A 72,089-nucleotide genomic window follows, 5' to 3' on the forward strand; every position below is an offset into this window, starting at 1 on the left:
GAAAAATCATCGTGAAGTTTCATTCCATTTGGACCCCATTTGGTATTCCTTTTCTACGAAACTCAAAAACAAGGAAAAAAACAGAAACTGGCACTGGGCTCTAGGTTAAAAAGTTAGTCCCAAAATTGCATACTAATGCATATAAAACATCCAAAACAGATAATATAATAGCATGGAACAATCAAAAATTATAGATACATTGGGGACGTATCAAGTAGCACCATTCCAGATTGTGCATTAGTAATGGAAACCTATCTGATCTGTTGGTCTGATCCATTTATTCTTTTTCTATTTATGTGATGAATTTTCTGATTATAGGAAGCTGAAGGTGTTACCGTTCATTGACATGGAACAAAAGCTGGCCAGATATTGTGACAACAGTAGGAGCTTAAATTGGGAAGCCAAAGCCAGGTGATACCTTGATCACTATCTTTACTACCATGCATATGCTACTGTTGAATTCTAGATGCAGTATTTCCATATTGGAAACCTTTGTATGGTCCATGGACTGAGAGTTTATTTGTTATGGGGAACTCCCATTGGTAGGATTTTGCACTAGGACACTTTTTATGGGTATATACAACATTATTTTTTTACTGATGTCTGATTATTGTAGCTTCAAACTATTCCCTATGGTGTTTTTTGAACTGTATTCACTATGATGTTTGTACTACTACATTTATTCCTCAGAACATTTGATGGCACAGTAATAATAGTGCTAATACTAATTGTTTTTTATAAGGTCTCATACATGGTAGAACCTTCTGTTGCGACTGCTTTGTTTCGTGTAGTATGTCAAGTGTAGTATATAGTTTGTTTGTTCTGAGGAATTCTATATGCAAACAAACTTTTCTTCTGTTCCCATGCTAGGGATAGTCAAATGGTCTTGGCTATATGGTTCACTTGAATTCTTGCATGATGTGATTAAGGTTCTTTGCTGACAATATATATATATATATAATGTTGTGTTGGTCAATATGTATATATATAATGTTTGGCCGGTCTATTTATAGTTTTCCTTTCTTTGTAGTTTTAGAATATACAGTAAGGTCAACGGTGTTGGAAATAGCCATACGATGGCAATTCAGGATTCTTGGATGTCCAATTACCCAAACACTTTGAGGCGGGCTTTCTATTAAGGGCGACGCTAGGCGTCATCTGACAGATTTCTCTTGGACCGAGCGCAATCAAGTGTCTAGCGACGGCTTCACCTCACGACCTAGTGTCCCTTTCGACTGAACATGCAGGCCACCAACCCCAACACTGTCATAACTCACATTCAACATCCTAGCCAGGCCCCAACGCTGTTACAACCAAGCATCCCGCAACGGACGCATCAACGAGCATGTTGCGGAAGCACAGGCCAAGTTGCCACAGCACCAGCCATGTTGTCGAAGCAACAGCCGTAGCAACGAGCATGCTGTGGAAGCACCGATTATGTTGCCGCAGCACTGACGAAGCACGAGCCATGTTCTCAAAGCAGTGACCGCAGCAACGAGCATGCTGCGGAAGCACCAGCCATGTTGTCAAAGCAGCGGCAACATCAATGAGCATGCTGCAGAAGCATTGGCAATGTTGTCAAAGTAGCGGCCAAAGCAACAATCTTTTTAGGAGTCTTGATGTGTTATTTCCTTTGAAATGTATGATTTGTCTGTACGTGTTTGATAATTTTCTTTGAACTGTACGACTGACTGCTTATTAGATTGGATTATACATGTTTGATTCTCTGCTTTGAACTGTATGAGTGCCTACATATTAGCCCTGGAAAATGAATGGCTTCAGTGGGTGCATGTGTGGTCAGGGAATGGTTTTGTTCATGCATGGAAGATGGATGTAGAGACTCTTCGATCCGAATAATAGCACTTACACTATTATTTGTTGTTAATTTGTAGCACAAGCTGACATTGCTTAACATCTTAGTTGGACGTGCTTGGCCAGAAGAAGGCATGGATGCCATCAGCCTCGCCCACCTCTACACATTGCAGGTATAACAGATCGTTCTCCCTTCTAATTTGTTTCCATAGTATTGGATGAACACCCATAGTTCAGTTTGGGCTCATGCAGTGTGTGTTTTCTCGAATGCTTACTCTTGATGCTTCATGTGATTCAACATTGACAATTTCTTTTGCTTAGGTTTGATGCATTGTATGTATTGTTTGTTGTCGAATAGATTCTGAACCAATGTACATGCATAAAAATAGACGACGATGTATTGATACATTCCAATTTTATAATTACTATATATATGCAAAACAAAGATTGCTCTAGGTAGAAAGATATTGTTACATGTGTACCGCAATTGTAATTAGAGATCGAGGACAGATCAGTTTTTTGGTTTCTGTATTGGCAGTTTCTTTTCATTATTAGGAAGTAGTGCCTTATTTAGTACGTGTACAGTTCTCATCATAGGTGTTCACTTTGGTGCCTGCTATTTTCTATAGTCATAGGGATGATATTTACCTTACTAAAATCTTGTTGTGTGTCTCAGGTTTCCTTTTTTTGGGTTTGTACACGAACCCCAAATCTTGCAGTTTCTTTCGGATTCCCATGTTTGTGTATGTCTAATTTATAGGAGGGGTCTGCCCGTTACATTGTGTAATACTATCTTTTATGTAGATCTTTCCAAATTACTCCCTCTGTCCCAAAATATAAGAACGTTTTTGACACTAGTATAGTGTAAAAAACGTTCTTATATTTTGGGACGGAGGGAGTATTATACTCTGTTTTGATAAGCCAGACTGGGTGCTATAGAATAAGTATGGTCCCATGAAATTGGTGAAGATGTTATAAAAGCTACTCCCTCCGTTCCATATTAAGTGTTGCTGATTTAGTGCTAAATCAATGACAATTAATATGGAATGGTGGGAGTAAATATTTAGAAAATCAGTCTGTACTACTGCATCTAATCAATGGCTGAAAGATTTGGAAAATCAGCCTACACTATTTCTTTATCGGAAACAATACGGTGAACACCTAATTTATTATATAGTTTATGTTTTGTGCTTTATCCTGATTCTAGTTTCAGTCATAGGTCACCCAGGGCATTATTTCTAACAAAGGTCATGTTTCTATATGGTTTTAACTGTTTGGTGGTACATTTAGATTGTTAGCATTGTCTGTTGACTATGTTTGTTTTGTACCCTGTTCTTCCAGGGCCAGATTTGCTATGATTTTGCGGAAGTAGATGATTGATAGAGACTCAAGAGGAGGTAATTGATAGATATAGACGTCGTGGTTCCTATTTCTTAAGGTACTAATTTTCTTGCAATTTTCTTTTAATTACAAGCTACCTCCGCCATTGTAGTCATTTCTTTATTTCATTACCATTCTCTGTTGACTACTATGTAACCATGCATGGGCAGCTTAAATGGCATAAGTTCTTAATCAGTTAGAAAAAGGCAACAGAAACAACAAGAGAAATTTTTCTCTGGAAATTGCATGGTAGGTGTTTATTTTCATTTGTACATATGTGCGAGTTGAGTTCAAGAAATTATTGCAAATGCATTTTTTTGGATAACAGTCGTCGACACATAACCATTTACTGATTTATATTAAACCCATGGAAGCCAAGATGTATTGGTCCAGGTTTAGGTTCATGTCCAATATATCTCAGTTCATAGAATATAAATTTACCTGGAAGCTATATCCTCCCATGGTCCATTGTTTTTATGCACTGTTCATGCTAACTTGACTAAAACAAGTTCAGGGAAGCTTTGAGTTTTGGTTGTTTCAAAATTAACACATCAAAGAAGATGTTATATACCTATTGCCATTTAGGGGTGCTTAGGGAGTGAACAAGATCCTCTCTAAAAAGCCAAATAATGATTATGTGGTTTGGTTTCAGTCCAGCATCCGCCGGTTTAACGAACCCTGAACCGCGTTAAAATTTGAAGCCGACAACAAACCTTTGTAGGGTTTCTTTGGTTTGTTTTTTCGATGGTTCAAGTTTTTCTTGTCCCGGGTGTTTAAAACCCTGAACTGCATGCAGTTGCCTGTAATGTATTCATTTGTTACATTGTACCTGTTATAAGTTATGCTTTTATGGTAGACATGAGCTGCTGACTGAAAATGTTTCTCTTTGATACATATGTAGATGTTGCAACATCACTATTATGCTTGGTTGTGGAAGAGTGTATCTAGCAAGGCTATATTTGTTCATTGACTTGCTCACTGGTATCCTACTTTTTCTCATATGTAAGTTCATGTTGCAGGGCTATTTTTTATGATATCATGCTTAAATTTTATCTTGGGTTTGAAGAGAAAATATAAAGAAGGGTTGAAAGTAAATAGAATACTGCCATATGTTTAACTTCATATCAAGCATTCATTTTTGCACTTTTCATCTAAAATAACTATATTATTTCTATTAGCCTTTACCTCACCAGTGCATTGTGCCAGTCAGTGGTCCTCCTAGCATTCTTGCATGACTTCCGATAGTTCTTAGGGCTTCGTGTTTCTTTGGTCTCTGGTTTCCTTCCTATTTTATTTTTAGTTCCGCCAGCTTCTTAGTGTACCATGGCCACATGGTTTGGATCTGCTATCATTAAACTAAGCCCGGACATTTCCTTTTAGTTTCTTCTGATCTATTTGTCAATTCTTAAGAGGCAGCGTGTTGTGGGAGCAAGTCTGATAGTAAGAATAGGGGGTACGTAGGAGGAGGCAACGTCCTAGCTACGACGAGGTTGTGCACTGCTATGTCCATTTTGCATCATGTTTTCTTACTGTTATTTACAATGTTTTTTATCCATAATAATGCTTTTTGGAGTAACTCAAATGCCTTTTATCTCATAATATGCAAGGTATACACAAAGAGGGAGAATTTCGGCAGCTGGAAATCTGGACCTGAAAAAGCTACCTCAGGCCACCTATTCTACACAACTCCAAACAACTGAAACTTCATGGAGATTTTTTATGGATTATTGGAGCAAATAACTACCAGAGGGGGCCCACCAGGTGGGCACAACCCACCTGGGCGCGCCAGGGAGCCCAGGCGCGCCCTGGTGGGTTGTGCCCTCCTCGGCCCACCTCCGGTGCCCATCTTTTGGTATATAAGTCATTTTGACCTAGGAAAAGGAAGGAGAGGACTTTCAGGACAAAGCGCCGCCGCCTCGAGGTGGAACTTGGGCAGGAGCACTTTTGCCCTCTGGTGGAGCGATACCGCCAGGGGAATTTCCCTCCCAGAGGGGGAAATCATCGTCATCATCATCACCAACAACTCTCCCATCTTGGGGAGGGCAATCTCCATCAACATCTTCAACAACACCATCTCCTCTCAAACCCTAGTTCATCTCTTGTGTTCAATCTTGTTACCGGAACTATAGATTGGTACTTGTGGGTGACTAGTACTGTTGATTACATCTTGTAGTTGATTACTATATGGTTTATTTGGTGGAAGATTATATGTTCAGATCCAATATGCTATTTAATACCCCTCTGATCAAGAGCATGTTTATGATTTGTGAGTAGTTACCTGTGTTCTTGAGGTCACGAGAGAAAACATGTTGCAAGTAATCATGTGAATTTGATATGTGTTCGATATTTTGAAAGTATGTATGTTGTGATTCCCTTAGTGGTGTCATGTTAATGTCGACTACATGACACTTCACCATATTTGGACCTAAGGGAATGCATTGTGGAGTAGCAATTAGATGATGGGTTGCGAGAGTGACAGAAACTTAAACCCCAGTTTATGCGCTATTCCGTAAGGGACTAATTGGATCAAAAGTTCAATGCTATGGTTAGAACTTATTCCTAAGGACTGTGCTAACGACCAGTCGACTGGTCACTTAGCGACAGATCCGGATGATTCCACCCACATACGATCCGCTTCTCTCGATGTGGGAATCGATCCACCGCATCTTTTTTTTCTTCGATGTGGGAATCGATCCACCGCATCTTTTTTTTCTTCGATGTGGGAATCGATCCACCACATCTTTTTTTTCTTCTAGCGCAATAAAAAGAATCGACAATGCTATTTTCCTGCCAACTGGTGGTTTGCAACAGGCACGCATGATCTGGCGACCGCTCGATCCGCTCCAATTTTTTTTCCAGTCTCCCGCGCAACAAATGCTCGATCTGGTTCTTTTTCAGTCTCGCGCGTGGAAAAGAAAAAAAGGGCACTAGCAAGAATCAAACCTAGAACCTGTTGGTTGAGGCCATAGCACGCTACCAACAACTGAACTAACTCCCTCTTCTGGTTTTACACGCAGATTACTTCTTTTTTATACCTTATTAAATGAGTGGAAAGGGAAAACAACTCGACCCGTTTCTCTCAGGCGACAAAACCGGGAACTTGTCTGTAAATAGCATGGTATTTGACGCATGCAGACCTAGTAAATTATGATGCAAAGACTGTGATAACTTATGGGTAAATAGCACAATTATGCATCGTAGATCTGATAATTTACATACAAATACCATCGGTAATTTTGACCCGGAAAAAATATTGAAACATATCCCGATAACTTCTGTCTAAACAACAGGATAATATACAGACCAATTTTGTGTAAAAAACACAATAATTTATGCACGAATGACAATATAACAAACAACCGTGGTCACACAATAGAGCCGGTAACTTTTGACTGGGGAAAATTTTAGTGGAAAAACAAACCCCGGTAACTTTTATGTAAATATGATAGTAATATACGCACAGTAGAGCCGATAAATCACATACAAACACTACGGTAATTCTTTTAACCCCAGAATGAAAGTTGTTGAAAACAATACCCCCAGTAACTTTTGTGCAAATATCATGGTAATATAAGAAAAACAAAGATGATAACTCGCGTACAAGCACCATGGTAAACTTTCTACCCAAAAAATGTTAAATAATCTAGTCCGGTAATTTCTATGTAAATAACATGATAATATATACACAGCAAAGTTGATAACTCACATACAAACACTTTGGTAACCATTTGACCCGAGGAAAAATATTGAAAAACAACCCCTGATAAATTCTGTGTAAATAGGATGGTAGTATACACACAACAAAGCTGATAGCCCACGTACGAACACCGTGGTAACTCCTTTGACCCTAGGATAAAAGTTGTTGGAAATCATACCCCGGTAATTTCTGTGCAAATAACATGATAATATACACACAACATAGCTGATAACTTTGACTTTGAAAATTTTATCTTTGGAAAACATTACTCTGATAACTGTTGTGTAAATGACATGATAATTTATGCACTGCAGCCCTGATAATTTAGATACAAACACGACAGTAATATTTCAACACGAGGGGTGCTTGAAACGTACCCTGATAATTACTATGTAAATAGTATGATAATTTATGTATCGCTATCATGATAACTTATGTACAAACACCACGATAACGTTGACCTAGAAAAAAGTTTTTAAAAACATCTCTTGATAAGTTTTGTGTAAATATCATGATTTTTATAGACTGCAAAGTATAATAATTTTGTACAACACCCAGCCGTATCTCTGACCCAAGAAAAAATATTTAAAATATTCCCCGATAACTTATGTATAAAATCATGATAAGTTATGTACCAAATGGTTGATAACTTTTGTACCCTCGCAAAAAAAACTTGTGTACCCTGGCATGCTTTTTACAACGAAGTAACCATGATATGTCAACAATTTTTACTACGTTAAAATTACCATGATGTTGTAAATATTAACAGAGCAGCCGGGCCATCTATATAGGATAAAAAATAAAGAAGGAAAGAAAGAAAAAATATTCATTTCCAGGTCACGCTAAGTAGCAGTATAAATACTATCCAACCTTAATGTAATTACTGGCTCAATCTAGACCGGGTGGTTGCGAACTACTATGGTCTACCAAGAGGTGGTGGGTTCGATTCCCACTTCTACCAATTCTTTTTATTGCGCTAGAAAAAAAAGATGCGGTGGATCAATTCCCACATCAAAGAAAAAAAGATGCGGTGGATCGATTCCCACATCGAGAGAAGCGGATCGTACGTGGGTGGAATCGTCCGGATCTGTCGCTAACGACCAGTCGACTGGTCATTAGCACAGTCCAAAAAGAATTGGTAGAAGTGGGAATCGAACCCACCACCTCTTGGCAGACCACAGTAGTTCGCAACCACCCAGTCTAGATTGAGCCAGTGATTACATTAAGGTTAGATAGTATTTATACTGCTACTTAGCGTGACCTGGAAATGAATATTTTTTCTTTCTTTCCTTCTTTATTTTTTATCCTATATAGATGGCCCGGCTGCTCTGTTAATATTTACAACATCATGGTAATTTTAACGTAGTAAAAATTGTTGACATATCATGGTTACTTCGTTGTAAAAAGCATGCCAGGGTACACAAGTTTTTTTTGCGAGGGTACAAAAGTTATCAACCATTTGGTACATAACTTATCATGCTTTTATACATAAGTTATCGGGGAATATTTTAAATATTTTTTCTTGGGTCAGAGATACGGCTGGGTGTTGTACAAAATTATTATACTTTGCAGTCTATAAAAATCATGATATTTACACAAAACTTATCAAGAGATGTTTTTAAAAACTTTTTTCTAGGTCAACGTTATCGTGGTGTTTGTACATAAGTTATCATGATAGCGATACATAAATTATCATACTATTTACATAGTAATTATCAGGGTACGTTTCAAGCACCCCTCGCGTTGAAATATTACTGTCGTGTTTGTATCTAAATTATCAGGGCTGCAGTGCATAAATTATCATGTCATTTACACAACAGTTATCAGAGTAATGTTTTCCAAAGATAAAATTTTCAAAGTCAAAGTTATCAGCTATGTTGTGTGTATATTATCATGTTATTTGCACAGAAATTACCGGGGTATGATTTCCAACAACTTTTATCCTAGGGTCAAAGGAGTTACCACGGTGTTCGTACGTGGGCTATCAGCTTTGTTGTGTGTATACTACCATCCTATTTACACAGAATTTATCAGGGGTTGTTTTTCAATATTTTTCCTCGGGTCAAATGGTTACCAAAGTGTTTGTATGTGAGTTATCAACTTTGCTGTGTATATATTATCATGTTATTTACATAGAAGTTACCGGACTAGATTATTTAACATTTTTTGGGTAGAAAGTTTACCATGGTGCTTGTACGCGAGTTATCATCTTTGTTTTTCTTATATTACCATGATATTTGCACAAAAGTTACTGGGGGTATTGTTTTCAACAACTTTCATTCTGGGGTTAAAAGAATTACCATAGTGTTTGTATGTGATTTATCGGCTCTATTATGCGTATATTACTATCATATTTACATAAAAGTTACCGGGGTTTGTTTTTCCACTAAATTTTTCCCCAGCCAAAAGTTACCGGCTCTATTGTGTGACCACGGTTGTTTGTTATATTGTCATTCGTGCGTAAATTACTGTGTTTTTTACACAAAATTGGTCTGTATATTATCCTGTTGTTTAGACAGAAGTTATCGGGATATGTTTCAATATTTTTTCCGGGTCAAAATTACCGATGGTATTTGTATGTAAATTATCAGATCTACGATGCATAATCGTGCTATTTACCCATAAGTTATCACGGTCTTTGCATCATAATTTACTAGGTCCGCATGCGTCAAATACCATGCTATTTACACACAAGTTCCCGTTTTTGTCGCCTGAGAGAAACGGATTGAGTTGTTTTTCCTTTCTACTCATTTAATAAGGTATAAAAAAGAAGTAATCTGCGTGTAAAACCAGAAGAGAGAGTTAGTTCAGTTGGTAGCGTGCTATGGCCTCAACCAACAGGTTCTAGGTTCGATTCTTTCTAGTGCCCTTTTTTTCTTTTCCACGCGCGAGACTGAAAAAGAACCAGATCGAGCGATTGTTGCGCGGGAGACTGGAAAAAAATTGGAGCGGATCGAGCGGTCGCCAGATTGTATGTGCCTGTTGCAAACCACCAGTCGGCAGGAAAATAGCACTGTCGTATTCTTAATACTTTTCTTGTAGTTGCGGATGCTTGCGGGAGGGTTAATCATAAGTAGGAGGTTTGTTGAAGTAAGAACAACACCTAAGCACCGGTCCACCCACATATCCAATTATCAAAGTAGCGAACATGAATTAAACCAACATGATGAAAGTGACTAGATGAAATTCCCGTGTACCCTCAAGAACGCTTTGCTTATTATAAGAGACCGTTTTGGCCTGTCCTTTGCCTCAAAAGGATTGGGCTACCTTGCTGCGCTTTTGCTACTACTATCGTTACTTGCCCCTTACAAATTATCTTGCTATCAAACTACTCTACTACTTACAATTTCAGCACTTGCAGACATTACCTTACTAAAAACTACTTGTCATTTCCTTCTGCTCCTCGTTGGTTTTGACACTCTTACTTATCGAAAAGAGCTACAATTGATCCCCTGTACGTGTGGGTCATCAAGGCTATTTTCTGGTGCCATTGCTGGGGAGTGAAGCACCTTTGGTAAGAAAACATTTATATAGCATGCTGAAATTTATTGTCACTTGTTACTATGGAAAACAATCCTTTGAGGTTTTTTTTCGGGGTATGTTCACCTCGTCCGGAACCACAATTAGCTACCCCTCAACCTACTGCACCTACTGAAAATATTGAATATGAAATTCCTTCGGGTATGATAGAACAACTACTAGCTAATCCTTATGCAGGAGATGGAACCGAACATCCTGGTATGCACTTGATATATGTAGAAAAAATTTATGGATTGTTTAAGCTTGCAGGTTTACCCGAAGATAAAGTTATGAAGAAGGTTTTCCCTTTATCTTTGAAGGGAAAAGCATTGGCATTGTATAGGCTATGCGATGATACTGGATCATGGAATTGGAAACGTTTGAAATTGGAGTTCCACCAAAAAAATTATCCTATGCATCTAATTCATCATGATCGGAATTATATATAATTTTTGGCCTCGTGAAGGAGAAAGTATCGCTCTCGCTTGGGGGAGGCTTAAGTCAATGTTATATTCATGCCCCAATCATGAGCTCTCAAGAGAAATTATTATTCAGAACTTTTATGCTCGGCTTTGTCGTAATGATCAAACCACGCTTGATACTTCTTATGCTAGTTCTTTTATGAAGAAGACTATTGAATTCCGGTGGGATCTTTGGGAAAGAATTAAATGCAACTCTAAAGATTGGGAACTCGACAAAGGTAAAGAGTCAGGTATTAAACTTGAGTATGATTGTGTTAAATATTTTATGGATACCGATGCTTTTCAAAAGTTTAGCACTAAATATGGACTTGACTCTGAGATAGTAGCCTCCTTTGTGAATTATTTGCTACTCATGTTGAACTCCCTAAGGAGAAGTGGTTTAAATATCACCCACCTATTAAAGAAGAAATTAAAGAACCGGTACCAATTAAAGAAGAAACTATACTTTATAATGCTGATCCAGTTGTTCCTTCTGCTTATATTGAGAAACCACCTTTCCCTAGGATAAGGAAACATGCTAAAGTTTCATCTATGGTTAACAAAAGCTACATTAGAACACCTAAAACTGATGAACGAATTAAAGTAGAACCTAGTATTTTTATGGTTAAAGATCTCTTGGAAGAAGATGTGGATGGGCATGTTATTTACTTCTATGAAGAAGCTGCTGGAATTGCCAAACCTGATAAGAAAGATAAACACAGATCTGTTGTTGGCATGCCTGTCATCTCAGTTAAAATAGGAGATGACTGTTATCATGGTTTATGTGACATAGGTTCTAGTGTGAGTGCTATTCCTTACACCTTATATCAATAAATTATAAATGACATAGCACCCGCAGAGATAGAAGACATAGATGTTACTATTAAACTTGCTAATAGAGACACTATATCACCAATTGGGATTGTTAGAGATGTTGAAGTCTTGTGTGGGAAAATAAAATACCCCACTGATTTTCTTGTTCTTGGTTCCCAACAAGATGACTTTTGTCCCATTATATTTGGTAGACCTTTCTTGAGCATTGTTAATGCTAAGATAGATTGTGAGAAACAAACTGTCGGTGTTAGTTTTGGTAATGAGTCTTATGAGTTTAATTTTTCCAAGTTTAGTAGAAATCTTCATGAAAAAGAATTGCCTAGTAAAGATGAATTAATTGGTATTGCTTCTATTGTTGTACCACCTACTGATCCCTTAGAACAATATTTGCTAGACCATGGGAATGACTTTCATATGCATGAAAGAAATGAAATAGATAAAATTTTCTTTGAACAACGTCCTCTGCTTAAACACAATTTGCCTATTGAAACTCTAGGAGGTCCTCCTCCACCTAAAGGTGATCCTGTGTTTGAATTAAAACAATTGCCAGACACCATGAAATATGCTTATCTTGATGAAAAGAAGATATATCTTGTTATTGTTAGTGCTAACCTTTCAAAACATGAAGAAGAAAGATTATTGAAAGTTCTAAGGAAGCACCAATCTGCTATTGGATATACTCTTCATGATTTAAAGGGCATTAGTCCCACTCTATGTCAGCACAAAATTAATATGGAACCTGATGCTAAACCCGTTGTTGATCACCAACGTCGGTTAAATCCGAAGATGAAAGAAGTGGTAAGAACGAAAATATTAAAACTTCTGGAAGCAGGTATAATCTATCCCATAGCTGATAGTAGATGGGTAAGTCCTGTTCATTGTGTTCCTGAGAAAGGAGGTATAATTGTTGTTCCTAATGACAAGAATAAACTTATTCCACAAAGAATTGTTACAAGCTATAGAATGGTAATTGATTTTAGAAAATTATACAAAGCAACTAGAAATATCATTACCCTTTGCCTCTTATTGATCAAATGCTTGAAAGATTATCTAAGCACACACACTTTTGCTTCCTTGATGGATATTCTGGGTTTTCACAAATACCTGTTTCTCAACCTGATCAAGAAAAGACCACTTTTACTTGTCCCTTTGGAACCTATGCTTATAGACGTATGCCTTTTGGTTTATGTAATGCACCTGCTACCTTTCAAAGATGTATGACTGCTATATTCTCTGACTTTTGTGAAAAGATTGTTGAGGTTTTCATGGCAGAGTTTTCTGTTTATGGGAAGTCTTTTGATGATTGTTTAAGCACTCTTGATCGAGTTTCGCAGAGATGTGAACAAACAAATCTTGTCTTGAATTGGGAGAAGTGCCACTTTATGGTTAATGAAGGCATTGTCTTGGGTCATAAAATTTCTAAAAGAGGTATTGAAGTGCACAAAGCTAAGGTTGATGCAATTGAGAAAATGCCATGTCCTAAAGATATAAAAGGTATTCGTAGCTTCTTAGGCCATGCTGATTTCTATAGGAGATTTATCAAACACTGTTCAAAAATTTCTAGGCCTCTTACCAGTCTCTTGCAGAAGGATATTCCTTTTGTTTTTGATGGTGATTGTCTAGAAGCCTTTGAAACACTTAAGAAAGCTTTAATTTCTGCACCTATCATTCAACCACCTGATTGGAACTTGCCTTTTGAAATTATGTGCGATGCTAGTGATTATGCTATTGGTGCTGTTCTAGGATAAAGAGTTGATAAGAAACTTAATGTTATTCATTATGCTAGTAAAACTCTAGACAATGCTCAAAGAAATTATGCTACTACTGAAAAAGAATTCTTAGCAGTGGTGTTTGCTTGTGATAAATTTAGACCTTATATTGTTGATTCCAAAGTAACTGTTCACACAGACCATGCTGCTATTAAATATCTTATGGAAAAGAAATATGCTAAACCTAGGCTTATTCGATGGGTTCTCTTGTTACAAGAATTTGATTTACATATCGTTGATAGAAAAGGAGCTGAGAACCTAGTAGCTGATAATTTATCTAGGCTTGAAAATGTGCTTGATGACCCACTACCTATTGACGATTGTTTTCCTGATGAGCAGTTAGATGCAATAAATGTTTCTCACAGTACTCCTTGGTATGCTAATTATGCTAATTACATTGTTGCTAAATATTTACCACCTATCTTTACATACCAACAAAAGAAAAAAAATTCTTCTATGATTTAAGACATTACTTTTGGGATGAGCCACATCTTTATAAAGAAGGAGTAGATGGTATTATTAGACGTTGTGTACCTGAGCAGGAACAGGGACAAATCCTACGGAAATGTCACTTCGAAGCTTATGGAGGGCATCATGCTAGAGATACAACTACTCATAAGGTATTACAATCTGGATTTTATTGGCCTACTCTCTTCAAGGATACCCGTAAGTTCGTCTTATCTTGTGATGAATGTCAAAGAATAGGCGATAGGCGTCAAGAAATGCCTATGAATTATTCAATTGCTGTTGAACCATTTGATGTTTGGGGATTTGATTACATGGGACCTTTTCCTTCCTCTAATGGGTATACACATATTTTGGTTGTTGTTGATTATGTTACTAAATGGGTAGAAGCTATTCCCAGTAGTAGGTGCTGATCACAACACCTCTATTAAAATGCTTAAGGAAGTTATTTTCCCAAGGTTTGGAGTCCCGAGATATTGAATGACTAATGGTGGTTCACACTTTATCCATGGTGCTTTCTGTAAAATGCTTGCTGTAAGTGCATCTAGTGCCACCCCTAGTTGGTTTTGGAGTATTGACGACAAACCTAGTTGAGGGACTAACGTGTTTGTGAGAATTGCAGGAAAACACAGGTAGAAGTCCCTCATTGATTCGGTTTTATTACCATAGATGACCCCTAAAAATATATGAAGACATTGAAGACAATGGTGGTTTATGAAGATATTCATATTGAAGACAATGACATGAGAAGACTCCCTATGAAGCTTATGGAACTCGAAGACTTAGATCCTTTGTAGTTTTATTTCATTTATGTTGTGTCATAGGAATCACCGTACTGTTAAGTGGGGTCCAAGAGAACCAGTCAGAATGACTAAAGTGATGCCTAATTCAAATCCTATGTCTTCAAGCGAAGACTTTGAGAGAAAATCTTGTCCAGAGTCAGACAAGTCAGCTTTACTTGTAGCCCAAGTAAAGTTGCCGTGTGAGTTCAAAATTCGACCGTTGGTACACGTGTCAGTTCCTTAGTGACCCAAGGTCATTTCGGACAGATCAGGTCGGGTTGCCAAGTGGCTATAAATAGTCCACCCCCCACAACCATAAACTATGGGCTGCTCAGATTTCAGCGCACGGCTTTTGTCGTTTGAGAGCAACCCACCTCGAAGCCTTTGAAAGAAAAATTCCTAGTGAGGAGAAAAGCCCTAACCACCCAGAGCCAGAGTAAATTGGGCATCACTTAAGTCTTCTTGTCTGTGTGATCTGAAGACTTATTACACTTGAGGACTGTGCATCCTCCAGACGGTTAGGCGTCGCGTTCTGAGCATCCAAGAGAAATTGTGGATTGCCAGTGAACGAAGTCTGTGAAGGTTTGGGAGTCTACCTTGAAGACTTACCTGAGTGATTGCGCGAGGTCTGTGTGACCTTAGCTCAAGGAGAAAACGGTGAGGACTGGGTGTCTTGGACTAAGTGTCCTTGACTGGGTGTCCGGGACTGTGTGTCCTTTGGTTTAAATACCTAGCCGCTCCAACCAGACGTACAGTTGTCACAGCAACTGGAACTGGTCCAACAAATCATTGTCTTCAACGTGTCACTGGTTTCATCTTCACTTCCTTTTACTTACAGTTATTCATTGTGAAGCCATTGCATGCTTGCTTTATCTTTTGTCTTCACAACATGAATGTATGATCTGTTTGGCTTCATAACTTCTTCCTACCTGATCCTTATTACACTGAAGCTGTTTGTCATTGCGCTTTCACTCTATTGAATACATGACCATGGCTGGCCTAGTGTAATCTAACTTCCGCTGCACAGTAATAGGCATAATCTTCACTGTTTGTCTTCATAACTCTCACGTTTTGAAGATTTTCATAAAAATCGCCTATTCACCCCCCCTCTAGTCGATATAACGCACTTTCAATTGGTATCAGAGCGAGGTGCTCCCTTGTTCTGTGTGATTCGGTTTAACCACCTGGAGTTTTAGCGATGTCGACTGCAGGGATAATCAAAGTCTCCACTGCTTGCCCCGTCTTCGATGGAACTGAATATCCCTACTGGAAGAATAAGATGCGCATGCATCTTGAAGCCATTGACGTCGACCTATGGTATGTTGTCGAAAACGGTGTTCCCAAGGCTGGAGAAGGTGTCACTGCTGCTGATGTCAAGAAGTTCATTCAACTGGATTCTACTGCCAAGAATATCATCTGTGGTCATCTGACCAAAGGACAGTATGGCCGTGTGAGTGCCTTGAAGACATCAAAGCTAGTCTGGGACTGGCTCTCCAAGGTCAATGAAGGCATCTCAACCCAAAGAGATCAAAGAATCAGTGTTCTTCACAACCTCTTCAACCGCTTCAAGCGAAATGATAATGAGAATGTCCAGCACACATTTGACCGGCTCACTAACATCACAAATGAGCTTCAAGCCCTCGGCGCCACTGAGATCACCAAACATGAAATCGTCAAGACGCTGCTGAGATCACTTGATAGTTCGTTTGACATCCTGGCCCTGATGATTCGAGAACGTCCTGATTTCAAGACACTCGATCCGTCTGACATACTTGAGAGGCTCAACACACATGAGTTTCAGCTTTCTGAGAAAAGAGATATCTACGGTCCAAACTATGGGCGAACTCGTGCTTTGAAGGCAAAAGCTGTCTCCTCATCTGAAGAAGAATCTGACTGCAGTTCTGATGATCCTGAAGACATTGGAAGAGAACTTGCAATGCTAGTGAAGAAGTTCCAAAAATTCACCAAGAAGAAAGGCTTCAGAAAATCTTCACGATCAAGCTCAAGGAATGATGAAGTTTCTGCTCATGACTACAAGAAGAAAACATGTCACAAGTGCAAGAAAACTGGACACTTCATTTCTGAGTGTCCACAGTGGGACAATGAGAACAGAAGGAAGAAGAAGAGCAAAGAATATGATTCTGACGACAAGAAAAAGAAGAAATACTCAAAGTCTTCTTCCAAGTCTTCATCAAAGTCTTCATCACACAAGAAGAGCTCATCTGGCAAGGCACGTGCGTTTGTTGGCAAGGAGATGGATTCAGAGGAGGAGTCCGCATCTGAGGAGGCAGAGGTGGAGTCTGAGGAGGAGTCTGATTCTGGCATTGCGAGTCTGGCTAAAGCATACGTCGCCAAGTCCATCTTCAACACTGAAGACAATGACTGCAACACCGACACCGACGCAAATGACAAGAACGACTCCACTCCTACCTACTGCTTCATGGCACGCGGTGCCAAGGTAAACACACGTACTACTCACTATGAAACATCTAGTGACGATGACTCTGAATGTGATTCAAAACCTAGCTACAGAACACTTGCTAAAATTGCAACTGAACAACAGAAAGCCATGGAACATATTCAAAAACTGTTAGACAGAAGCGATGATCTGTTGGGTGCCGAAATGACTCGTTCTGAATCCTTAATTGAAGACATAAAAAATCTTCACGTTAAGTATCAGGAACTTGAAGATCGTCTTGAGACTCTCTCAACTACTCATGAAAAGCTCTCCTATGATTATCTTCAAAAGAAGCAAGATCTTGAGAAGTTGAGAGCGGATCATGAAGATCTTCAAAAGGAAAATGAGTCACTTCGCTCCGAACAGATCAGTCCCGCTCAGGAAGGATTTGAACCACCATGTCTTAAATGCATTGAGCGTGATAATGCTAATTCTGTTGCTGAATGTTCCACTGCTACTACTGTTGCAATATCTTCAACTGTTAACGTGGTAACTAACCCCTCTTCTGAGGATACCACTGCTATTGCTGATGAGAATGCTAGGTTGAAGACATTGCTTGAAACAGGAATGTACAAAAGTCTGAAAGGGCATCAGACACTATGTGATGTCCTTAAGAAGCAGATTCTGAACCGAAACCCTAGGAAAGAGGGTGTTGGGTTCGTGAGGAAAATTAATGCAGATGGCTCTTACTGGAAACCTGAGCAGTACCCCAAAACCACATGGGTTGCTGCAAAGGAACTTTCAGCAGATCCATCCAATTTATCTGGCTTCACTTGTGCTAACCCTATTATCATTGATGAATCCTTTGATGCAAACTATAAACTGTTTAAGAATCAGAATGGTGAAGTGTTTGCCAGGTACATTGGTACTAACTGCAGGAATGGACCGCCTATGAAGAAGATCTGGGTTCCGAAAACATGTCTGGAAAATCTTCCTGTGAATGTCTTCATGACACCTCACTTGAAGAAGACAAACCTCGGTCCAAAGGCTTCATACAGACAGAGGACTCACCTGAGTCACACTAACGCAAATGTTTTGCAGGGAAACCATACTCAGGCATGTGAATATGAGAGCGGTTCATCGAACCGTCATGTTCATATGACCAAAAATTATTCTGCCTATGCCTATGAGTATTATTGTCCCCCTGCTAGACTGTTTGCTAAGGCTTCAAAGCCAAAATTCTCAAATGCTGCACTTAGACTTATAGCTTCTAAGCCACCCTTGAATATGTGGGTGGTTAAGAAAGCTTAACTCTCTTTTGCAGGGAAAGGTCTCCAGCACAAAAACAAAATCTTCTGATGATATTGCTGGGGACCATAAAAATCTTGTGGGGCGCAAGATAAACTGCCCAAATGGCATCATTATTAACTTCGTTCCTGAATCGCATTCTACTCTCCCTATTAGTCCTAATCTGGATCTAAGTTTTCATAATCCACTGGTTCGTCAAATGTTTATGCTTCACAATACCCTTCGTGAAGCCTATCCCCCTAACTGCACTGTAGGGTACGACACCAGTGACTTCAAAGTCTTCAGAATGGATTATTGACAGTGGGTGTACAAATCACATGACTGGCAAAAGAAGCCTTCTCATGGACTCAACTTTACGTCCATCCGACAAGAGCCACATTACATTTGCTGACACTGGTAAAAGTAAGGTATTGGGTCTAGGTAGAGTTGCAATCTCAAGGGATCAACACATGGATAAAGTCATGCTTGTTGAATCCCTTGGCTTCAACTTAATGTCTGTCTCAATGCTTTGCGATTTGAATATGATTGTAATGTTTGGCAAATATCGCTGCCTGGTGCTAATGGAATCTGACAAATCTCTAGTGTTTGAAGGGTATAGGAAAGGTGATTTGTATGTGGTAGATTTCTCAGCAGGACCACAACTTGCAGTATGTCTTCTTGCAAAAGCTTCAGAATGCTGGCTTTGGCATCGAAGGCTTGGGCATGCTGGCATGAGGAACCTCCACACCCTTGCGAAGAAAAAGCACGTCATAGGCATCGAGGGCGTCAAGTTCAAGAAAGATCACTTATGTGGTGCCTGTGAAGCAGGAAAGATGACAAGGGCAAAACATCCTTCGAAGACAATCATGACCACTACTCAACCTTTCGAACTGCTTCACATGGATCTTTTCGGTCCCACTCACTACTCAACTTTTACTACTTCTGCTTGCCTCTATGGCTTCGTAATTGTTGATGATTATTCTAGATATACTTGGGTGCACATAATCCTTTACAAGACTGAAGTGCAGGATGTCTTCAGACACTTCGCAAATCGAGCTATGAACAATTTTGGCGCCAAGATAAAGCACATCAGAAGTGACAATGGCACTGAATTCAAGAACACTGGCCTTGATACATATCTGGACACCTTGGGGATCACACATGAATTCTCAGCTCCATACACGCCACAGCAGAATGGCGTCGTCGAACGCAAGAACAGAACACTCATTGAGATGGCCAGAACAATGCTAGATGAATACAAGACTCCAAGAAAATTCTGGACTGAAGCCATTGATACTGCATGCCATACAATCAATCGTGTTTATCTTCACAAGCTTCTGAACAAGACATCTTATGAGCTCCTAACTGGCAAGAAGCCAAATGTCAGTTACTTCAGAGTATTTGGCGCAAAATGCTGGATCAAGGACCCACACCACACCTCAAAGTTTGCGCCAAAAGCACATGAAGGCTTCATGCTTGGATATGGAAAGGATTCGCACTCCTACAGAGTCTTCAATCTCTTCCACTACAAAGTGGTTGAAACAGTGGATGTGCGATTTGATGAAACCAATGGATCACAAAGAGAGCAATTGCCAAATGTGCTAGATGAAGTTCCAGCAAATGAATCAATCAAGCTTATGGGAACTGGAGAAATTGTATCTTCTGAAGCTCATCCTGAAGAAGAACTTATCATCTCAGCACCTGATCCACATGAAGACAATGCTCAGCCTGAAGATATACCTCCAAATGACAACACAGATCAACAAGAGCAAAGTCTTCGCCCTATACATCCTCGTGTTGCAAATGAAGTACAAACTGACAAAATACTTGACAGCATCAATGCACCTGGTCCACTCACTCGTGCAAGGGCAACTCAGCTAACAAACTTCTGTGGGCATTTCGCATTCGTCTCAATATCAGAACCCAAGAAAGTTGAAGAAGCCTTCATGAAACCTGAATGGATTCAAGCTATGCAAGAAGAGCTTCAACAGTTTGAGCTGAATAATGTATGGGAACTGGTTAAGCGTCCTGATCCACGGAAGCACAACATAATAGGCACCAAATGGATATACCGCAACAAGCAAGATGAGCATGGTCAAGTTGTCAGAAACAAAGCTCGTCTCGTTGCTCAAGGATATACTCAAGTGGAGGGCATTGACTTCGATGAAACATTTGCTCCTGTGGCTAGGCTTGAAGCCATACGCATACTGCTGGCCTATGCAAATCATCATAACATACTTCTCTATCAGATGGATGTGAAAAGTGCCTTTCTCAATGGCAAGATTGAAGAAGAAGTGTGTGTTGCACAACCACCTGGCTTTGAAAATCCAAAACATCCTGATATGGTATATAAGCTCAACAAGGCACTGTATGGCCTCAAACAAGCCCCTAGGGCCTGGTATGATACACTCAAGTACTTTCTGAAAAGCAAAGGCTTCATACCTGGTTCCCTGGATCCCACTCTTTTCACGAAGACATATGATGGTGAACTGTTTGTGTGCCAAATATATGTGGATGACATTATCTTCGGCTGCACCGATCAGAAGTATAGTGAAGAGTTTGGATACATGATGCAAGAGCAATATCAGATGTCCATGATGCGGGAGCTGAAGTTCTTCCTCGGTCTTCAAATACGGCAACAACGCAACGGCATCTTCATATCTCAAGAGAAATATCTTAAAGAGTGCCTGAAGAAGTTCGTTATGCAAGACTGCAAAGGCTTCACAACACCAATGCCAGCCAAGCATCATCTGGGTCCCGACGACAATGGTAAAGAGTTCGATCAAAAGGTATACCGCTCCATGATTGGGTCTTTGCTTTATTTATGTGCATCTAGGCCAGATATCATGCTTAGTGTTTGCATGTGTGCTCGATTTCAAGCGACACCAAAGGAGTCGCATCACTTAGCTGTGAAGCGAATTCTTCGATATTTGGCTCACACCCCAACTCTAGGATTATGGTATCCAAAGGGCTCAGAGTTTGATTTGGTTGGATTTTCGGATGCTGATTATGCTGGTGACAAGGTTGATCGCAAGTCTACATTAGGCACATGTCACTTTCTGGGACGATCACTTGTATGTTGGTCTTCAAAGAAGCAGAACTGTGTATCACTCTCCACTGCTGAATCTGAATACATTGCTGCTGGATCTTGCTGCGCTCAGCTTCTGTGGATGAAGCAAACACTCAAGGATTATGGCATTCATCTGAAGCAAGTGCCACTTTACTGCGACAACGAAAGCGCCATCAAGATTGCCAACAACCCAGTTCAGCACTCGAAGACAAAGCACATTGAAATTCGTCATCACTTTCTCAGAGATCATGTTGTGAAGGAAGACATTGATATCATACACGTCAACACTGAAGAGCAATTGGCAGATATCTTCACCAAGCCCTTGGATGAGAAGAGATTTTGCAAGTTACGGTGTGAGCTAAATATCTTGGAATCCTCAAATGTCCTGTGATCAGGCACACATCCTAACACTTAAGCATATTGATGACTTAGATGTGCAACACACGAAGTAGCGTATATCTTCAAACAATGAAGACATACATTCTAAGTGTGAATACATTAATGTGGAATTTGACTTCGGAGCGCCACGATAATTGTGCGCCGTGTCTGGGTCTAATACTTCCTATACGGTGGGTAATGCCACCACCAAACGTTCCATTTTGAAGTGTTTCTCTCATGGCGTTACCTCTCAATGTCTTCACATTTGGTTTGGCTTCATTCTCAATATGTCTTCATAATTATCTTCACTGTGTTGATTAAATGGATATATATGTACTGATGTTCTGTCCTCTACAGCATTCACTTATAGCTATGTCTTCTGGGTTGAATCTTTTGAACTAAGTGAATGTGATCGGACCCTAACCTCTCTATGCTTTCTATCTCAAACTCTATCTCTCCAAGTCATATGCATTCTGTTGAAACTGTCAAATGTCTTCACTGTGTCCTTGTCAGCTGAAGACATAGTGACAACCATAAAAGTCTGTTTTTAATGCTCAGTCCTCCACATAATATCCGGAGAAGCAGGAACGACCGCCCGACAATTTAGGCGTGCGTGGGACGTGGAACAAATCCCAATCTTCCTCTAACTGGCCACGCGTGCCTCAAATGCGAACCGCCATGGGTACCTACATAATAGCGCAGTGCCGCCTCTATCCCTATAAATACACGATTCACTGCGGTCATTATCTCCTTCTTCCACCCTCGCACGAACCCTAGCGCCACCGCTAGCACTCGACGACGCCGGCGACGAAGCGCTTCACTGCCGCAACCTCTCTGACGCCGTTTTCACGCCGACAGCGGACATCGCTCTCTCCGCCGTCGCCGTAGGTGTCTTCCGTCGCCAAGTTAGGGCGCGGAGGATCGAACTGCTCGACCTCAACTCTCACTTCGTCTAGCAGTTCCAAGTGTGGTAAATAAAACCTCTTTTTACAGCCTCTTTTGATCCCATAGTTCAGTCACTTTCTGCCATAAGGAGTTTCTCTTCACATCAGTTAGTTATCTCGCTACATCTCATGACATGCCTAGTATATTCACTTGTGCTTCATAAGGTAGTTAGATTCCTCACTTGTACTGATCTGTGGGTTCGTACAAATCTGGAACCAACTTCTTATCTGTGAGTGAATGTCTTCGCACAATGAGGTCTATGTCTTCTAAACCAATTTATCTTCAAAATCTTCTGAGAATGCATATGACCTCTTCCCCTTCCCTCGCACCTTAATGCTGTCACAGGTACATGTCCGTGGGAGAATCCTTTGGTTCTCATAGTCTGCATTCATTTGCAGAGTACTTGCAGCATCACATCAACTCTCCTGAAGCCAGTTCTTGCAAAAGGAAGCCTTTGAAGCCTTTGAACATCTTGAAGCCTTCCAAGTTATTCATGGCTTCAGAAACAGCAGCAAGGAAGGGAGGCAGACAACAACGTGGTGAAACGTCCAAAGATCTGCCTGATGAATTGGCAGAGATGTACAAAACTGATCCTGAAGAAAGCTATGGTCAGCGCAAGACACGAATCCAATGGATTCGAAGATATTGGGCAGAGCAATGGTTCCACTACCGCTTCGTCACTCAGGAATATGCGGAGAAGTGTGCCATCAAGAGACTGTGGGGAGACGTACTATACAAAAATCTCGTACCCAGGTCTAGAGTCGAAGCTATTGCTCAAGGCTTCTATCCATGCATGGTGAGAGGACCAAAGCCAGCTGAAGCACATCCGTCATCACTTCTCTGGTGCCGCGATGATAATCTCTTCAAGCACAACTTTCAGTTTGCACAACAATCAGCGAAGATAAATAAGAAGAAATTTGGGCTTGACTTCAACCCTGGTCCCTCCTCACCAAGGGCAGATGGCACACGCGACGCCGATCCCAATACCATCGGGCCGTATGCCAATCTTACAGGCCTCATCACTCGAATCCTAGTCCAAGGGACTGCTGTGAATGACCCTCCAGCAGATACTGAGTCAGATGACGCCCCTGCTGTGCCAAAGCCGAAGTAGAAGAAGCCAAAAGCTTCAAAGCCAGCCGCTTCTCCCAAGATCGTAAGAGTGAAGCCTTTAGCAACTGCACCTCCTGAAGCCAGTATGCAGTCAGAAGGATTATCATGAGTGTCCAAGCCCCAAGAAGCCAAGAAGCCTCAGCCACACACAGGCAAAGAGCTCACAGCTGCCGCCGTTCTGCGCTGTGAAAACATTGATCTATCAAGCGATGAGGATCTTGGAGATGACGCACTTGAGCAGCTCATCAAGAGCAAGGAGGAGGCTGAAATCTTCAACAATCTGCCTCTGTTTGATGTCGCCGTCATCCACAGCTTCATTGATGAATGGTTTGACACACCAGACATAAGCTTCGATGATCTGCAGCTACCAATAGGCCTCAGCGTTGCCTTTCAAGGTGCAATTGCTTCAGAACTTGCAATAGCCCAGGGAATTGTAGAACTGAAGCAGAAAATTGATTATGAAAAGGCTCAGTTCAAGAAGCACGTGGCCAAGCTCAGCGTGCAAGAAGTGAAAAACTTCAAGATCATGTTGCACGAGCTGAAAGAGAACTTTCTGAAGACGCGTGCTGAAGCTCAAGGCTCGCGAGAGCGCATGAAGACTTTGGCTGATCACTGCGTGCAGGCCTACAATGAGGCAGAGAAGCGCAAGGCACTTGGGCGTCCCGGCATTGACCCCAGGATGGCCGCGAAGAAGAAAAAGAAGGATGCTGTGCCTGAACCTGAAGCGCCAAGGTCAGAAACTGCTCCGATTGTCTTCCCCGCTGCAACGACTGGCTCGAAGCCAAAGAGTCGATCAACCGCCTCACAGCACAAGAAGACACGGACTGCAGAGGCTGAAGCTAAGAAGAGAAAACATTCTGAAGCCTCTCCTTCTGAACCCATCATCAAGAAGCGCAAGACCAAGAAATCTCGGGCTGCTCCCACAGAGCCCTTGACAGTTGAACCCCTCTCCGTCCGCTATCCTGATGCAGATCGTCAGTTGACTGTGCATGAACCCAACGCTGAAGACATTCCAGCAGACGAACCCAACGCTGCTGAAGACATTGGTCTCCAAGACAATGTGCAAGGTGATGCAACCCTTCCTCAGCTTGGGACAAGCGAACTGATCAGTATTGGTCGTCCATTAACGCCAATCACACAAGATGCATCGTGGGCAGATCGCCCACAGGAGGAAGATGAGCCCCAACCCACTACAACTCCACCGGTGCCTACATTCCGTAGGCTTCGCAAAGGGCCAAGGGCTCAGGCTGCTGACGACATTCCAGCTGCATCAGCCGAAGAGCATGCAGAGATACCACAAGCTCCAACTCCCCCACACCAACAAGAAGCAGTTCTCCATGAGAACGTGCCTGAGTCTGCAAATGTTGAAGCTGCCACAAACAACGCCGAAGCAAATGTGGAGCCCAACCCAACAATAGCTTCAGAAGACAATGAAGCTACTGCTCCTGAACATTCTGTGCCTGAGTCTGCTGCCGGACCACAATTCAACTATCATATTGCGTACAGACCCCAGGTCCAGAAGCCGATCCCACGACTGCCAAGGTTCCCAGGTCCTGCATCAGCTCCTGGTTCCTTCAACATCAATGGCTTCAGGGCAGATAACACGTTTTTTGACCGCTCCAAGAACCCTTATTCAAGGGAACGGATTGTATCAGATAGGTTCTGGAGCCATCAACAGCGCAGCTATTATTCATGCATCCTATACAACCAAGGCCGCATCTTTCCTCACAAGCGCCTTGAGGTTGAAGCTGTTGCTGGTCTGCCTGGTCTGGAAGAAGCACTGGATTGCTTCAAGCAAGTGGGTTTGCTGCCATTTATCACTGATGAAGAGCACTGGAACGAAGAGCTTCTGCTCCAGTTCTATGCCACTTTGCATATCAAAGGCTATAACAGAGATCCGAAGACATGGATTCTGGAGTGGATGACAGGCAATATCCATCATGAAGCCAATGCTTTCGACCAAATTGAGCTTACCGGCCTTCCCACTCCTGGCGAATTCTTTGAAGAAGGGTGCCAACTCCATGCTGAAGCAATTGAGAGCATATTTCAGCGTCCTGAGCCAGATATGAGTCAGATGCTCTCAATAATGAAGCCACTGCCTCCTAATGCACCCTATCCAACTAGGTTCTTCGTTGAAGACTTAGAGTACCTGCCCAGAACAATATATCACATCATAAGGCGGACTCTATGGCCTGTAAAGGGACACTCTCGATATGCAACAATTGATGGTGCAATGAAGACTCTCATTTTCTGCATTCTTCATGGAAAATGCTTCAATGCACAGGATCTCTTCATCCGTCACTTTGCAGCATCTGCCTCAGAACTATTTGGATTAAAGTTCTATGCTCCTTGGGTTATGAGGCTGATCAAGCTTCACTCTGCAATCTCCTATCAACCCTCAGCCCGCAACCATAGGATATTTTTGCCAGATGTGGACACATCTGCTGAAGCAATATATCCAGAGCCTGGCAAGCAACCATTAAGTCTTCAAAATGCAGAACACCAGAGCTTCACTCAAAATATTGAAGGTGTTGAAGCTCTCTCCCGAGTGTATCCAATGGCTGGCACCACACGTGCCCCTGCATCAACTGAAGCCACTGACAGCACAGCTGCCAAGAGACCCAAGAAGCGCGCTCGAGCCCTCAATGACCGAGAGCTTCTTATGGCTCTTCACCAAAAGCAAGATAGGCATCACGACTGGCTCAAACGGCAGATGAGAAGCATCATGCAAGACGTCAATCGCATCAGAAATCTGGCAACCAAGAATGCGTTTGTCGCACACGAGACCTGTCGCCGCACTTGGAAAGGCCTCACCATGATGAGCAATGAAGCTGAACTGCAAGCGGATGGCTTCAGAGAGAGATTCCAATTTGACTCCACGCCTCCAAGAAGAGCTGTGATGCGAAGCACACCATCCCTTGAAGAGTCAGAATTCTCTTCTTCTGCTGCCACCGTGTCTGCCCGGATTATTGAAGAAGACGACGACGCGACATCATCTCCACCTGCTTCAACACACGTCGAATCTGCACCAAGCTCATCTGCACCGCCACCAAACAACTCCACCGATCCTGCTGCGCCTGGGAACGCGTAGAAAACTCTATGTCTTCAAACCTTTTTGGTCATCACTGACAAAAGGGGGAGAAGCATGATGTTTATAGTCTTCAAGCGGGTCACTTGGGCGGGTGCCTTTATATTTTGCTACATTTTGCTTCGTGCTTACAACTCCCGTTTTTGCTACATTTGCTTCTTTGAGTTGTAACACTTAGCCTTGATGGCCGTCTGCTACCTGTTTGTCACTCCGTTATGCGAAGATAAATTCCGCATGTGCGACGATAAATTCCGCACTCATCTCTTACTGCAGACGTCCATTTTCCATTATGCATGTCATTATCTTCATATACTTTCACATGCATAGTGGATTGTCATCATAAGTTGAAGTGGATCTCCACAAGTACAACCTGCCATGTGCATTTGCATTCAAAAGGCAAATTACTTATATGCACATCTTCAGGGGGAGCCCTTGCAACTTATGAAGACAAATTCCTTTACTATCTCACAAATTATGTTCCCCGTTGAAAACTTCAACTAGTTTGTCATCAATCACCAAAAAGGGGGAGATTTTAAGTGCATCTAGTGCCACCTCTAGTTGGTTTTGGAGTATTGACGACAAACCTAGTTGAGGGACTAACGTGTTTGTGAGAATTGCAGGAAAACACAGGTAGAAGTCCCTCATTGATTCGGTTTTATTACCAGAGATGACCCCTAAAAATATACGAAGACATTGAAGACAATGGTGGTTTATGAAGATATTCATATTGAAGACAATGACATGAGAAGACTCCCTATGAAGCTTATGGAACTCGAAGACTTAGATCCTTCGTAGTTTTATTTCATTTATGTTGTGTCATAGGAATCACTGTACTGTTAAGTGGGGTCCAAGAGAACCAGTCAGAATGACTAAAGTGATGCCTAATTCAAATCCTATGTCTTCAAGCGAAGACTTTGAGAGAAAATCTTGTCCAGAGTCGAACAAGTCAGCTTTACTTGTAGCCCAAGTAAAGTTGCCGTGTGAGTTCAAAATTCGACCGTTGGTACACGTGTCAGTTCCTTAGTGACCCAGGGTCATTTCGGACAGATCAGGTCGGGTTGCCAAGTGGCTATAAATAGTCCACCCCCCACAACCATAAACTGTGGGCTGCTCAGATTTCAGCGCACGGCTTTTGTCGTTTGAGAGCAACCCACCTCGAAGCCTTTGAAAGAAAAATTCCTAGTGAGGAGAAAAGCCCTAACCACCCAGAGCCAAAGTAAATTGGGCATCACTTAAGTCTTCTTGTCTGTGTGATCTGAAGACTTATTACACTTGAGGACTGTGCATCCTCCAGACGGTTAGGCGTCACGTTCTGAGCATCCAAGAGAAATTGTGGATTGCCAGTGAACGAAGTCTGTGAAGGTTTGGGAGTCTACCTTGAAGACTTACCTGAGTGATTGCGCGAGGTCTGTGTGACCATAGCTCAAGGAGAAAACGGTGAGGACTGGGTGCCTTGGACTAAGTGTCCTTGACTGGGTGTCCGGGACTGTGTGTCCTTTGGTTTAAATACCTAGCCGCTCCAACCAGACGTACAGTTGTCACAGCAACTGGAACTGGTCCAACAAATCATTGTCTTCAATGTGTCACTGGTTTCATCTTCACTTCCTTTTACTTACAGTTATTCATTGTGAAGCCATTGCATGCTTGCTTTATCTTTTGTCTTCACAACATGAATGTATGATCTGTTTGGCTTCATAACTTCTTCCTACCTGATCCTTATTACACTGAAGCTGTTTGTCATTGCGCTTTCACTCTATTGAATACATGACCATGGCTGGCCTAGTGTAATCTAACTTCCGCTGCACAGTAATAGGCATAATCTTCACTGTTTGTCTTCATAACTCTCACGTTTTGAAGATTTTCATAAAAATCGCCTATTCACCCCCCCTCTAGTCGATATAACGCATTTTCACTTGCCAAGTATGATGTTAACCATAGAATTGCATCACCTTATCATCCTCAGTCTAGTGGTCAAGTTGAACTTAGCAATAGATAAATAAAATTAATTTTGCAAAAGAATGTCAATAGGTCTAGGAAAAATTGGTCTAAGAAATTAGATGATGCACTTTGGGCTTATAGAACAACATATAAAAATCCTATGGGTATGTCTCCTTATAAAATGGTTTATGGAAAAGCTTGTCATTTGCCTCTTGAGTTAGAACATAAAGCATATTGGGCAATCAAAGAACTCAATTATGACTTCAAACTTGCTGGTGAAAAGAGGTTATTTAATATTAGCTCATTAGATGAATTGAGAACCCAAGCTTATGAAAATGCAAAATTATTTAAAGAAAAAGTTAAAAGATGTCATGACAAAAGAATTCAAAAGCGCGAGTTTAAGGTCGGAGAGTATGTTCTTTTGTACAACTCTCATTTCATATTCTTTGCAAGAAAACTTGTCTCAAAATGGGAAGGCCCATATGTCATTGAGGAGGTTTACCGGTCTGGAGCCATCAAAATAAATAATTCCGAAGGTACTAACCCGAAGGTTTTCAATGGGCATCGAATAAAGCATTATATCTTAGGTACTCCCATTAATGTTGAAATTAATATTATCCAAACTATGATACCAGAAGAACACATAAAAGAGTCCTTCTGGAACACTCTAGTATCGTGAAAATAAGGAGGTACGTGATACGGTAAGTAAACGAACTCCGAAAAATCCGCAAAAATATTTTTTATCAGTTTTGGAATATTTAAGAATTTTGGGAATAAAGAAACTTCCAGGAAGCATCCCTTGGTGGGCACAAGACACCAGGGTGCGCCAGGCTTGCCTGGCGTGCCCAGGTGGGTTGTGCCCACCTGGGACACCTTTCATACTCCGTTTTTCTACCATATGCTTGTCCTCCAAGATAAAAAATCTATATATACTTCCCGAACCTGTTGACCACCGTATCACGGAGAAATCCTTTGTTCTCTTTTCTTGCTGTTTTCTGACAGATTCAACTAGACCAACGTCATGTCTTCCTCACCCTTCAATAATGGAGAAGGAGACATAGGGTCGGTTCAGGAGGATCTAAGGAGGGATGAAGCAGAAGAGGTTACTATGGAGGAAGAAGAGGAAAGTCCCTTTGGGATTCACCCTCCGGCCTCCAAGAGGGGTACACTAGCTGTCATCTCTGCTCACCCTGATCCTCATCAAGCCATGGGATCATCGAACAATCAAGCGAGCTTGGAAGTGTAAGAAGAGATCCCACCAAGGAGGCCATTACATAGGTTACATCATAATAATTTTCATAATTTGATTCACAATTATGGGTTCGAGAACACTCCTCATAGGCACATGCCGTCTAACTGGGACATATCCCGGCCAAGAGAAAATAGTGCAGGAACAAAACCATGGGGCCCTGAGAATAAACACATAATGGTCAAGGAGAAGAAAAATAGTGAATTAATTCATCAAGCCCTTCGGGAGATTCAAGGTTTGAGGCATCTACTCATGGTTATATTGGAGAATACTACTTCATCACCACCATCATCATCTTCACCACCAAAAGAAAATTGAGTATCGGGTATGGGCACTCGGTTTCCGCCAAGCTTGTGGGAGGTGCCCCGGTATCGTATCATCCCACTATCTTTTTTGCTTTTACCTATTTTAGTTCGATCCTTTTGCTTTAGATGAATAAAATTTTAGTTCGATCATTTCTTCTTTGAGAGTTTGCTTAGTGATCTATCCCTGTAATCGTGTGCAAGTTATATAATAAAGTTTAGTATGAGTTTTTGCTTTCTTTACTTTCATGTTGCAAATAAAAGAAAATAAATAAGAAGGGAAACAAATAAAAGAAAGGAAATAAATAAAGAAAAGATTATATACTAATCCTATGGTAGGTGATGGCACCACGTAAGGAAAATTATAAGTAGAAAATTCTATTAGAGATTGACAAACATAGCATTAGTCAATGATGCAACTCATGAAAGAGTTAATAAGGGAAGAGAAGATTCACATATAAATATACTATCCTAGAAATCTTTTGTGATTGTGAGCCCTCATCAAAATATTATATGCCAAAATTGTTGACGTTGGACAAGGAAGACAACTTAATCATTTATGTTTGTTCATATTCACATAGAAGTTATATTGTCATAAATCCTTTAACATGTGGTGCTTGCCCCCTACCTTTGCTAGCCAAAAATTCCGCACTAAGTAGAGATACTACTTGTGCATCCAAAAACCCATAAACCCAAATCTTATTTTCAAGTGTCCACCATACCTACCTAGGGATTGAGCAAGATCCCTCAAGTAAGTTGTCATCGGTGCAAAAAGGCAATAAAAATTGCTTCTAAATGTGTGAGATCATTTAGTATAAGAGAAAATTGAGCGTTGCACGAACTTGTGATGGTGAAGAATAAAAGCGACAGACTACATAATAAAGGTCACTATCACAAGGGGCAATGTAACGTGACGTTCTTTTGCACTAAGGGGTTGAGCATACAAACAAATAAGCGCATGGCAACCTCTGCTTCCCTCTGCGAAGGGCCTATCTTTTACTTTTATGTATTTACTTTTATGCAAAGAGTCAAAGTTTTCCTTCTATTCCTTTTTATTTTTCTCCTTTGGCAAGCATCATGTGGTGAGGAAAGATCTAGGCACATATGTCCAGTTGAATATGGGTGGCATGAGTTATTATTGTTGACATCACCCTTGAGGTGAGTATGTTGGGAGGCGAAACCATAAGCCCCCTATCTTTCTATGTGTCCGGTTGAAATGTTTTTCTCATGGGTACGTGGTGAGTGTTAGCAATCATAGAAGACTATATGATGGTTGAGTATGTGGACTTGCGTAAAGGATCCGACACATGACCCTTCCTGAAAAGATGATGAATTGTAGTTGCAAATTTGACTAAGAACATAGTTTGTTGGTTTCTAATAGAGTTTTTGCTTTATACTTTGATTGTGTGATGAACTATTACTCATTCATGAGAAGTATATGATAAAAGTTCTATGATAAAAGTCCAATGTTTAATTTTGTTTCTATTATAATAATCAACATGATGCTTCTATGTCCGTATTTTGTTTTTATCGACACCTTTCTGTCAAAGCATGTGGACATGTTTTTCAATTTCGTTTTTCGCCTGAGGACAAGCGAGGTCTAAGCTTGGGGGAGTTGATACGTCCATTTTGCATCATGTTTTCTTACTGTTATTTACAATATTTTTATCCATAATAATGCTTTTTGGAGTAATTCTAATGCCTTTTCTCTCATAATATGCAAGGTATACACAAAGATGGAGAATTCTGGTAGTTGGAAATCTGGACCTGGAAAAGCTACACCAGGCCACCTATTCTGCACAACTCCAAACAAGCTGAAACTTCACTGAGATTTTTTATGGATTATTTAAGAATTATTGGAGCAAATAACTACCAGAGGGGGCCCACCAGGTGGGCACAACCCACCTGGGTGCGCCAGGGAGCCCAGGCATGCCCTGGTGGGTTGTGCCCTCCTCGGCCCACCTCCGGTGCCCATCTTTTGGTATATAAGTAATTTTGAGCTAGAAAAAATAATGAGAAGACTTTTGGGACGAATTGCCGCCGCCTCGAGGCGGAACTTGGGCAGGAGCACTTTTGCCCTTCAGCGGAGCGATTCTATCGGGGGAACTTCCCTCCTGGAGGGGGAAATCATCGTCATCATCATCACCAACAACTCTCCCATCTTGGGGAGGGCAATCTCCATCAACATCTTCAACAACGCCATCTCCTCTCAAACCCTAGTTCATCTCGTGTGTTCAATCTTGTTACCGGAACTATAGATTGGTACTTGTGGGTGACTAGTACTGTTGATTACATCTTGTAGTTGATAACTATATGGTTTATTTGGTGGAAGATTATATGTTCAGATCCAATATGTTATTTAATACCCCTCTAATCATGAGCATGTTTATCATTTGTGAGTAGTTACCTTTGTTCTTGAGGTCACGGGAGAAATCATGTTGCAAGTAATCATGTGAATTTGATATGTGTTTGATATTTTGATAGTATGTATGTTGTGATTCCCTTAGTGGTGTCATGTGAATGCCGACTACATGAAACTTCACCATATTTGGGCCTAAGGGAATGCATTGTGGAGTAGCAATTAGATGATTGGTTGCAAGAGCGACAGAAACTTAAACCCCAGTTTATGCGCTATTCCGTAAGGGACTGATTGGATCCAAAAGTTTAATACTATGGTTAGAATTTATTCTTAATACTTTCCCATAGTTGCGGATGCTTGCGGGAAGGTTAATCATAAGTAGGAGGTTTCTTCAAGTAAGAACAACACCTAAGCACCAGTCCACCCATATATCAAATTATCAAGGTAGCGAACATGAATTAAACCAACATGATGAAAGTGACTCGATGAAATTCCCGTGTACCCTCAAGAACGCTTTGCTTATTATAAGAGACTGTTTTGGCCTGTCCTTTGCCTCAAAAGGATTGGGCTACCTTGCTGCACTTTTGCTACTACTATCGTTACTTGCCCATTACAAATTATCTTGCTATCAAACTACTCTACTAGTTACGATTTCAGCACTTGCAGACATTACCTTACAGAAAACTACTTGTCATTTCCTTCTGCTCCTCATTGGGTTCGACACTTTTACTTATCGAAAAGAGCTACAATTGATCCCCTATACTTGTGGGTCATCATGCAGCAAGATTTACGAGTTCAGGCCCTTCTCAGAGGAAGTAATAGCCCTACGTCTCGGTGCCCGGGGGCTTGGTCGACTGGATTATGCGTGAAAGTTACAAGGGGTGTGAACCCTTGTGCCAGAGGGGAGGGGTGGTGTAACACCTACAATGCGGCTATATCTGCCACGTGTCGGGGCATGACTTAGAGGCATAGCCACATGGTAGGTTTGTCGCAAGAGGGGTAATCTTCACACAATCCCATGTACTGAATAAGAAAGGGATAAAGAGATGGCTTACAATCGCCACTTCACACAAATACAAGTTAAACATACATCATCCAGAGTGCAATCAAGGTCCGACTACGGAACCCAAAATAAAAGAAGACAAACTAAAATGCTAGATCCCCGATCGTCCCAACTGGGCTCCACTACTGATCAACAGGAAACAAAACAAAAAAAAGATCAAGATCTTCATCGAGCCACCCACTTGAGCTCGGTTGCGTTGCCTGCACTGGCATCATCGGCACCTGCAACCATTTGGAAGTATCTATGAGTTACGAGGACTCAACAATCTCACACCCGCGAGATCAAGACTATTTAAGCTTATGGGTAGGAAAGGGTAGAGAGGTTTAGTTGCAGCAAGCACTAAGCATATATGGTGGCTAACTTACGCAAATAAGAGCGAGAAGAGAAGCAACGCAACGGTCGAGAAGATAGAAGTGATCAAGAAGTGATCCTGAAACTACTTATGTTCAAACATAACACAAGAACCGTGTTCACTTCCCGGACTCCGCCGGAAAGAGACCATCACGGCTACACATGCGGTTGATGCATTTTAATTAAGTTAAGTGTCAAGTTCTCTACAACCGGATATTAACAAATTCCCATCTGCCTCATAACCGCGGGCACGGCTTTCGAAAGCTCAAACCCTACAGGGGTGTCCCAACTTAGCCCATCACAAGCTCTCACGGTTAATGAAGGATATTCCTTCTCCCGGGAAGACCCGATCAGTCTCGGAATCCTGGTTACAAGACATTTCGACAATGGCCCGGGGGGAGTCACCCGATGTGCCGACAATCCCGATAGGAGTCGCACGTATCTCGTTCTCAGGGCAACACCGGATGAGACAAACTATGAGTAAAACCAGCCCTTGAGTTTCCCCGAGGTGGCCCCGCAGGCGGCTCGGTTCGGACCAACACTTAGAGAAGCACTGGCCCGGGGGGTTTAAATAAAATGACCCTTGGGTTGGCCGACCCAAGGGAAGGGTAATAGGTTGTTAGGAAAATGTAAAACCAAGGTTGGCCTTGCTGGAGGAGTTTTATTTAAAGCGAACTGTCAAGGGGTTCCCATAACACCCAACCGCATTAGGAACACAAAATCAAGGAACATAACACCGGTATGAAAGAAACTAGGGCGGCAAGAGTGGAACAAAACAAAACACCAGTCATAAGGTCGAGCCTTCCACCCTTTACCAAGTATATAGATGCATTAATTAAAATAAGAGATATTGTGATATCCCAACATATCCATGTTCCAACATGGAACAAACTTCATCTTCACCTGCAACTAGCAACGCTATAAGAGGGGCTGAGAAAAAGCGGTAACATGGCCAAACAACGGTTTGCTAGGAAAGGTGGGTTAGAGGCTTGACATGGCAATATTGGAGGCATGATATAGCAAGTGGTAGGTAGCGCGGCATAGCAATAGAGCGAACAACTAGCAAGCAAAGATAGAAGTGATTTCGAGGGTATGATCATCATGCCCGAGATCCCGCAAGGAAGAAGAACGAGTCCATGAAGAAGACGAACAGACGTAGTCGAACGGATCCTCACAACTATGAAACGAAACCGAAGCTAACGAGAGAAGCAACCCGGAAAGAAGCAAGCAACATAGTAAACAACCATCACATAAACATGGCATGATGCACAACCAAGTATGATGCATGTCCGGTTTAATGAGGCATGGCATGACAAAGTGCACGAACAACTCTACAAATTAAGTGGAGCTCAATATGCAACGAGTTGCATATTGACGGAACACCACATTCAAGTTATTTAGTTTGATCTCGTTTATGTACCCAACAATATTAAATGTTGATTAACATGGCAAGAGGTGAAGCATATGAAAACTACCTATCTAGGCAAGTTTAAATGAGGCTGGAACAACAAGCAACAAGCCCGGAAAAATCCTCATGAGCATATACTAGATTTGGTACTGTTCTGCCTTAGTCCATATTTTAGAGTTATTAAACATGCAAAGTACAGCCTCCATGTTAACCTATGCATTTTTCTACCCCATTTACATATAAAGTTTGTTAAGTTTGGAGCTACGGTTATTTAGTTATGAAATAAACCATTTAAACATGGCATTTATGCAAACTAATGCAAGCAGCATTTTAAACATTGCAAACGTGCATGAACGTTGGAAATTATTAATCTACACAAAATTCTAAGCATCTTTCATATATAAATCATTTTAAACCGATGCACCATTTGTGAGTTATGTTATGCATGAACTAGGAGGACTTTTCTATAAAACTGCAGTTTTCTTCAAAATAGAGAAATTCGTTTGCTAGAAAACAGCAGTTGGGCCGAAACTGGTTGGCCCAATAGTGAGAAAAAAAGGAGGGTGCACGGGGGTCAGCTCACCCATGGGCTTGGCCCGGTGGGTGGAGATGGAAGCAACAGGCCGGAAGGGGCGCTGGGCCTGGCGAGGCCCACGCGCTGGCGCAGGTCAACGGGAGCAGGGCAGCGTTGGAGCATCTCCGACGAGGGCGACGCATGGAGCAGTTCGGGTCGGCTGACGACGGAGCTGGTCGGGGAGACGCCAGGCAGCGAGGCAGGGGCAGGGAGGTCCAGATCCGACGGCAGAGGAGCCTGGCGGCGCCGGCAGTGGAGCTTGGACGAGGCGCGACTGGCTCCCAGGATGCAAGGCTCGGCGACGGGACTTGGCGAAGGCGGCGGGATGAGCGGTAGCGGCGCTGGACCATGCGACGCCGGGGAGGTCCAAGGCACAGGGATCCTGTGCGGTGGCTCGATGGTCTCGATCCGGGCGGTGGGATCGGTGTACTCCGGCGAGGCCGACGAGCGGCGGCGGAGCAGGCGCTTGTGGGGGCGCGGCTAGGCTCATCCGGGCCCAGATCCGGCCTGGGGCGGGCCTGAGATGGGCTTCAGCGGGCCCTACGGGAGGTGGAGGGAGGCAGGGGTGACATGGCGCGTTGGGGTTGGCTGCGCGTGGTGGCTGGCGACGGCGCCGCAAATCGGAGCGCCCCAAGTGGCAGGGACGCAGTTGCCAGCACAGAAACGGAGGGGAGCGGCGGCGCTAATGATTGGGGCGGCGCGAAAAACAAGGAGGGGGTTAGGAGGCTGCCAAAAATGGAAGGGGAGGGGGTTTAAATAGGAAAGGAGGCTAGGATTAGGGTTAGGAGGGGTTTCTGGAGCGTTTTGGAGCCTCCGATCATGATCGTGCGGCTCCGGACAGAGGGGGAACTAGGTGGGGTTTGTGGGCTGTGTAGGAGAGGTCTCAGGCCGAGAAGAGCGAGACGGAAATGCAGCCCGGCAAGGTTTTCGGAGACCGAAAACGTCCGATGTTAGACCGACTATATTGCCGCTATAGTTATCCGTTGGGCATCAAACGAGCTCCGAATGCGACAAAATTTGACAGGCGGTCTACCTACACTATAACAAGACCGCACGCCAACTTTCATCCCATTCCGAGAACATTTTCCGGCCACTTTTAAAATAATATTTCGGACATGCCGCGGGCACGTGCAAGTGTGTCTGGGCTCAGAACGGACAACGGAAAGAACGGTGGAGACCGGGAGGGATGCAAGTTTTAAAAACATGAGGATGCAATGCACATGATGATATGACAAGATGCAACACGCAAGAAAATGACATGGCAACAATAGCGAATAACTGGAAGACACCTGGCACAACGGTCTCGGGGCGTTACAGGTGGCTTATATAGAGTGCGCCACCCCTTCACATGCCTAAGTTACACAGGGTTTAATGTAGGTTAAGACAGAGACATTACTGGTAACGCCTGCTATAATGACTATTAATGACCTTTAAGGCTACGGAGTGAAAGCCTGACCGTTTCCATCCAGAGGTGGATTTAGATCTTCTGTACTCCAAGTGATTCTTTGTACGATCGAGTGACTCTATCTTGATCGAGTGGAATTGGGGTATCTGAGTGAGATAATTGGTCGAGTGGAACACTCCAAGGTGATTTCAGTCGGTATCTTCTGTTGTCCTTTGAATGTTCTTGACTCTAGGACAGTGTCCTTGGGTAAGGTGTCTAGGACAGGCCTATGACCCTACCCTAGGTACATGCCATCGTCATTAGCCCCTGAATGGATTGAGGTCCGAGTGAAGGAGGGTTGAAGTTGGTTCCGACTCGATTCCATGCTTCTGAGGCTTTCCAACGGAGTCTGGTAATCATGCTGAAGCTTCAACCTTATTTCAGTCGCCTTGATCGATTCAGAGGTCGTCGAGTGAATTATGCTGATAATTTTCGAGTGTTGTTTTGGTGCAAAATCTTTGGCGCGATTGGTTGTTCTGCGGTTCCCGGATCTCATGGGATTCAAAATTTTGGAGAAGCACGCAAGGCGGAGCATGCCACAGTAATTGGAGCGGGTAGACAGGGGTACCTCGATCCCCGCGCCGCCTTTTTCGCCACGTATTGGGTGAGTGACTATTGCGGGATATGATAGGATTGCTCGGGCCCATGGGTCAACCACTCAGAAGCAGGCCCATAAAAGGCATCGAGGCCGATGTGATGCACAGTGTGCCTCCTTCAATCTTCTTCTTCCTTTGCTTCTCCACCGCGTCCTTCCCTGCTCTCTACACCTCCGCTCGGCCCGTGCGCATTCTGCTTCCATGGGGAATGACAAGACGGTGGCCTTGGAACACGCAAAGATGGCGACAGCGACGGTGAAAGGCAAGAAGACGGCTCGGGGGACGTCGTCGCGGTCCGGTCTGCCGCTGGGCTAGATCCAGGAGGACTGGATCCGCTCCACCGTCGAGCGGGACGACCTGGAGAGGCTCGTTGAGGACGGCATGATTGCCGTTGGATCTTGGAGGTTGCCAGAGGGAGAATCTGAGCCTCAGCCGCGCGAGGGTGAGCGTGTCCTCCTCACCACCCATGTCGACCGAGGTCTTTCTCTTCCCCCGCACCCGTTCTTTAGAGGTTTCTTGAACTTTTTCGGTGCCCAAATCGACCATTCCCCCCCAAACACCATGACGTACCTTGCTGTGTTTATCTCGATGTGCGAAAATTTCCTGGGTTGTCAACCACACTGGGGTCTGTTCAAACACATATTTACTTGTCGTTCCCAGTCGGTGAAGAAGGCAAATCCGAATGACGAAAATACACATGTGATCCAGATGTGTGGGGGTTTAGGAATTCAAACTAGGGGTAGGATCACCTTTCCTTCCATGACCCTTCCCGAGTCAGTTCGGGGGTGGCAGTCGACCTGGTTCTACTGCAAAGACATCCCAACTCCTGGTCAGTCGACTAGTCTCCCCCCTTTCACTATGGAGCGGCTTCGCCAACCTTCTTCATTGACTGTAACCCCAGAGGAGAAAGGTGAAGTGGCTCTTTTAGTCGACCAGGTCATTAACTTGGTCCGGGAGGGTGTGACTGGCATGGATCTATTGGAGGTGTTCCTCAGTCGACGCATCCAGCCTCTCCAAGCCTGAGACCACCCGGTGTGGATGTACTCAGGCCCTGGAGACACTGCTCGGGTCCACCCAGAGGAGGTCCCCAAGGATACAGTGGCTCAGTGGCTGCGAAGCATCACCGAAAACAAGGACAACCCCAGGGGGTCCAGGAGAGTTCAGCCATTCGACACCAACCATGAGCCGGAAGAGGTCAGGCTTAACATACCGAGTGCTTTCTTCTTTTGATATGCAATCGCTCTTAAATCTGACTAACTCTTGTTGGCTTGCACCTTGCAGATTTATATCAAGATGTACTCGATGCTAAATGGGGAACAACTCCAGGAGGGAGAGGAGAGCGCAGACGAAAGCGCCGACTGGCAATCTGGAGATGATAGTGATGATGATAGTGATGACTCGGGCAGCAGCAAAGAGGTCGACTCGCCGCCCCGCTCAGAGCATCGCTCCAAACAATCCCAAGACCCTGCAGGTGCGCGCAGCAAGGCAGCTCCTCCAAGCATGCAAGTGCCAAAGCGCACTCAGACTTTGTCTCCGGAACCATCGGAGAAGGCCGCTAAGTAGCCCAAGGTTGTCCCGCCGAAACCTCAAAAGGCCCTGGCTAAGATCAAGGTGGATGTTCTGTTGCTTCTGCATAAGTGTTTTGTTTCTTCTCTTTGTCTTCTATGTTATTGTTGACTCATTCGCTGGCTTGACCGAGTGAATTACGGAGCTTTCAGTGCTGCTACTTCTAGGACGTCCATGGATATTGACAAGGAGCAAGATGACGAGGAAACTACAGATGTGGCCACTTCTTGAGCCGGTATAGCTCCATAGCCATGCTTTTACTTTGCCAACTGTTCTGTCAGTCAACTGAATTCTTACGATCGAGTGTTTTGTAGCGCCACCAAATGTTATTGAACTTCCAGACGATGATGACCATGAAGACGTGCCACAAAAGAACATAGGGAGAAGGGGCAGGGCTCTGAGCAAGAAGGTGCTTGCCAGCAAGGTGTCTCACTCGACATCGGCATCAGAACCAGTCATTCAACAACTTGGTGACCTGGTTCGGACTTCTGTTTCTTTGGCCGACCCGGTGTCGACTGATCAACCTTCGGCTCGACTGCTCAAGTTCCAGCTCCGACCGTGCAACTCCAGGCTTCAGTTCCTCCAGCTGCCTCATCTGTTCCACCAACTCCACTTTTTGTTACTCATCATGTCCCAGAGGACCAGGTAGGCGCTACTAAGGAAGCCATGATCCAAGCAGGCCTAATGATGGACCGAATGAAGGTGGTATACAGAACTATCAAGGCTGCCTATGATGCAAGCTCTGCACTTCAAGCCAATGTCGAAGTAAGTGGGATTGTAAGTTGATCTCCGACTAGCTTTCAACTCGATCTTTGCTATGTTAGGATATGGTACTTTAAACTGCTGCTTTATTATTCATAAGATGTTCGTGGATGAGCATTTTGAAACCTTTATGTGCATCTACCATGAATTTGCACTTTGCACTTTGCATCTGAGAACAAACATTGTTGTTGTTTTACTCCTTCCACTCGGGCTGGACGGGTCATGGTGAGTAGGAAATCGAACCAGTGGGGGCATGCCAAGTGCATCCACTTGGTGTAGTCCTCGAGACTGCTGTTGAATGTTTGATTCGGCAGTAGTCTTAGAACTCTTTTTGTCGCAATAATTTGAACTTGTAACTTATCGCTCAGAAGCAATCGATCCTTGTTTCTGTCGACTGATGTGTATTGTTTGTTGATTGCAGAAATCTTGTGAACTCGAGACCTAATTTGCCAATTTGGAGAAGAAGCAGATCGAACTCAACCTCGATCTGGAATTGGCAAGAAGAACTTGAAGAAAGCTCAAGACGAAGCTGCTCCCATGGGAGGTAATCAGTTTGTCGACTGCTCGCCTTGTGATATTTTCTTTTCAACCTTTAAACCAAGTGATTCCACTCGAACATATGTGCGTAGTGAAAATTGCCAACTCCAAGCTCGTCTGAAGAATGTTATTTCTTTAGACAAAATGAAGCAGGCTCTGGAGCAGAAGGATCTTGACCTCGCAGCAGCACAGGAGACGGCGTGGGAGAAAACTAAACTCGCTGACAAAAAGTTGGCTTCAGTCAACAAGTTAGAAGAAGAGAACGCCAAGTTGAAAGCTACTTTCAATGAAGCCAAGAAGGAAGTCGTGCAGCTGAAGGAGGAGAAGGTGGCCTTGATAGACTGAGTTGGCGATCTCACTCAGAAGAGGGACGAGCTGGAAACTTATCTGGGAGGTCTTGCCAAGAAAATGTTCCTCATGCTTGAAGGTACCTCTCTTTATCTGACTGACTGCAAAGAACTTTTCCTTCATGTCTCTGTCATTTCAACACCCTTTTGTTTATGCAGAATTCTGTCTGAACTTTGAGGAATAAAACCAGGCGGATCGAGACAAGTTTGGACCCCATCAATTCTCCCGTCAAGGACGAAGCTACTATGAATGTACTACGACTGGAATATTGTCTCGCCAGTGTTTTGGACTACCTTGGCCAACTGAAAGTTGCGGTGTCGCAGATCGACATGGAGCTTTGGCCTAGCGCGATGTTCCAAAATGACCTCAAGTCACTGATTACTCGACTCAACGGCGTCCCTGAACGAGTGCAGGCTTGGAAGAAGTCATCTGCTCACTGCGGTGCCGACGTGGCTCTGTCGCTGGTCCGGGTCCATTGCAAGGAAGTCAAAGAAGAGAAGTTGGCGGCTCTCAAGGTTGCCAACACCAAGAAGCTTCAATTCCAATCCTTCATGGAGACCTTCATTGACGCCGCAACTCACATCGCAGATGACATCGACCTTGACAATTTCGTCGAGCCAGCAAGTCCTACTCCTGCCGAGTGAAAACTTGATAACTTGATTTTATTTGCCTCGGAATGCTAAATGATCCTGTAATTGTTAAAACTCTTTCGGGCTTGACGCTCGAGTACTTCTGCCGGTGGTTCTGAACCTTCATGGATTTATCCGAACTTGGTTTTTCTTTTGAATGTGGTTGCTTTGTCTTTATCACCTTCAGATTTCCTGACTCGAGTGAATTGGGAATCATAGATGAAACTTCAAGTGAGGGGGTCGTTCTTCATTCGGAGTAGACGTTGTACTTGTGGCGCAGCTCCGAGTGCAACCGGATGTTGTACTTGTGGCGCAACACTGAGTGTAGCCAGCCGTTGTACTCGTGGCGCAGATCCGAGTGCAACCAGACGTTGTACTTGTGGCGCAGCTCCGAGTGTAGCCAGACGTTGTACTTGTGGCGTAGTTCCGAGTGCTGCCAAACGTTGTACTTGTGGTGTAGTTCTGAGGGCAACCAAACGTTGTACTTGTGGCGCAGCTCCGAGTGCAGCCAAACGTTGTACTTGTGGCGCAGCTCCGAGCGCAACCAGGCGTTGTACTTGTGGCGCAGCTCAAGGGGGCAACCAGACGTTGCACTTGTGGAGCAGCTCCGAGTGCATCCAGACATTGTACTTGTGGCACAGCTCCGAGCACAACCAGACGTTGTACTTGCGACGCAGCTCAAGGTGCGTGGCCGAGCCTCCGAGTGAGAGGGTTATTCTTCACTCAGAGTATATTTTGAAACTTAGGCGAGTATGGGGTCGCAGCTAAGCCCTCGAGTTGGAGGATTGCTATCCACTCAGAGTAGTTTTGCAACTTAGGTGAGTACGGGATCGCGGCTAAGCCCCCGAGTGGGAGGATTGCTCTCCACTCAGAGTACTTTTGCAACTTAGGCGAGTACGGGATCGCGGCTAAGCCCCCCTAGTGGGAGAATTGCTCTACACTCGGAATGGTTTTGTAACTTAGGCGAGTACGGGATCGCGGCTAAGCCCCCGAGTGGGAGGGTTGCTCTCCACTCTGAGTGGTTTTGTAATTTAGGCGAGTACGGGATCGCGGCTAAGCCCCCGAGTGGGAGGGTTGCTCTCCACTCGAAGTAATTTTGTAACTTAGGCGAGTATGCGATTGCGGCTAAGCCCCCGAGTGAGAATGTTGCTCGTCACTCCGAGCAGTTTTGTAACTTAGGCGAGTACGGGATCACGGCTAAGCCCCTGAGTGGAAGGGTTGCTCTCCACTCGGAGTGTTTTTGAAACTTAGGCGAATCGGGTTCATGACTAAGCCCCCAAGTGAGAGGGTTTCTCGTCACTCGGAGTGTTTTTGAAACTTAGGCGAATCGGGTTCGCAACTAAGCCACCCACTCGGGGATTTGAACACATGTGTTTATGCGATAAAAATCATTAAGATGCTGTGAAAATCATGTATTTGATAAGCAAAATGAAGGATTCTTTATTATAAATCGTCAATCCGAGTGTTCTAGGTATAAAAGTGGCGGAGCAGATCCGCATTCCATGAGCGTGGCTCGTCTTCTTTCTTAGCTACATTGTAGAGGTGATATTCCCTGTTGTGGAGCACCTTGGTGATGATGAAGGGCCCTTCCCATGTCGGAGCAAGCTTGTGAGGCCGTTTCTGGTGCACTCGGAGCACAAGGTCTCCTTCCTGAAATGCTTGACCTCTGATGTTTCAGGCATGGAATCGACACAAGTCTTGTTGGTAGATGGTTGACCGGATCAGAGCCATCTCTATTTCTTCCTCTAGGAGATCAACTGCGTCCTGGCGTGCCTGTTTCGCTTCAGCTTCTGAGAAAAATTCCACTCAGGGGCATTGTGCAGCAAATCACTTGGAAGCACGGCTTCAGCTCCATACACCATGAGGAAAGGGGTTCGATCGGTCGACCGATTGGGAGTTGTTCTCAGTCCCCATAGGATAGATGCAATTCAGTCACCCAAGCTCCAGCAGCATGCTTGAGGTCGCGCATCAGTTGGGGTTTCAGCCCTTGAAGGATCAATCCATTTGCTCTTTCTGCCTGCCCATTCGACTGCGGGTGCGCAACAGATGCATAATCGACCCGGGTGCCTTGGGACGTGCAAAATGCTCTGAACTCATCAGAATCAAAGTTGGAGCTGTTATCTGTGATAATGTTGTGAGGGACTCCATATCTGAATATTAGCTCTCTGATGAAACTAATGGCAGTGCTTGAGTCGAGATTCTTGATAGGCTTGGCTTCGATCCACTTGGTGAACTTGTCGACTGCTACAAGCAAATAAGTGAAACCACTTCTGCCAGTCTTGAAAGGTCCGACCATGTCCATCCCCCAAACTGCAAAAGGCCATATGAGTGGAATAGTCTTCAAGGTAGATGCAGGCTTGTGAGACATGTTTGAGTAAAACTAGCAGCCTTCGCACTTGTCAACTATATCTTTGGCCATTTCATTAGCTTGCAGCCAGTAAAACCCCGCTCGGTATGCTTTGGCCACAATGGTCCGAGAGGACGCATGGTGACTACAGGTCCCCAAGTGAATCTCATTTAAAATCAATCGACCTTCTTCTGGAGAGATGCAACGCTGAGCCACTCCAGTAATACTTTCTCTGTAAAGTTGTCCACTTATTACCGTGAAGGCTTTGGATCTGCGGACGATTTGATGGGCCTCACCCTCATCCTATGGGAGTTCTTGCCTGAGCAGATATGCAATATATGGCACCGTCCAATCGGGACTGATCACCAAAACCTCCATGATCAAATCGACTACTGCTGGAACTTCAATCTCATTCGGATTGGTTGAACTCATCGGTTGTGGGGGCTCCTCTGTAAAAGGATCTTCTTGGACTGATGGGGTATGAAGATGCTCTAAGAACACATTACTTGGAATTGGTTTCCAAATGGAACCCAACTTCACCAGATCATTAGCCGCTTGATTCTTGAGTTGGGCTATGTGATGGAGTTCTAACCCTTCAAACTTCTTCTCTAGCTTTCTCACCGCATTGTAGTAACCAGTCATAGCCGGACTCCTGATATCCCACTCCTTCATCACCTGATTGACCACCAAGCCTGAGTCACCGTAGACCATCAGGCGACGGACGCCGAGTAAGATGGCCATACGCAATCCATACAGAAGTGCTTGATACTCAACTTCATTGTTTGAAGAATCTAAGTGAATCTGGAGGACATAACTGAGCTTGTCACCTCTTGGGGAGACCAAGACCACTCCAGCACCAGAACCATTCAACATCTTGGATCCATCAACGAACATAGTCCAATGTTTCGTGTGAATCTGAATTGGTTGCTGCTATTCGATCCACTTGGCCAGAAAATCTGATATTGCCTGAGACTTGATCGCCTTTTTTGCCTCGAACTTGATATCCAAAGGGAGGAGTTCAATCGCCCACTTAGCCACTCGACCGGTTGCATCTCGATTGTTCAAGGTTTCTGATAACAGAGCACCGCTGACGACTATAATCGAGTGGTCTACGAAGTAATGTGCCACTTTCTTCATGGTCAAATAAACCCTGTAGACAAGCTTCTGATAATGCGGATACCTTTGCTTGGACGGGGTCAAGACTTCAGAGATATAGTACACTGGGCACTGAACTTTATATGCTTTGCCTTGTTCCTCCCACTCGATTGTGAGCACTGTGCTGACAACTTGTCCTGTGGCTGCAATATACAGCAGTAGAGGCTCTTTGCTGACTGGAGTAGCAAGCCCCGGCTGGGTGGAAAGCAGGGCTTTGAGCTCTACAAACGCTGCTTCGGTTTCAGGAGTCCACTCAAACTTGTCAGATTTCTTCATCAGTTGGTAAAGAGGCAATGCCTTTTCACCAAGACGCGAGATGAATTGACTCAGTGTAGCCAAACAGTCAGTAAGCTTCTGAACATTATGCACATGCACATGATGCTTCATTCAGAGAATTGCTCCAATCTTCTCTGGGTTTGCGTCGATTCCTTGTTCGGAAACGAGAAAACTAAGTAACTTTCCGCCTTGGACTCCGAATGTGCATTTTGACGGACTGAGCTTGATTTCATATCTTCTTAAGTTGGCAAATGTTTCGGTGAGGTCAGTCAGCAGGTCGGAACCTTTACGTGACTCGACCACGATATCATCCATGTATGCTTCCACATTCTGATAGATTTGAGTGAGCAGGCACTTCTAAATCATGCACATGAATGTGGTGCCAGCATTCTTAAGACCAAAGGGCATGGTGACATAGCAAAACACCCGAATGGGGTGATGAAGGCTGCTTTTATTTCATCGGGTCCATACAGTCGGATCTGATGTTACCCGTAATACGCATCCAAAAAGGACAAACACTCACACCCCATAGTTGAGTCGACGATATGGTCGATGTGGGGGAGAGGGAAGTGATCTTTCGGTCAGGCCCGATTGATGTGCTTGAAATCGATGCACATACGAAGATAATCATCTTTCTCGGGGACCATGACAACATTGGCGAGCCACTCGGAGTGGTATATCTCGCGGATGAACTTAGCTGCCAGAAGCCGAGCCACCTCTTCGCCAATTGCCTTTCTCTTCTCCATGGCGGACAGACAGAGATGTTCTTTGACAGGTTTTACTTTTGGGTCGACACACAAATGGTGCTCAGCCAGTCCCCTGGGTACACCCGGCATGTCAGATGGTTTCCATGCGAAGATGTCCCAGTTCTCACGGAGGAACTGGACGAGCGCTTCTTCCTATTTGCTGTCGAGTGTTGTTGAGATGTGGGTCGGAGCAGCATTGGGATCAGTTGGGGGAATATGAACAGGCTTTGTCTCTCTGGACGACTGAAATGAGGACTCTAAAGCATGTTTCTTGGCTCGCAACAAATCACTCGGATCTGAATTTTTTGTTGTATTCTTCCATCTCAACTGCTGCCATCTGTTCATCGGCAATTTTTGAACCCTTCTGGAGGCACTCTTCCGCTGTTTGTCGATTCCCTGTGACTGTGATCACACCTCTGGGACCAGGCATTTTCAACTTGAGGTATACGTAACACGGTCGAGCCATGAAACGAGCATATGTCGGCCTGCCCAGAATAGCATGGTAGGCACTGTGAAAATTCACCACCTCAAACGTCAAATTTTCCTTGCGGTACTTCTTTGAATCACGAAAACCACGTCAAGAGTGATCTGACCGAGTGAATCTTCTTTCTTTCCTGGGATGACTCCGTGAAACTGCATGTTACTCTCACTGAGCTTGGACATCGGAATGCCCATCCCTCGGAGGGTTTCAGCATACAGGATGTTCAAGCCACTACCGCCCCCGAATGGATGTAGATGCCCTTCATGATCGAATCCCCCTCCAAGAGGATGCCGGAAAAGGCCCCAAGATGGGATCTCATGGGAATAGAAGGTTGCGGCGGCGGAAAAGTTTTTTCGTGGACTCCTCTGAGGGTTTTGGAATATATGCGAATATATAGGACGAAGAGCTAGGTCAGGAAGGTCATGAGGGGCCTACAAGGTAGGGGGCGTGCCCCCCCAAGAGCGCGCCCTCCACCCTTGCAACCGCCTTGTGGCTCTTCTGGCTTGGACTCCAAGTTCTCTGGGCGTCTTCTAGTCGAAGAAAAATCATGGTGAAGTTTTGTTCTGTTTGGACTCTGTTTGTTATTCCTTTTGTGCGAAACTCAAAAACAAGGAAAAAACAGAAATAAGCACTGGGCTCTAGGTTAATAATTTAGTCCCAAAATAGCATATTAATGCATATAAAACATCCAAAACACATAATATAATAGTATGGAACAATCAAAAATTATAGATACATTGGAGACGTATCAAGTAGCACCATTCCAAATTGTGCATTAATAATGAAAACCTATCTATGATCTGTTGGTCCGATCCATTTATTCTTTTGCTATTTATGTAATGAATTTTCTGATTACATGAAGCTAAAGGTGTTACCATTCATGGACATGGAACAAAAGCTGGCCAGATATTGTGACAACAGTAGGAGGTTAAATTGGGAAGCCAAAGCCAGGTGATACCTTGATCACTATCTTTACTACCATGCATATTCTACTGTTGAATTCCAGATGCGGTATTTCCATATTGGAAACCTTTGTATGGTCCATGGACTGAAATTTTATTTATTATGGGGAACTCTGATTGGTAGGATTTTGCACTACGACACTTTTTATGGGTATATACAACATTATTTTTTTTACTAATGTCTGATTATTGTAGCTTGAAACTATTCCATGAGATGTTTTCTTGAATTGTATTCACTTTGATGTTTGTACTACTGCATTTATTCGTCAGAACATTTGATGGCGTAGTAATAATAGTGCTAATACTAATTGTTTTACATAAGGTCTCATAAATGGTAGAACCTTCTGTTGCGACTGGTTTGTTTCATGTAGTATATAGTTTGTTTGTTCTGAGGAATTCTATATGCCAACAAACTTTTCTTCTGTTCCCATGCTAGGGATAGTCAAATGGTCTTGGCTATATGGTTTGCTTGAATTCTTGCATGATGTGATTAAGGTTCTTTGCTGACAATATATATATATATATAATGTTGTGTTGGTCAATATATGGTCTATTTATGGTTTTCCTTTCTTTGTAGTTTTAGAATATACAGTAAGGTCAATGGTGCTGGAAATAGCCGCATGATGGCAATTCAGGATTCTTGGATGTCCAATTACCCAAAAACATTGAGGCAGGCTTTCTATTAAGGGTGACGCTAGGCGTCATCTGACTGATTTCTCTTGGATCGAGCGCAATCAAGTGTCTAGCGATGGCTTCACCTCACGACCGATTGTCCCTTTCGGCTGAACGTGCAGGCCACCAACCCCAGCACTATCATAACTCACATCCAACATCCTAGCCAGGGCCCAACGCTGTTACAACCAAGCATCCCACAACGGCCGCATTAACGAGCATGTTGCGGAAGCACATGCCAAGTTGCTGCAACACCAACCTTGTTGTCGAAGCAACAGACTTAGCAACGAGCATGCGGTGGAAGCATCGGTTATGTTGCCGCAGCACCGACGAAGCACTGGCCATGTTGTCGAAGCAGTGACCGCAACAACGAGCATGCTGCGGAAGCACCGACCATGTTGTCGAAGCAGTGGCGACATCAATGAGCATGCTGCAGAAGCATTGGCAATGTTGTCAAAGTGGTGACCAAAGCAACGATCTTTTTAGGAGTCTTGATGTGTTATTTCCTTCGAAATGGATGATTTGTCTATACGTGTTTGATAATTTGCTTTGAACTGTACAACTGACTGCTTATTAGATTGGATTATACATGTTTGATTCCATGCTTTGAACTGTACGAGTGCCTACATATTAGCCCTGGAAAATGAATGGCTTCAGTGGGTGCATGTGTGGTTAGGGAATGGTTTTGTTCATGCATGGAAGATGGATGTAGAGACTCTTCAATCTGAATAATAGCACTTACACTATTATTTGTTGTTAATTTGTAGCACAAGCTGACATTGTTTAACATCTTAGTTGGACGTGCTTGGCCAGAAGAAGGCATGGATGCCATCAGCCTCGCCCGCCTCTGCACATCGCAGGTATAACAGATCGTTCTCCCTTCTAATTTGTTTCCATAGAATTGGATGAACACCCATAGTTCAGTTTGGGCTCATGCAGTGTGTGTTCTCTTGCATGCTTACTCTTGATGCTTCGTGTGATTCAACATTGACAATTTCTTTTGCTTAGGTTTGATGCATTGTATGTATTGTTTGTTGTCGAATAGATTCTGAACCGATGTACATGCATAAAAATAGACGATGATGTATAGATATATTCCAATTGTATAATTACTTTATATTTGCAAAACAAAGATTGCTCTAGGTAGAAATATATTGTTACATGTGTGCTGCAGTTATAATTAGAGATCGAGGCCAGATCAGTTTTTTGGTTTCTGTATTGGCAGTTTCTTTTCATTATTAAGAAGTAGTGCCTTCTTTAGTACGTGTACAGTTATCATCATAGGTGTTCACTTTGGTGCCTGCTATTTTCTATAGTCATAGGGATGATATTTACCTTACTAAAATCTTGTTGTGTGTCTTAGGTTTCCTTTTTTTGGGTTTGCACACGAACCCCAAATGTTGTAGTTTCTTTCGGATCCCCATGTTTGTGTATGTCTAATTTACAGGAGGGGTCTGCCCATTACATTGTGTAATACTATCTTTTATATAGATCTTTCCAAATTATTATACTCTGTTTTGATAAGCCAAACTGGGTGCTACAGAATAAGAATGGTCCCATGAAATTGGTGAAGATGTTATAAAAGCCATTCCCTTCGTTCCATATTAAGTGTTGATGATTTAGTGCTAAATCAATGGCAATTAATATGGAATGGTGGGAGTAAAGATTTAGAAAATCAGTATGTACTACTGCATCTAATCAATGGCTGAAAGATTTGGAAAATCAGCCTACACTAATCTTTATCGGAAACAATACGGTGAACACCTAATTTATTATATAGTTTATGTTTTGTGCTTTATCCTGATTGTACTTTCAGTCATAGGTCACCCAGGGCATTATTTCTAACGAAGTTCATGTTTCTATATGGTTTTCACTATTCGGTGGTACATTCATATTGTTAGCATTGTCTGTTGACTATGTTTGTTTTGTACCGTGTTCTTCCAGGGCCAGATTTGCTATGATTTTGCGGAAGTAGATGATTGATAGAGACTCAAGATGAGGTAATTGATAGATATAGACGTTGTGGTTCCTATTTCTTCTGGTACTACTTTTCTTGCAATTTTCTTTTAATTACAAGCTACCTCTGCCATTGTAGTCATTTCTTTATTTCATTACCATTCTCTGTTGACTACTATGTAACCATGCATGGGCAGCTTAAATGGCATAAGTTCTTAATCAGTTATAAAAAGGCAACATAAACAACCAGAGAAATTTTTCTCTAGAAATTGCATGGTAGGTGTTTATTTTCATTTGTACATATGTGCGAGTTGAGTTCAAGAAATTAGTGCAAATGCATTTTTTTGGATAACAGTCATCGACACATAACCATTTACTTATTTATATTAAACCCCATGGAAGCCAAGATGTATTGGTCCAGGTTTAGGTTCATGTCCAATATATCTCAGTTCATAGAATATAAATTTACCTGGAAGCTATATCCTCCCATGGTCCATTGTTTTTATGCACTGTTCATGCTAACTTGACTAAAACAAGTTCAGGGAAGCTTTGAGTTTTGGTTGTTTCAAAATTAACACATCAAAGAAGATGTTATATACCTGTTGCCATTTAGGGGTGCTTAGGGAGTGAACAAGATCCTCTCTAAAAAGCCAAATAATGATTATGTGGTTTGGTTTCAGTCCAGCATCCGCCGGTTTAACGAACCCTGAACTGTGTTAAAATTTGAAGCCGACAACAAATCATTGTAGGGTTTCTTTGGTTTGTTTTTTCGATGGTTCAAGTTTTTCTTGTCCTGGGTGTTTAAAACCATGAACTGCATGTAGTTGCCTGCAGTGTATTCATTTTTTACATTGTACCTGGTATAAGTTATGCTTTTATGGTAGACATGAGCTGATGACTGAAAATGTTTCTCTTTGATACATATGTGGATGTTGCAACATCACTATTATGCTTGGTTGTGGAAGAGTGTATCCAACAGGGCTATATTTGTTCATTGACTTGCTCATTGGTATTCTACTTTTTCTCATATGTAACTTCATGTTGGAAGACTATTTTTTATGATATCATGCTTAAAGTTTATCTTGGGTTTGAAGAGAAAATATAGAGAAGGGTTGAAAGTAAATAGAATACTGCCATATGTTTAACTTCATATCAAGCATTCATTTGTGCACTTCTCGTCTAAAATAACTATATTATTTCTATTAGCCTTTACCTCACCTGTGCATTATGCCAGTCAGTGTTCCTCCTAGATTCTTGCATGACCTCCGATATTCTTAGGGCTTCATGTTTCTTTGGTCTCTGGTTTCCTTCCTATTTTATTTTTAGTTCCGCCAGCCTCTTAGTGTACTATGGCCGCATGGTTTGAATCTGCTATCATTGAACTAAGCCCGGACATTTCCATTTAGTTTCTTCTGATCTATTTGTCAGTTCTTAAGAGGCAGTGCTTTGTATGTTATATCTGAGATTGTAAAAAAAAGTTCAATGATAGAAACTAAATTGATTATGCAATTCAGTTATGTCTTTCTATTTGATCTATTGATTTCGTTGGTGGCTTAGTTTGTATTTTTTCAGAATGGCACAAATAGGAATATCTGTATCTAATCAAAGTTGTCCACTACGCATGTACATGTTTTTTTTGCTACTGATGATTTTTACTATCAAACCTATTACTTTCCTATTTATTCACAAGTAGGAGCAACTTAATTCCTTACTACAATCTAAGCTTCCATCCACCTCTGGACATCCATGTTCAGGCAATTTATAAAATAAGTACGATCTCAAGTAAACCTGACAATGGCTTGGTAGAAACATTTGTTCCTAATTGAACTATACCCTGACAAAATAATTATAGCCATTGTGCAGTAATACGTGCATAGGTACTGATTCACACACTTATGAAACTCAAATGGCAGCTTCAAGATGAAATGAGCAAAAATCGGTGACCCCATATGGATCAGTGAAGATGAAGGTATTAATTCCCACTGCTATTTGCCATAGCTGCGTATATATTCGAATATGTTGAATTATAGTATATAACACACTCTGCCATTACTTGCTTAATAGACATGCAATGCTCTGTTTGTCATGTCTACTCAAACTCCTAATGCATTGAATGCATAACCTTTCACTTTAGTCTGACTCTTCCACTACAGCAGGATGGTCCAAACGTGACACTACGATTAGAGACCCTTCGACGAAACTGTGCGCGATGCCATAATCGCAAACGGTGGTATAAAAGAACCGTCAAAAAAGGTGCAAAACGTTTGCGATGGTGGAGCTATCAAATGGACATGGCATACGGTTCAGCTCAATGAACTGTTTGCAATGAGGCGGAACAAAAGTAACGGGCAGCCTGATGAAGGCGTGTGCGATATAGAGCATACGGTTCACTCGGATGAACTGTTTGTGTTTAGAAAGAGAAAAAAATGGTCAGCCAGATCAAGGTGTGTGTGATACGCGACAAACAGGTCCATAATCAGAAATGTGTGCGAAGACCAATAATAACACAGACGATTGCTGGTAAGCCGTGTGAATTGCTCTGTCTATAGTAGAATAACATGTATATATATAACTGAAATAAACATCCAATTACATAAGTGACTATACAGATCATTCACACACACCTCAATAAACAATTGCATCCATTCTAAAGTAGGAGAAACGATCGTCTAGTCATCTACTTCTTGTGATGCTCCCGCCACTGCTATGTGGCTCGATCCCTCGTCTGGGTCAGGAAGAAGACAGTTCCTCATGTCAACGATCCACCTGTACATCTCATAGCTTGTGTACGCGTCCATGGCCGCGTACTTTACATGTGGTTCATCCAGTCTCTCATGCCACACACGGTGCCAGGCGTTCTTGTCCTTATTGCTTTCTTCCTCCATCTTCATGTAGTAGGGGTTGATGATGGCCAAGGCGACGTCAACCAGGGAGTTCAGTTTGTTTTTGTCGCTGCCCCAGACCTTGTAGTGGTGCTGGATGTTGACAAGATTCAGGCATTTCAAGTCCGAAACCTTGAGCGCTTTTAGATCGTTGGTGGTGTCCACCGTAGCGAAACTGTAGTCAGAGCTATTGATAAACCTGGAGAAACGCTCGCAAGGCCTTGTGGCAAGGCGGTAGTGGTAGACGATGATGTCATGTCGCACGCACAACTGGGCAACGACAATGTTCTGATCGTGCCCGGCACGACCGATGGTGTACTCGAGGTCGATGCCGACCACTCGGTACTTGTCCTCGGCAAGGAACTGCTCCATAGTTTGGATGGAGCTCTCCACCGAGACCGGATCATTCATGTACACCACCGAGAGGGCCTTCCCCCTCACGTGGGTGTCCACTACGTGACGCGTGGTGAACTGCCCGCCGTTGTCGTCGTCGGCCGCTGGGAGTGCCATTGGAGCCATGGGGAGCGCCATTGGAACCGCTGGATGTCCTCTCTGTATGTGTCCTTGTGGGATGTGCTTATTGTGTCGTGTGAGACGAGAGATGATGCTATATGGCCACAATAATAAAAGGGGGCCGGGTGGTGTGGATTCTCGGCGTGTCCGCATGGCAGTTTTTGCAGTGGGTAACTGCATCATCACGCCGCGCCCGGCGCAACCGCTTGCACACGAACATGCATGATCGTGCGCCGGCCCCAAACACTGGCAGTGCGCATGGAGGGACGAGGGCAGAGCACCGGGAGGGACGCAAGCAGAGCGCGCCGCGGCCGCCTGAACCGCAAGCAACCACACACATAGAGTAGTTGAACAAGCAGGAAATGGTCGCCTACAAGCTGGCCGACAGTTGCGTCGCTGTGTAGAGAGCGGCCGTGTGCTACCACCTCCGTCTAGTCTATAGTCTCCTTTATATTCTATGCCATACTTTGCCCTCAATTTTAACCAACAAAATGTTAATGCATGTTTTAAAAATTATATAATTGGAAACTATGTTCAAATACAAATCCAACTATATAATCTTTGGCGACATGCATTCGTATTTTATTAGTTAAATCATACTTATAAACCAGGACGGTGGTACAGTAGGTAATTAAATCGCAAACATTTTTTATTAACCGTATGTGGACATGGGCTTTCGTCTTCCTCTCGCACGTCTTGTCACCCCTCTGCCGCAGACGACTTACAACGCAAGCTTGCGCAACGCGCAGGGGCATTCTTTTGGCCGAACGGTGGCGCCAATGAATCGTCATTGAGCCCGTTCCCGTGCAACCTCGCAGGTTCCCGCGCAAGCTTCTCGCCCCACTCGGTGAAATCCACCAAAATCCCAATGCTTACCGGCCTGCTATAAAAATCCTCATGGCCGGCGAGTCCTGCTTCACATTTTCCCTCCCTCCCTGTAGCTTATCTCGTCTGCTTATACCACAATCGCCAATAGCACCGGTCCGTCGTCGTCGCTCAGCCACTCCGCCATCATCAGAGGACAGCTCTAGCTAGGAGGCTACACCGCGGCAGTGGCATAGTCCCCGGCCTAGTGTAGTGCGCGTGGCGTCCCTGTTGGGTGTGCACGGAACACCCACCACACGCTCCGCCACCGGTGGCCGTCGGCAACTGTTGCCGGCCGCCGTTGCCGCCACACCACCGTTGAAAGCTAGGGCCATCGCACGCTCCGCCGTCGCGGCCCGAAGGCGGGAGGTGGCCGTCATGGCCGCCACCCCATTGCCGACCATTGTGGCCATCACCCGCTCCGCCACTGCGGCCCGAAGGCGGGAGGTGGTGGTCGTGGCCGCCAGCCCATCGTCGACCACAGGGGCCATCAACCGCTCCGCCACCGCCGTCCGAAGGCGGGAGGCGTAGGTGGGTGCCCGCACGTACGTCAGCGACCTTGCGTGCTACACCGAGTTCCTGCGGGAGGAGGAGGAGCGCCTCATCGAGCATGTAAAGAGCCTTACCGCGCGCCGTGGTCGCGGCACACGCCGCCTCAGAGGTGAGGAATCAGGAGATCCACAAGTAGAACCACCGCTTCGAGAGGGGTCGTCTGGAGCGGCAGAGGGCATTCGAGGTGAGCGTCGCTGAAGCTACAACAGTGGCATGCACCGTATTGTGGTTGCCCAACTCGTCGATAGGCTCCTCCTCCGCCGCCTCTTACTGAGCGCGCTCGGCAGAGGAGAGGAGACGGATGTAGTACAAATCCCCTCCGCGGTAGTAGTAGTATTTAGGGGCTATTTTGTTCAGTTCATCTGACTATAGATGTGGTGGAACTGTACAACGTACTTAAAATTAGCTAGTATATATAGTTGAACTATCTATTTCAGTACGTGGTTAGCAACAGTTGGGGAAAAGTTTGGTTGGTTCAGCTGTCGAGTTGAACTGTTTGTATAACTTAAGAACGACTGCTTAATCTATGAATGAAGTCTATGCTTAATTCCTGAATTTTAGCTGCAAAAATTAGATACTGCTAGCGATTTTTAGCTCCATATTTTGACAAATCGCAGTGTTACAAGGATTGACAAATCTTACCAAATTGTTTGTATGTGGTTGCACACGGGTCATCCAAAACAACCGTTTGCGTTGAAGGGATGCACAAATCCCGTGCTGCTCTCACTTTGCATACGGGTGTTCTATCTAAAACGTTTGCGATCAAGAGCAGCAGAAATCCTGCTCGACACATTTTCACTTGGCTTCCTGGGGAAGCTATCGGTTTGCATATGGGTGTTCTAACTAAAATGTTTGCGATGATTGTTTTATATTTAAAAATCAAATTAAACTGCGGCCTGGGCGCCATTAATGGAGAAGATGCGAGCAAGGCGGGCAGCCATGGAAGTCAAAGGGCCAGCTTCCGAGTGAGCATGCGCAGCATACAACTCGCACGCTTCCTGGTGAGCCTGCGCATTCGAGGACAGCTTGCACACCTCTCGATCAGCCTGCGCACTGGACGGCGGTCGCACGCCTCCCATTCAGTCAGGGTCAAGCAGCTGTCTGCACGACACCTCCTACAGCCTTTAAAACCAAGACACGTGGCGTCACGTGAATGGTTAACAGAATGTAGACGGTTTGAATTATACAAACGTTTGAGATATTAAAGTGGCAGCTATTTTTCAAAATGCCTTTGTTGGCTGTCATTATTCGAGTGTGCCTTCTCTCAAAATGGACACGAAAAATACCACAGCATGTCGGGTGGCATTCCATGATAGCATGCCAAGTTTCATGAATTTCAGACGAGTTTTGGATTTACTAGAATTTAAAAACCAGGCATCTCAATGTTTTGCCGACAATCAGCGGTGCCCTGGTGTTTGAAATTCATTCCCATTTCTTGCATGGGACCTAAGCATGCACCCAAGGACACAAATTTGATTTTTCAACCAATTTATATGCACTGGAGCATGTGCATGTAGTTCAAATTTGAATTATGCACATAAATGCATTGAAAACTCAATTAATGCCTAAAAATGTCCAAACGAACCCTAAGAAATCACAAAAATTCACACAACACTCCTGTTATTCTATGTTGACACAAGAAAAAAAATTGAAAGCAATAACAGGCAATGGATATCGTTTCGTCCCCAAAGGTGGGATGTTCCCTACCAAAAACCATCATGCTTGTTGTCAGAAGCTCCGGTTTGTGAGAGGCATATACCCAAACCTGCCCCAAATGGGACAAAATTTTTACCACGGCATGTTGATGCCGCTCCATGATAGCATGCCAAGTTTCATGAATTTCACACGGGTTTTGGATTTACTAGAATTTAAAAACCAGGCATCTCAATTTTTTGCCGGCAATCAACGGTGCCCTGGTGTTTCAAATTCATTCCCATTTCTTGCATGGGACCTAAGCATGCACCCAAGGACACAAATTTGACTTTTCAACCAATTTATATGCGCTGGAGCATGTGCATGTAGTTCAAATTTGAATTATGCACATAAATGCATTGAAAACTCAGTTAATGCATAAAACTGTCCAAACAATGAAAAATCACAAAAATTCACAACACTCTTATTGTTCTATGTTAACATGAGAAAAAAATTGAAAGCAATAAGAGGCAATGGATATCGTTTCGTCCCCAAAGGTGGGACGTTCCCTACCAAAAACCATCATGCTTGTTGTCAGAAGCTCCGGTTTGTTAGAAGCATATACCCAAACCTGCCCCAAATGGGACAAATTTTTTACCATGGCATGTTGATGCCGCTCCATGATTGCATTTCACGTTTCATGAATTTTAGACGAGTTTTGGGTTTACTAGAATTTAAAAACCAGGCATCTCAATGTTTTACCGGCAATCAACGGTGCCCTGGTGTTTGAAATTCATTCCCATTTCTTGCATGGGACCTAAGCATGCACCCAAGGACAAAGATTTGATTTTTCAACCAATTTATATGCACTGGAGAATGTGCATGTAGTTCAAATTTGAATTATGCACATAAATGCATTGAAAACTCAGTTAATGCATAAAAATGTCCAAACGAACCCCGAAAAATCACAAAAATTCACACAACACTCCTGTTGTTCTATGTTGACACGAGAAATTTTTTGAAAGCAATAAGATGCAATGGATATCATTTCGTCCCTAAAGGTGGGCATTCCCTACCGAAAACCATCATGCTTGTTGTGAGAAGCTCCGGTTTGTGAGAAGCATATACCCTAACCTGCCCCACATGGGACAATTTTTTTACCATGGCATGTTGATGCCGCTCCGTGATAGCATGCCAAGTTTCATGAATTTCAGACGAGTTTTGGATTTACTAGAATTTAAAAACTAGGCATCTCAATGTTTTGCCGGCAATCAATGGTGCCCTGCTGTTTGAAATTCATTCCCATTTCTTGCATGGGACCTAAGTATGCACCCAAGGGCACATATTTGATTTTTCAACCAATTTATATGCATTGGAGCATGTGCATGTAGTTCAATTTTGAATTGTGCACCTGAAATGGCTAGAAAACCAATTTAATGTATAAAATGTTCAAACGAACACTGAATAATTCCAATTCTTTTACGACACACATATAGTTGCATGTTCATTCCAAATAAAAGGTCTAGCAATTCAAACACCGTCCATTGCCGCTGTGACCCCATTATGTAATTCAAATCAAGATGAAAAATCAAGTAGATCACACACAGTTTATTATTAGCAACCGTGTGAGATGCAGCACAAAATATCCTGGAGCACAGTCGGTGTATAGTACGCCTATGGCTTACGCGAGAAGGTGCGTTGGCTATAGTCCACAGCCGGCGTCTCAAGCACACTAGCTCGCTCCCCAAATATCATTTCACTGTTCAATCGTCGCCGGTGAAAGATGGGCACATGGACCCACGTCCTGAGGGCAACTTTGGTGGCCCACTCCGGCGAGAGCGCGGCCTTAGCCGCCATCCGCGTGCTAACAAGGTGCATGAGCGCGACCGCAATCTACGACCGGGCGGCAAAGGCAGCCCAAACGGCCGCTGTTGCTTCTCAGGTGGCGGCAGCAACATCTGCCTCAGGGATAACAACTGGTGAGAGCGGCACATCAGCTGTCCGTTCCGCAGTGGCGACCTCAGCTCTGATGGAGGCCGCCCATGACCATGTCGAGGCCGCTGTCGGTGTCAAAACCCTACTTCCTGCTTGATTGATGGTAACAGGAGATGGGGGACACAATGGGCTGTCGGGTAGGGGGTCCCGAACTGCGCGTCTAAGGTTGATGGTAACAGGAGATGGGGGACACAATGTTTACCCAGGTTCGGGCCCTCTATATGGAGGTAATACCCTACTTCCTGCTTGATTCATCTTAATGAATATGAGTATTGCGAGAGTTGATCTACCACGAGATCATAATGGCTAAACCCTAAAAGTCTAGCCTGTCTGACTATGATTATGAGGAGATGTGTGTACGGACCTAGCCCTCCGGTTTATATAGACACCAGAGGGATCTAGGGTTACATAGGGTCGGTTACAGAGAATGGAATCTTCATATTTGGTCGCCAAGCTTGCCTTCCACAACAAGGAGAGTCCCATCCGGACACGGGTAGAGTCTTCGGTCTTCGTATCTTAACAGCCCATTAGTCCGGCCCATGTCCAATAGGTCGGACGCCCGAGGACCTCTTAGTCCAGGACTCCCTCAGTAGCCCTCGAACCAGACTTCAACGATGAGGTGTCCGGCATGCAGATAGTTTTCGGCATTGCAAGGTAGGTTCCTCCTCCAATGTATTTAAAGCGATGTATTCGGCTTTCCATTTAATGTCCTACCCCTCGGCTTCTGCGCCTTCCCGACTTTAGCTTCCACGTGTCGAGTGAATAGAAGAGGTCGGGGGTATTTTTGCACATACCACCCTAATCATACTAGAAAGGTGCCTATTTAAAGAGAATAGATCTCAGATCCACTCCAAACCTCACGGAAAAAATCCTCAGAGCTTGCGGAGCAGAACCACCCCACAGCTCCGAAAAGGGTGATTGGGAGAGATGTTCCGTATCTCATAGTTAGCCGGTGAAGCTGCAAAAACAAGGCTTTCTTCCTCCCGTGGATTTAGTCCCCGTACGAGCAAGGCTGACATCCTTCAATGGCGGGGTTCAGTCGGAGAACTTCCCCAATCCGTCCAAGGGGGAACGAGTATGCTTCATTCCCTTCTTGTTAAGAGGTGTCAGATTTCCAATCCATCCCTTCCTCCGAGGACTGCTGGAGTATTATGGCCTCCAACTGCACAGTCTCACTCTCGCCTCCATCCTGCATATTGCGGGTTATGTCACTCTATGCGAGCTATTCCTGGGCTGCGAGGCCCATTTTGATTTATGGAGAAGACTATTCTGCCTCATCCCTCGTAATCAAGGAGGGTCAATATTCGAAGTGGGGGAGCCGAAGTGTGGCGTATCGCCGGAACCGGATACCTGTCCGGCACACCGAAGAAGGCTTCCGAAGAGTGGCCTTCCAAATGGTTCTATATTGACGACGTCGCTCTTCCCGACCCAGTCCGCATGGGCCTCCCCGAATTTTCAAGCGCTCTGTTGAAGAAACGCCATAGCTGGCATCCTCGGAGCCTCGAGGAAGAGGATAGCGTAGAGGTCAGTCAGCTGTTGGGCAAGATTAAGATGCTCGCCCAATCCGGATTGTCAATAATCGAGGTAATGGCGATCTCCATAGTGCGGGGGGGGGGGTCCAACCACTCCAAAATAGAGGGCTTCCCATGTGGCACTATAATGGGGAAGACGACGCCTCACGCTGCAGTCGGAAGGGCCCAAAGACCCCCGCTGCTTTGGCCAAAATATTGGTCGAACAGTATAAAGGGGAGAAGGAGGAGTTCACCCGTCTCCCATGTCGAGACGGATTTTCCATGTATAATCCCCCTAGCTAGGTAAGCTCTAACCCCACCATTTTACTCCTCTCCCTAAATTATTCTTGATCGACAGTATCCTATCCGCTCATAACAGGAATGGTGAAAGGCTGTCGAGGGGATCCATAACCCCGCCCCTCAGCCGGAGGGTCACAACCGGGATCTTGACCCTGGATTTGAAGAAGATCCGGACATATTTGTGGAGCTCGAGGATGGAATATTCTATCAGACGAGGTATGATGGTACGGAAGTGCCTATCATCGCTGATTACCCCGGCCTCCTTCCCGCTTCGTATGTAAGTAATTTAAAAGGCACTTTCTTCGAAAGAGTTCCCTTATTATGCCTCACCCACCACACTATTTTGTGCTCAAAAGGGGAGGTGCTCGACATCGCAACGTGTGCCAGAAGCGTCTCCGAGGAGAGCGGTGCTCGCGCTGAGCATATCTTTGAAGAGGAAGGCAAATGATAATACAGTAGAACCCTTGTCAAAGAGGTAAATCTTTCCTTTGAGGAATATCTCCTCTGATCGCCACATCAAATCGTGACGCCACTCGCCGCATTATTTCAGGAAAAGTATCCGCCGGACTGTGTCCGGGGTTCCGGCCAGACGCGCATCCACTAGCCAGGTTCCGGACCCTTCCCTGAGGACGGGGGCTGACACGGGAGTGGCACCGAACTGTCCTTCCACAGAGGGTTCAGACGATATGTCCGTCATGAACTCTGAGGTGGAGAGCGCCATGAATCATCGTCGTCGGAGAGCCGCGCTTCGTGACCCCGGCTTTTCAAAGGAGGCTTTTGATGCCTTCAGCTCGGCCGATGCGTACATCCGAGCTGCTGGGGATGGTCTTGCCAGAGCCACGGACCAGCATCTGAAAGATATGCAGGTAAGTGTTGACTTAATAATCATACACCACTAGCCCCTGAGACTTAAAGCAGTTGATACAACTGATTTAAGAATCATTGTATAACCAGGTGCTTACAGAGAAGAACAACCAGCTATCTCAGGAACTAGAAAAGTATTGGACCCAACTAACTGCTGCCAATACCGCACTGGAAAAATCCAAGAAGGCGTCTCCTGGTAATGTTACCCTCCAGCGACAAAACATAATGGTATACCAATAATGCTAACACAGTTGCTCACCTCTTAATAGGATCATTAGATCAACTGCAAGAGCAACCAAATGCTGCTCAAGGCAGAGAACAAGAAGCCAAGAAACTGCTAGCCGCGGGCGAGCGTGTGTTAAGAAAAGTCGTGATGGAGAAAAACAAGCTCTAGGATTCCAATACCCAACTGGGCGTGGAACTGAAAGATGTACGGGCCCAGCTGGTAGACTCCGTAAAGGAGAATAAAAGGCTGCAAGGCGGCATATTCAGTATGTGGTCAAACTTGCCTCCGAATAATTCAGATATAGAGGGGACTGATAGAGTGATGTTTGCAGGTGTACTGACCAGTCGTCCCGAAGAGGAGATGTCCGGATCCTCGAGCGATCTGCTACAAGAGCTGTCGCAAGTGCACGAGCAGGCTCGGCAGGCGATGCGATGTGTGGCCAAGGCCTTATGGCCATCTACCTCTCCCCTCCGAGAAAGATGGAGGAGCTTATACATCTATTCAAGGGAGCGTGACAGCGCTTTAGATTGTGGAACATATCGGCCTACCGGGAAGGTGACGAGAGGCTTGGGCCATGGTGAAAACACAATATACCAAGCTTGATCTGAATCATATGGCTCGGGTCGGACCTCTAGGGTCAGATGGAAATGAAGTTCCTGTTAGTTTGATATATGACCAAGTAGAAGTAGCTGCTAGGTATTCCCAGTAGGATTGTAAGTTAGACAGCCTGCTGGACGATATAGAGGAGGAAATTTTTGAGTCCAAGTGACTATGTACTTTCCTTGATATATGTAGCTCTAGCTGGATTGTAAAAATGATTGTCATGGCAGACCTTTTCACTTCGACCTCTGGACCCGAAGGTGCGGAGTGTTTCCGAATACCTGAGCGGTAAAATAGACCAGGGTATGCGTGGAAACCAGGCATAGGGGTCATAGTTGCTTGAACACACAAGTTGTATCCGGCTAGTTATGTTATATTGCATTATGATTGTAAGAAACATCTTCCAGAGAGAATAGTTCCGTTAAGGGTTCCTTTCCCTGGGTGTGCATGCGTTAAAATGCATGCCCAAACTGTGATTGGAAAAAATCACAGTATATGTAACATCCGGGGGTTCCCTATGAGGTGAATGCAAAAACATCTTTAATCCACCGACCGATTATTCCCTTAAGAACGCTAGCTTTCGGCTTCACCCAGTCTGAGGTGCACATTCGGATGACCCAGCAGTAACAATCGCAGAGGTGCTCCCTTTATGCCCTAGCCGAACTAACAGGAACGTAGGGCATAAGCACAGGAGCCAGGCAACCCAGCTTGACCAAAAGTTAAGTCACATTGATGCATATAATGGTGAACAAAATGTTATATGGGAAAACGCATATGTGATGAGCCTGATGCTCGGGAAATAAGAATAAGCTTCTGTCCGGGAAGCCCCCAGGTATGATGGACGTACATGTTCGAGGTTGTGTACGTCACAGGTGCACGGTTTAGCCGTGCAAAAGCTCTAAGGCCTAGAAAAAAGAAAAAGAAGAACTAAGAGAGAACAAAAAGTAAAGGAAACAATAGGAAGAAGGAGACGAACGAATAGTTCAGCGCTAGGCATAGAATCTTCGGAGTCTAGCCGCGTTCCAAGGGTTCGGCTCTAGGCGATTGTCTGATGCAGCCCGCAGGAGGTACGATCCTCCTGTGAGAAGTTCGTCAATGATGAAGGGACCCTCCCACTTGGGCTTAAGTTTGTCCTTTTTCTTCTCCGGTAAGCGTAGAACGAGTTCGCCAACATTATAAGTCTTGGCCCGTACTTCTCTGCTTTGATATCTGCGGGCCTGTTGTTGATAAAATGCGGAACGGGCCTTTGCAACATCACGCTCCTCCTCCAGGGCATCTAGGTTGTCCTGCCGATCAGGGTCAGCCTCTCTTTCTTCGTACAGGCGCACTCGAGGTGAGTCATGGATAATATCGCAGGGTAACACAGCCTCTGCGACGTACACCATGAAGAATGGTGTATATCCAGTAGTACGGTTGTGCGTGGTCCGCAACCCCCAGAGTATAGAGTCAAGCTCCTCAACCCAGTGCTTGTCTGATTCTCTCAAAGACCGCAACAGTCTGGGTTTGATGCCACTCATAACAATACCATTGGCCCGTTCGACTTGACCGTTTGTTTGCAGGTGATAGATAGAGCCGTAATCGAGCTTAATGCCCAGATTAGCGCACCAAGTTTTCACCTCATCGGCTGTGAAATTGGAGCCGTTATTGGTGATGATGTTGTGTGGAGCACCATAATGGTGCACCACATGGATATGAATTCTATCACTGGCCCCGCCTTGGCCGTTTTAACTGGTTTGGCCTCTATCCACTTAGTGAATTTATCCACCATGACCAGCAAATACTTTCTCTTATGGCTTCCTCCTTTAAGGGGTCCGACCATATCGAGTCCCTAGACCGCAAAAGGCCAAGTGATGGGGATTGTTTGTAGAGCGGTGGGGGGCATATGGCTTTGGTTGGTGAATAGTTGGCATCCGACGCAACGTTGGACAAGGTCCGGTGCATCTGCTCGGGTCATCAGCCAGTAAAAACCTGTATGGAAGGCCTTGCTAACAAGGGCCCGAGCTGTAGCGTGGTGACCGCCGAGTCTAGCGTGAATTTCAGCCAAGAGTTGTCGCCCCTCTTCCTGGGAGATACATCTTTGAAGAACTCCGGTAGCGCTTTTCTTGTAGAGCTCTCCTTCGTGAACCTTGTAGGCCTTCGAGCGCCGAACAATGCGGCGAGCCTCATTCTGATCCTCCGGCAGTTCTTTCCTATTAAGGTAGGCCAAGAAGGGTTCGGTCCATTGGGCAATAACTGCCATGATGAGATGGGCCGACAGTGTTATTTCGGTGGCTGAGCCCCCGATGAAATTGTTGTGTTCGGAATCTGGGGTTGTGTTCGGATCCGGACTGGTATTGCCGCTCTTCCCTTGCCATACCACTGATGGCTTGAAAAGCCTTTCCAAAAAAATGTTAGGTGGGACGGGGTCGCGCTTAGCGCCGATGCGAGCAAGGACGTCCACCGCTTGATTACTTTCTCGGGCCATGTGATGAAACTCGAGCCCCTCGAACCGAGCCAACATTTTTAGGACGGCGTTGCGGTAAGCCGCCATCTTCGGATCTTTGGCATCAAAATCCCCATTTATCTGAGATATTGCGAGGTTTGAGTCCCCGCGCACTTCCAGGCGTCGTATGCCCATGGAGAGAGCCATCCGGAGACCGTGTAATAAGGCCTCATATTCGGCTGCGTTATTGGAGTCTGTGTATAATATTTGGAGCATTAACTAGACTACGTCTCCAGTGGGGGACGTTAAGACGACGCCCGCTCCTAATCCTGCCAGCATTTTGGAACCATCGAAATACATAACCCAGTTGGAATACGTGCCGTACTCTTTAGGGAGTTCGGCCTCTGTCCATTCGGCGACGAAGTCCGCCAGTACTTGGGATTTGATGGCTCGACGTGACTTGTATGTTATGTCGAATGGAAGGAGCTCAATGGCCCATTTGGCTATCCGGCCCATAGCATCGCGGTTGTTTATTATGTCGTTGAGTGGTACTTTGAAAGCTACTGTGATAGAACATTCTTGGAAGTAGTGTTGTAGCTTCCGGGATGCCATGAAGACCGCGTATGCTATCTTTTGGTAATGAGGGTACCGGGATTTGCATGGTGTGAGGACAGTGGATACATAGTATACCGGCTTCTGAAGTGGGGATTTGTGTCCGTCCTACACTCGCTCAACGACGAGCATGCCGCTCACCACCTGGTGTGTTGCCGATATGTATAATAACATGGGTTCGCCGACGTGCGGCGCGACCAGGATTGGGTTGCTCGCAAGAAGGGTTTTTATTTCTTCCAGTCCGGCTATTGCCGCATCCGTCCACTCAAAGTGATCAGTGTGCCAGAGGCGATACAGTGGCAGTGCCTTCTCTCCCAATCTGGAGATAAAGCGGCTTAGAGCAGCCACGCATCCTGCGAGTTTTTGGACCTGTTTAAGGTTCGTTGGCGTAGCCAATTGTGACAAAGCTCGGATTTTGGCTGGATTTTCTTCAATTCCTCTATTGGAAACGATGAAGCCCAACAGCTTTCCGGCAGGGACGCTGCAAACACACTTTTCCGGATTGATCTTGATGTCATATGCACGGAGGTTGTCGAATATGAGACATAAATCGTCTATCAGTCAACCGACGTGCCTAGTTTTAATGACGACATCGTCCATGTATGCTTCGACTGTCTTGCCGATCTGTTTCTCCAGGCATGTTTGAATCATGCATTGGTAAGTGCCCCCAGCGTTTTTGAGCCCAAAGGGCATGGTGTTGAAGCAGAATGGCCCATTTGGGGTAATGAATGCTGTTGCGGCTTGATCGGACTCCTTCATTTTGATTTGATGGTATCCAGAATATGCGTCGAGGAAGCACAGTGAGTCGTGTCCTGTGGTGGTGTCAATGATCTGGTCAATGCGGGGGAGGGGGAAGGGATCCTTAGGGCAGGCCTTATTGAGGTCTTTGAAGTCGACGCACATGCACTAGGATTTATCCTTCTTTGGTACCATCACCAAGTTTGTTGCCAGTCGGGGTGTTTTATTTCTCTAATGAATCCGGCCTCGATTAGCTTGGCTAGCTCCTCCCCCATAGCTTGACGCTTGGGTTCGGAAAAGCGCCGCAGTGTTTGCTTGACCGGTTTATATCCCTTCAATATATTGAGGTTGCGTTCGGCCAATCTATGTGGGATTCCTGGCATATCCAAGGGGTGCCAGGCGAATATATCCCAGTTCTCACGCAAAAACTCTCATAGCGCGGTGTCAGCCATTGGGTCTAGTTGTGCCCCAATAGATGCTGTCTTCTTGGGGTCCGTTGGATGGACTTGGAATTTTACTATTTCTTCTACTGGTTTGAAGGAGGTGGATTTGGGTTGTTTGTCCAGAATAACATCGTCCCTATCCACTGTGGAGCGTAATGCGGTTAATTCTTCAGCCACTAGGGCTTCGGATAATGCCTCAAGGGCCAGGCATGCGGTTTTATTTTCGGCGCGGATTGCTATGTCTGGATCACTAGCGAGAGTGATTATGCCGTTGGGCCTGGGCATCTTGAGCTTCATATATGCGTAGTGAGGTATAGCTTGGAAGCGTTTAAATGCATCTCGCCCCAATAGGGCGTGATATCCACTGTTGAAAGGGGCCACTTGGAAGGTTAATTCTTCAGTCCGATAGTTCTCCGGTGTGCCGAATACCACGTCGAGCGTGATTTTTCCCGCGCATCGCGCTTCCCGACTAGGGATAATTCCTTGGAAGGTCGTGCTACTTTGCTCGATGCGGCTCCCGTCTATTTCCATTTTACGGAGTGTACCCTCGTAAATGAGGTTCAGTCCGCTGCCACCGTCCATGAGAACCTTGGTAAGCTGGAAGCCGTCCACGATCAGACTAAGGACCAAGGCGGCTGGTGCTCGGACTGTCTTGTATTTTGGTTCGTCGTCGGCATTGAAAGTTATGGCCGTGTCGTTCCAAGGGTTTGTTGCTGCTATTTGGCAGACTTCAGTGAGGCCGCGGAGCGCCCTTTTGCGCTTATTGTTTGAAGTGAAAGTTTGGAAGACCGTCAATACTCTGGGGTCGTCGTCTTCTGGGGGATATTGCTCTGGCTTGTTTTTGGTGAGGATATCCTCGCCGCTCTTGGCCACCTGCCGGAGTATCCAACATGCTCTAAGGCTATGGGTTGACATGGTATCTGGTGTTGTGTGTAACTTGCAAGGTCCCTCAAGCCATCCCTCCAGAACAGTTCCGTGTCCCGTAACGGGCTTATATTTCTTTACCATTGGGTCGGGCGTGCCATGAGGGTGCGTCCTTTTCACCAGAACGAGGGGTTGGGTGGAAAACGGTGGTTCCTAGCGAGTTGCCTGAGTTTTCCAGGCGCTTTCCATTGTGTAGTACTTGCATACAATGGTTGCCAAGTCTGCGAAGCATGATATGCGATGACGGTTTATGGCATTGAGGACTCCTTCATCCGTGCAATTGTTGCGGAACGCTGAAACCGCGTCTTCGTCGCGATAATCTTCAATCTTATCTTTGACAAGGAGGAATCTGGCCCAGAAGTGGTGCACTGTTTCCTAAGACTGCTGTTGTATGCCCATGAGAGCGCTTATATCTGGGTGGTGGGTGGTTTAAAATCCGAACCCTGACCCAGTTTAGGATCCGGAGTTTGAAGAACTTCTGAGCTTTGTAGTTCGGCTGGTTTTTTGGGCATGTCGTCCAATTCTATGTTCGAAAGACAAGGCACATCCTTCTGCAGGTAGGTGTCCGGCTATTCAAGCTCGGAGATCTGAACGTAGTTCATCCTCAATATAGAGGAAGAGTTGTCGACTTGCTCCTCTGCTACCGCTATTTGATGGGTGATCGCCGGAGTTTTAATTTCTCTCTGATCGGGCTTAAGCCCAATCCGATCATAGTCTGTGGCGACCCCCAAAGCGGCGATGCGATCAAGGAGCTCATTTAAAGACGACAGCTCTGTCGGATCCATCAACTTGGAGTATTTGGAGTCAACATGGAGGGGATTTTCGATGACCCGAGAAGTCATTGTTGGCTTAACGGCCGAACGGGCGGTCATGATGAAGCCGCCCAGCCGGAGAGTTTGGCCTGGGGCCAGTGCTCCTCCGGAGGTGACGTTGTCCTTGAGAACAAGGCGAGCCATCGATCCTATCATTCAACGTCATAGCGGAACTCTTAATGAAAGCACCAATGTCGGTGTCAAAACCGGCGGATCTCGGGTAGGGGGTCCCGAACTGTGCGTCTAAGGTCGATGGTAACAGGAGACGGGGGACACAATGTTTACCCAGGTTCGAGCCCTCTCTATGGAGGTAATACCCTACTTTCTTCTTGATTGATCTTGATGAATATGAGTATTACAAGAGTTGATCTACCACGATATCATAATGGCTAAACCCTAAAAGTCTAGCCTGTCTGACAATGATTATGAGGAGATGTGTCTATGGACCTAGCCCTCCGGTTTATATAGACACCGGAGGGATCTAGGGTTACATAGGGTCGGTTACAAAGAAAGGAATCTTCACATTTGGTCGCCAAGCTTGCCTTCCACGCCAAGGAGAGTCCCATCCGGACACAGGTAGAGTCTTCGGTCTTTGTATCTTCACAGCCCATCAGTCCGGCCCATGTCCAATAGGTCGGACACCCGAGGACCCCTTAGTCCAGGACTCCCTCAGCCGCCCACGCCCAGCTCCTGGCAGTCACCGCACAAATTGAATGAAGCTTCTCCGACAACGGTCGGCAACCCATGGGCGAAGAGCTGGCAATCGCCGAGAGCATTCGAGCAGCCGTCCGTTCCTCTGCCGCATACCTTGCAATGACAGAGCCCGTCCATGCCCAGATCGCGTCCACCCACGCCTAGCTCATGGCGGCCTTTTCCAAAGAGATGGCGGACGCAGATGGCGAGATGCTTGCCGAGTATGGTGCGATGGATGCCACAGATCCCCTTCCCCAGGAGACCGTCGGGCGCGAGCTGGACATGGAGGCGGCGGCGGAGATCGACGAGCACCAGGCGTAGTAGTACTCTTTGTTTTGTTTAATTAAGAGCGCCAGTCTTTAATTTGTTAGAGTAATGTTTAGGTCAGGTAGCTCTGTTTAATTGCTGAACTTGCTCGATTAAGAAGTGTAGGTGTGCTGTAGTCTCCTTTGTGTACCCAAATTATGCAATGACGTGGATGACCACTGTAACCATGGAAATTCAAACCAAAACTTTTGACGTTCAAACTCATCACACATGGGTGAAGCTATCTGAATCGTTTGTGATGTCCACATATCGTACACAGTTCTGAATAAGGGACCGTGTCTGATGACACTTTGCGCGCCAGTTTTTTGGCTGAAGCGATTCCAAATTTTCAGCTTCCGCGGAAATATCTACCTCCTCGTCCCCCTTACCAAAAGCCACATTCCCCCTCTTTCCGCCTTCCTTTCCAAGTTGAAACCTTCACTCCTTGCTTGCAGATCCGCCTCCTCATCGGTGACCCTCCTTCACGCTGCTCGGCCTCGTCTATCCAGGCAGGTAATCCACACCCGACCCCCATCCTCCTCCTCCTTCCACATCCCACATACCCCGACCGCCGGCGCGAGTGCGGCACCTTCCACCTAAATCACCAAATAAGCGCCGCCTTAAGCCGTGGTGCACGCAGTATAGCCAGGATCTCAAGGAGCATTTGGCAGCGGAGAAGAAAATCACGGTCGCACGCGCGGATGAGGTCGCGATGGTTGCCATTCGTGCCGACCCCAGATCTTGGAGGAGCACCTTGCCATTTTCTAGCTACGCCAGTTAAGCATGCTTGGTTTACCCGTTGCGTGTGCTGCTCCTGCCTTTCCTTCACAAGTTCTAGTGAATTGTGCTATCTAATTTTACCATGCAATCTGTTGCTCTAGTGTATATGTTCTATATGTCGTGCAGTGTGGTGCTCACTTATTAACTGTTTTGTTAATTAGTTGTTGTCTTCAGTTAACTGTTTGGTTCAATTCTGCAAAGTGATGTTCAACTCTTCAGGCTGCAATTTTGTATTGTCTTCCATGTGAGAAATAAATCGAATTTATCTTTACAAAATACATGAGAAACGAATACAATTGCTACATTTTCAAGTTGTCAAGAATGCTTGGTTTGGTGATACATTGTGCAATGTGGTGCTAAGTTAACGTTGGGTTCATTTGTGTTGTGGTGTTTAGTTAACTGTTTGGTTCAATTCTGCAATGCGATGTTCAATAGTTGTGGGTGCATTCTGTTATTGTATACCATGTGAGGAATAAATTGAATTTGGCTGTAGTAAATACATGAGAAAAAAAATACAATTGCTACAATTTGTTGTAGTTAACTGTTTGGTTAACTGTCTGATCTTCTATTAGGAGTACGTTATATTGTGCAATGTGGTGCTCAGTTAATGTTTGGTTTATTTGTTGTGGTGTTTAGTTAACTGCTTGGTTCAATTCTGCAATGCGATGTCCAATTGTCATGGGTAGAATTTTGTATTGTTGTGCATGTGAGGAATAAATCAAATTTGGCTGCACTTAATACATGAGAAACATATACAAGTGCAATATTTCCTAGTTCTTAATCATGCTTGGTTTGGGTAAATGGGTTTTCTGTGTGGCTTGAATTAATCTGATGAATCTCCAATGTGCTTATTTTTCATCAACATATTTTACTAATAGAATGCGAACCCTTACTTAACCTGATGACTAACTACCTTATATGTGTCGCAGGGAAACAATGGGAAGCACTGAGGTTTACAATCGAGGTTAGCACGTGCATGGTCCATCCTCTAGCACATTATTGTGCAATTGCAGGAACCATTCTAATATTTTGGTTTTTAACAATTTGGTCTTGCACATGTAGGTCCTGCTGTCAGAGGTTTTGACCCACTGTTCGACCCACTTTGCATATGGGGAAATGAGTTGTCCATGAATATCAATCAAATCAAGAAACTCAGAAAGATTGTTAGGATAAATAAATTAGCGACAAAAAACAACAAGATCTTTGTCTGCACAATGAAGAAGACATCAGTTCACTACAAGATGGTACAAACTATTATACCTTGCCTTTTTTATTCCTTTGCCCCATTTCCAATATAGAGAAGATATTTATGCACATCCTTGTTTTCAGGCCTTTCCAAAGCATTTCACTGATGGTTACCTCTCAAACCACCTCTATGGTCTGGAGGCAAGGAAGGTATTCATACAACACCCACAGTTCAATATTGAAGTGTTCCTGAAGAGGACGAAGGACGGACAGTCAATCATCCACAGGACTGGCCTAAAGTTGCAAAGACCTTCAACATGAATGAAGGCTCAATATTCTCCTTCCACTTCATCAGTTTTCCAGATGACATGCATCTGTCTATATACCGTCTATGATGCTAATTTCAAAAGGTTCTACATGTTGCATGTGGAACTTGCTCCTAGTGCAGTTGTGTAATGGGGGTAGCCGAGTGCTGAAGCTATATCATGTTGTACTCTAATGTATTTCAATTATGAAATT

At 44.3% G+C, this 72,089-nt stretch overlaps 1 long non-coding RNA gene across 1 annotated transcript; it reads right to left on the reverse strand.

The window, feature by feature from the left end:
- Window positions 1–33,878: 33,878 nt before the first annotated feature.
- On the reverse strand, window positions 33,879–36,939 carry LOC147959700 (uncharacterized). Its single transcript, XR_015612236.1, has 2 exons — window positions 36,249–36,939; window positions 33,879–34,127 (listed from the first exon to the last, which is right to left on the reverse strand). It is a non-coding gene; the product is annotated as an uncharacterized LOC147959700 (long non-coding RNA).
- Window positions 36,940–72,089: the final 35,150 nt, after the last annotated feature.

This window comes from Triticum urartu, chromosome 7A (genome assembly GCF_056163025.1).
Source record: "Triticum urartu cultivar PI428250 chromosome 7A, HENAU_Tu73, whole genome shotgun sequence".
Taxonomy (NCBI): Eukaryota; Viridiplantae; Streptophyta; class Magnoliopsida; order Poales; family Poaceae; genus Triticum; species Triticum urartu.